The following is a 67,219-nucleotide window of genomic DNA, read 5'->3' on the forward strand; positions in this document are numbered from 1 at the left end:
TTGGTGCAGGGGTCTGTGCTCGTGGAGGGATCTCTGTTGGGGCAAGACTCCGTGCCAGTGCATGGCTCTGTGCGGGTGCAGGGATCTGTGCCAGTGCAGGTGTCTGTGCCGGTGGAGGGGTCTGTGCTGGTAGTGGGATCTGTGCCGGTGCAGCGGTCTGTAATAGTTTAGGGGTCTGTGCTTGTGCAGGGGTCTCAACTGGTGTAGGGGTCTGTGCTGGTGTCACGGTCTGTGCTGGTGTAGGGATCTGTACTTGTGCAGGGGTCTGTATTGGTGCAGGGGTCTGTGCTGGTGTAGGGGTCTGTGCTGGTGTCACGGTCTGTACTGGTGCAGGGGCCTGTGCTGGTGCAGGCGTCTTTATTGGTGTAGGGTCTGCACTGGTGCAGGGGTCTGTACTGGTGCAAGGGTCTGTGCCGGTGGTGGATTTGTGCCGGTGGAGGTTCTGTGCTGGTGCAGGCGTCTGTACTGGTGTAGGGGTCTCTGCTCGCGTAGGGATTTGTACTGGTGTAGGGGTCTGTACTGGTACAGGGCTCTGTACTGGTATTGGGGTCTGTGCTGGTGCAGGGATCCGTGCTGGTGCAGGCATCTGTACTGCTGTCACGGTCTGTACTGGTACAGGGCTCTGTGCTGGTGTTGGGGTCTGTGCCGGTGCAGGGGTCTGTACTGGTGGAGGGATCTGTGATGGTGCAGGGGTCTGTACTGGTGGAGGGATCTGTGATGGTGCAGGGGTCTGTGCTGGTGGAGGGTTCTCCACTGCTTCATGGGTCGTTGCCAGTGCGGGGATCTTTGCCGCTGGAGGGTTTGTGCCAGTGGAGGGGTCTGTACTGGTGCCAGGGGTCTGTGCTGGAGCAGGGGTGTGTACTGGTGCAGGGGTCTATGCTTCTGCAGGGGTCTGTGCTGGTTCAGTGGTCTGTACTGGTGCAGGGCGCTTTGCCTGTGGAGGTGTCAGTGCCAGTGCAGGTGTGTGTGCCAGTGGAGGGGTCTGTGCTGGTAGTGGGATCTGTGCCGGTGCAGCGGTCGGTGCCGGTGCAGGTGGCTGTGCCGGTGGAAGTGTCGGTGCCGCTGGAGGGGTCTGTGCTGGTGCAGGGGTCTGTACTGGTGTAGGGGTCTGTGCTGGTGGAGGGGTCTGTGCCGGTAGAGGGGACTGTGCCAGTGCAAGGATCTGTACCAGTGCAGGTGTCTGTGCTGGTGCAGGTGTCTCTGCTGCTGCAGGTGGCTGTACTGGTGCAGGGCTCTGTGCTGGTGTAGGGGACTGTACTGGTGTAGAGGTCTTCACTGGTGTAGGGGTCTGCACTGCTGCAAGGGTCTGTTCTGGTGCAGGGGTCTGTGCTGGAGCCACGATCTGTACTAGTGCAGAGGTCTGTGCCGGTGCAGGGGTCTGTTCTGGTGCAGGGGTCTGTGCTGGAGCCACGATCTGTACTAGTGCAGAGGTCTGTGCCGGTGCAGGGGTCTCTGCTCCTCTAACTTATGCTCTTATGGTGTAGGGTTCTGTGCTTGTGCAGGAGTCTGTGCTGGTGCAGGGGTCTGTACTGCTTCAAGGGTCTGTGCTGGTGGAGGGGTCTGTGCCGGTGCAGCGGTCTGTACTGGTGTAGGGGTCTCTGCTGGTGCAGGGGTCTGTGCTGGTGGAGCAGTTTGTGCCGGAGGAAGGGTCTGTGCTGGTGCAGGGGTCTGTGCTGGTGCAAGGGTCTGTATTGCTCTAGGGGTCTGTGATGATGCAGGGGTCTGTACTGCTGTAAGGGTCTGTGCTGGTGCAGGGGTCTGTGCTGGTGGAGCGGTTTGTTCCCGAGGAACGGTCTGTGCTGGTGCAGACGTCTGTACTGGCGCAGGGATGTATACTGATGTAGGGGTCTGTATTGGTGCAGGGGTCTGTGCTGGTGCAGGGGTCTGTACTGATGTAGGGGTCTGTACTGGTGCAGGGGTCTGTGCTGGTGCAGGGGTCTGTACTGGTATAGGGCTCGGTGCTGGTGTAGATGTTTTCACTCGTATAGGGGTCTGTGCCGGTGCAAGCGTCTGTACTAGTGCAGGTGTTGTGCTGGTGCAGATGTCTCTGCTGCTGTAGGTGTCTGTACAGGTGCAGGGCTCTGTGCTGGTTCAGGGCTCTGTGCTGGTGTAGGAGACCGTACTGGTGTAGAGGTCTTTACTGGTGTAGGGGTCTGCACTGCTGCAGGGGTCTCTACTGGTGCAGGGGTCTGTGCTGGAGCCACGATCTGTACTAGTGCAGAGGTCTGTACCGTTACAGGGGTCTCTGCCCCTATATCTTATGGTCTTATGGTGTAGGGGTCTTTGCTGATGCAGAGTTCTGTGCTGGTGGAGGGGTCTGTGCCGGTGCAGCGGTCTGTACTGGTGTAGGGGTCTCTGCTGGTGCAGGGGTCTGTGCTGGTGCAAGGGTCTGTGTTGCTGTCGGGGTCTGTGCTTGTGCAGGGGTCTGTGCTGGTGGAGCGGTTTGTGCTGGTGGAAGGGTCTGTGCTGGTGTAGGCGTCTGTACTGGTGCAGGGATGTGTACTGGTGCAGGGATGTGTACTGGTGCAGGGATGTGTACTGGTGTAGGGGTCTGCACTGGTGCAGGTGTCTGTGCTTGTGCAGGGGTGTGTACTGGTATAGGGCCCTGTGCTGGTGCTGAGGTCTGTGCCGGTGCAGGCATCTGTGCCAGTGCACGGCTCTGTGCGGGTGCAGGGGTCTGTGCCAGTGGAGGGGTCTGTGCCGGTGCAAGTCTCTGTGCGGGGGCAGGGATCTGTGCCGGTGTAGGTGGCTGTGCCAGTGGAGGGGTTTGTTCCGGTGGACGGGTCTGTACTGGTGCAGGCCCCTGTTCTGCTGCAGGGATCTGTACTTGAGCAGTGATCTGTACAGGTGGAGGGGTCTGTGCTGCTGGAGAGTTCTGTGCTGGTGTAGGTCTCTGTGCCGGTGCTGGGGTCAGTATTGTTGCAGGGGTCTCTGCTGGTGTAGGGGTCTGTACTGGTGAAGCGGTCTGTGCTGGTGCAGGGGTGTGTACTAGTGCAGGGGTCTTTACTGGTGCAAGGCTCTTTACCTGTGGAGATGTCAGTGCAAGTGGAGGGGTCTGTGCCGGTGCAAGTCTCTGTGCTGGTGCAGGGGTCTGTGCTCGTGGAGCGATCTCTGTTGGGGCAAGTCTCCTTGCCAGTGCACGGCTCTGTGCGGGTGCAGGGATCTGTGCCAGTGCAGGTGTCTGTGCCGGTGGAGGGGGCTGTGCTGGTAGTGGGATCTGTGCCGGTGCAGCGGTCTGTAATAGTTTAGGGGTCTGTGCTTGTGCAGGGATCTCAACTGGTGTAGGAGTCTCTGCTGGTGTCACAGTCTGTGCTGGTGTAGGGATCTGTACTTGTGCAGGGGACTGTACTGGTGCAGGGGTCTGTGCTGGTGTAGGGGTCTGTGCTGGTGTCACGGTCTGTACTGGTGCAGGGGCCTGTGCATCTGCAGGGGATTGTGCTGGTTCAGTGGTCTGTACTGGTGCAGGGGTCTGAACTGGTGCAGGGCTCTTTGCCTGTGGAGGTGTCAGTGCCAGTGCAGGTGTGTGTGCCGGTGGAGGGGTCTGTGCTGGTAGTGGGATCTGTGCCGGTGCAGCGGTCTGTAATAGTGTAGGGGTCTGTGCTTGTGCAGGGGTCTCAACTAGTGTAGGGGTCTGTGCTGGTGTCAAGGTCTGTGCTGGTGTAGGGGTCTGTACTGGTGCAGTGGTCTGTGCTGGTGCAGGGGTCTGTACTGGTGCAGGGGTCTGTGCTGGTGCAGGGGTCTGTGCTGGTGTCATGGTCTGTACTGGTGCAGGGGTCTGTACCCGTGCAGGGGGCTGTGTTGCAGTAACCGTCTGTACTGGTGCAGGGGTCTGTGCTGGTGCAGGGGTCTGTACTGGTGCAGGGCTCTGTGCCAGTGCAGGGGTCTGTGTTGGAGTAATGGTCTGTACTGGTGCAGGGGTCTGTTCTGGTGCAGGGGTCTGTGCTGGAGGCACTATCTGTACTAGTGCAGGGGTCTGTGCCAGTGCAGGGGTCTCTTCTCCTATATCTTATGGTCTTATGGTGTAGGGGTCTATGCTGGTGTCGGGGTCTGTGCTTCTGCAGGGGAATCTTCTGGGGCCTGGGTGTGTGCTGGTGTCGCACTCTGTACTGGTGCAGGGGACTGTGCTGGTGCAGCGGTCTGTACTGGTGTAGGGGTCTCTGCTGGTGCAGGGGTCTGTGCCGGTGCAGGGACCTGTGCCACTGTAGGGGTCTGTGCCGGTGCAGGGGTCTGTGCCGGTGTAGGGGTCTGTGCCGGTGCAGGGGTCTGTGCCAGTGTAGGGGTCTGTGCCGGTGCAGGGGTCTGTACTGGTATAGGGCTCTGTGCTGGTGTTGAGGTCTGTGCAGGTGCAGGGGTCTGTGATCGTGGAGGGATCTCTGCTGGGGCAAGTCTCCGTGCCAGTGCACGGCTCTGTGCGGGTGCAGGGATCTGTGCCAGTGTAGGTGGCTGTGTCGGTGGAGGGGTTGGTTCCAGTGGAGGGGGCGGTACTGGTGCAGGCCTCTGTTCTGCTGCAGGGATCTGTACTTGAGCAGTGGGCTGTACTAGTGGAGGGGTCTGTGCTGCTGGAGGGTTCTGTGCTGGTGTAGGTCTCTGTGCCGGTGCTGGGGTCAGTATTGGAGCAGGGATCTCTGCTGGTGTAGGGGTCTGTACTGGTGAAGCAGTCTGTACTGGTGCAGGGGTCTGTGCTGGAGCAGGGGTGTGTACAAGTGCAGGGGTCTGTGCTTCTGCAGGGGTTGTGCTGGTTCAGTGGTCTGTACTGGTGCAGGGATGTGTACTGGTGCAGGGGTCTGTGCTGGTGTCACGGTCTGTACTGGTGCAGGGGTCTGTGCCCGTGCAGGGGTCTGTGTTGGAGTAACGGTCTGTACTGGTGCAGGGGTCTGTGCTGGTGCAGGGGTCTGTGCTGGTGTAGGGGTCTGTGCTGGTGCAGGGGTCTTTGCTGGTGTAGGGGTCTGTGCTGGTGCAGGGGTCTGTGCTGGTGCAGGGGTCTGTGCTGGTATAGGGGTCTTAGCCGGTGGAGGATTTGTGCCGGTGGAGGGTATGTGCTGGTGCAGGCATCTTTATTGGTGCAGGGGTCTGTACAGGTACAGGGCTCTGTGCTGGTGTAGGGGTCTGTGCCGGTGAAAGGGTCTGAGCCGGGGAGCATTTGTGCCGGTGGAGGGTATGTGCTGGTGCAGGCATCTTTATTGGTGCAGGTGTCTCTCCTGCAGTACGTATCTGTACTGCTGCAGGGCTCTGTGCTGGTGCAGGGGTCTGTGCTGGTGCAGGGGTCTGTGTTGCTGTAGGGGTCTGTGCTGATGGTGGTTTCTGTGCTGGTGTAGGGGTCTGTGCCGGTAGAAGGGTCTGCGCCGGTGAAAGGGTCTGTACTAGTGCAGGGGTCTTTGCTGGTGCAGGTGTCTCTGCTGCTGTAGGTGTCTGTACTGGTGCAGGGCTCTGTGCTGGTTCAGGGCTCTGTGCTGGTGTAGGGGTCTTTACTGGTGTAGGGGTCTGCACTGCTGCAGGGGTCTGTACTGGTGCAGGGGTCTGTGCTGGTGCAGGGGTCTGTGCTGGTGTAGGGGTCTGTGCTGGTGCAGGGGTCTGTGCTGGTGCAGGGGTCTGTGTTGGAGTAACGGTCTGTACTGGTGAAGTGGTCTATTCTGGTGCAGGGGTCTGTACTGGTGCAGGGGTCTGTTCTGGTGCAGGGGTCTGTGCTGGTGCAGGGGTCTGTACTGGTGCAGGGGTCTGTACTGGTGCAGGGGTCTGTGCTGGTGCAAGGGTATGTATTGCTGTAGGGGTCTGTGCTGATGCAGGGGTCTGTACTGCTGTAAGGGTCTGTGCCGGGGCAGGGGTCTGTGCTGGTGTAGGGGTCTGTACTGGTGCAGGGATGTGTACTGGTGTAGGGGTCTGTACTGGAGCAGGGGTCTGTGATGGTGCAGGGATGTGTACTGGTGTAGGGGTCTGTACTGGTGTAGGGGTCTGTACTGGTGCAGGGATGTGTACTGGTGTAGGGGTCTGTACTGGTGCAGGGGTCTGTGCTGGTGTAGGGATCTCTGCTTGTGCAGGGGTCTGTGCAGGTGCAGGGGTCTGTGCCCGTGGAGGGAACTCTGCTGGGAAAAGTCTCCGTGCCAGTGCACGGCTCTGTGCTGCTGCAGGGGTCTGTGCTGGTGTAGGTGTCTGTGCCAGTGCTGGGGTCAGTATTGGTGCAGGGGTCTCTGCTGGTGTAGGGGTCTGTACTGGGGAAGTGGTTTGTACTGGTGCATGGGTCTGTACTGGTGCAGGGCTCTGTGCTGGTGCAGTGTTGTGTGCTTGTGCAGGGGTCTGTGCCGGTGCTGTGGTCTGTGCTGGTGGAGGGGTATGTGCTGGGGAAGTCTCTGTGCCAGTGGACGGCTCTGTGCTGGTGCAGGGGTCTGTGCCAATGTAGGGGTCCGTGCCGGTGGTGGGGTTTATTCCGGTGGAGGGGTCTGTGCTGATGCATGCCTCTGTTCTGCTGCAGGTATCTGTACCTGTGTAGGGGTCTTTACTTGAGCAGTGGTCTGTACCGGTGGAGGGGTCTTGCTGCTGGAGGGTTCTGTGCCGGTGCAGGTGTCTGTGATGGTGGAGGGGTCAGTGCCGGAGCAAAGGACTGTGCCGGTGCAGGGGTCTGTGCTGGTGTAGGGCTTTGGGCCGGTGGAGGGGTCAGTGCCGGCATAGGGGTCTGTGCCGGTGGAAGTGTCGGTGCCGCTGGAGGGGTCTTTGCCAGTGCAGGGGTGTGTACTGGTGTAGGGGTCTGTGCTGATGGTGGTTTCTGTGCTGGTGTAGGGGTCTGTGCCGGTAGAGGGTTCTGTGCCGGTGAAAGGGTCTGTACTAGTACAGGGGTCTTTGCTGGTGCAGGTGTCTCTGCTGCTGTAGGTGTCTGTACTGGTGCAGGGCTCTGTGCTGGTTCAGGTCTCTGTGCTGGTGTAGCGGAATGTACTGGTGTAGAGGTCTTCACTGGTGTAGGGGTCTGCACTGCTGCAGGGGTCTGCACTGCTGCAGGGGTCTGTGCTGCTGCAGGGGTCTGTGCTGGTGCAGGGGTCTGTGCTGGAGTCACAGTCTGTACTGGTGAAGGGGTCTGTGTTGGAGTAACGGTCTGTACTGTTGCAGGGGTTTTTGCTGGTGTAGGGATCTGTGCTGGTGTAGGGGTCTGTACTGGTGCAGGGGTCTGTTCTGGGCCATGGGTGTGTGCTGGTGTCGCACTCTGTACTGGTGCAAGGGTCAGTGCTGGTGCAGCGGTCTGTACTGGTGTAGGGGTCTCTGCTGATGCAGGGGTCTGTGCTGGTGCAAGTGTCTGTATTGCTGCAGGGGTCTGTGCTGATGCACGGGTCTGTACTGCTGTAAGGGTCTGTACTGGTGCAGGGGTCTTTGCTGGTGGAGCGGTTTGTGCCGGTGGAAGGGTCTGTGCTGGTGCAGGCGTCTGTGCTGGTGCAGGGTTGTGTACTGGTGCAGGGGTCTGTTCTGGTGCAGGGGTCTGTACTGGTGCAGGGATGTGTACTGGTGCAGGGGTCTATGCTGGTGCAGGCGTCTGTACTGGTGCAGCCGTCTGTGCTGGTGCAGGGGTCTGTACTGGTGCAGGGGTCTGTACTGGTGCAGGGCTCTTTGCCTGTGGAGGTGTCAGTGCCATTGCAGGTGCGTGTGCCGGTGGAGGGGTCTGTGCTGGTAGAGGGATCTGTACCAGTGCACCGGTCTGTAATAGTGTAGGGGTCTGTGCTTGTGCAGGGGTCTCAACTGGTGTAGGGGTCTGTACTGGTGCAGGGGTCTGTGCTGGTGCAGGGGTCTGTGCTGGTGTAGGAGTCTGGGCTTGTGCCATGGTCTGTACTGGTGTAGGGGTCTGTGCTGTGCAGGGGTCTGTGCTGGTGTCATGATCTGTACTGGTGCAGGGATCTGTGCTGGTGCAGTGGTCTGTACTGGTGCAGGCGTCTTTATTGGTGTAGGGGTCTACACTGGTGCAGGGGTCTGTACTGGTGCAGGGGTCTGTACTGGTGTCGCGAACTGTACTGGTACTGGGGTCAGTGCCAGTGGAGGATTTGTGCCGGTGGAGGATTTGTGCTGGTGCAGGCATCTGTACTGGTACAGGGCTCTGTGCTGGTGTAGGGATCTGTACTGGTGTCACGGTCTGTACTGGTGCAGGGGTCTGTACTGGTACAGGGCTCTGTGCTGGTGTTGGGTTCTGTGCCGGTGCAGGGGTCTGCGCCAGCGTAGGTGTCTGTGACGGTTCAATTCTCTGTGCCATTGGAGAGGTCTGTGTTGGTGGAAGAGTCTATGCTGGTGCAGGGATCTGTGCTGGTGCTGGGGTTAGTACTGGTGCAGGGGTCTGAGCTATTGCAGGGGTCTGTACTGATGCAGGGGTCTCTGCTGGTGTACGGGTCTATACTGGTGAAGGGGTCTGTACTGGTGCAGGGGTCTGTGCTGGTGCAGGGCTCTGAATTGGTGTTGGGGTCAGTGCCGGTGCAGGGTTCTGTGCTGGTGGAGGGGTCTGTGCTGGGGGACGTCTCTGTGCCAGTGGACGGATCTGTGCTGGTGCAGGGATCTGTACTTGTGTAGGGGTCTGTGCTGGTGGAGGTGTTGGTTCCGGTTGAGGGGTCTGTGCTGGTGCAGGTCTCTGTTCTGCTGCAGGGTTCTGTACTTGTGTATGGGTCTGTACTTGAGCAGTGGTCTGTACCTGTGGAGGGGTCTGCGCTGCTGGAGGGTTCTGTGCTGGTGCAGGTTCTGAGATGGTGCAGGGCTTTGGGCAGGTGGAGGGGTCAATACCGGTGTAGGGGTCTGTGCCGGTGGAAGTGTCGGTGCCGCTGGAGGGGTCTGGGCTGGTGCAGGGGTGTGTACTGGTGTAGGGGTCTGTGCTGGTGCAGGGTTTTGTGCCGGTGGAGGGGTCTGTGCCAGTGAAAGGGTCTGTACTAGTGCAGGGGTCTTTGCTGGTGCAGGTGTCTCTGCTGCTGTAGGTATCTGTACTGGTGCAGGACTCTGTGCTGGTTCAGGGCCCTGGGCTGGTGTAGGGGACTGTACTGGTGTAGAGGTCTTCACTGGTGTAGGGGTCTGCACTGCTGCAGGGGTCAGTACTGGTGCAGGGGTCTGTGCTGGTGCAGGGGTCTGTGTTGGAGTAACCGTCTGTACTGGTGCAGGGGTCTGTGCTGGAGCCACGATCTGTACTAGTGCAGGGGTCTGTGCCGGTGCAGGGGTCTCTTCTCCTATATCTTATGGTCTTATGGTGTAGGGGTCTGTGCTTCTGCAGGGGTCTCTTCTGGGGCATGGGTGTGTGCTGGTATTGCACTCTGTAATGGTGCAGGGGTCTGTGCTGGTGCAGCGGTCTGTACTGGTGTAGGGGTCTCGGCTGGTGCAGGGGTCTGTGCTGGTGCAAGGGTCTGCATTGCTGTAGGGGTCTATGCTGATGCAGGGGTCTGTACTGTTGTAAGGGTCTGTGCTGGTGCTGGGGTCTGTACTGGTGCAGGGATGTGTACTGGTGTAGGGGTCTGTACTGGTGCAGGGGTCTGTGCTGGTGTTGAGGTCTGTGCCGGTGCAGAGGCCTGTGCCAGTGTAGGGGTCTGTGCTGGTGCAGGGTTCTGTACTGGTATAGGGCCCTGTGCTGGTGTTGAGGTCTGTGCAGGTGCAGGGGTCTGTGCTTGTGGAGGGATCTCTGCTGGGGCAAGTCTCCGTGCCAGTGCACGGCTCTGTGCGGGTGCAGGGATCTGTGCCAGTGTAGGTGGCTGTGTCGGTGGAGGGGTTTGTTCCAGTGGAGGGTTTCGGTACTGGTGCAGGCCTCTGTTCTGCTGCAGGGATCTGTACTTGAGCAGTGGTCTGTACTAGTGGAGGGGTCTGTGCTGCTGGAGGGTTCTGTGCTGGTGTAGGTCTCTGTGCCGGTGCTGGGGTCAGTATTGGTGCAGGGGTCTCTGCTGGTGTAGGGGTCTGTACTGGTGAAGCAGTCTGTACTGGTGCAGGGGTCTGTGCTGGAGCAGGGGTGTGTACTGGTGCAGGGGTCTGTGCTTCTGCAGGGGTTGTGCTGGTTCAGTGGTCTGTACTGGTGCAGGGATGTGTACTGGTGTAGGGGTCTGTGCTGGTGTCAGGGTCTGTACTGGTGCAGGGGTCTGTGCTGGTGCAGGAGTCTGTGTTGGAGTTACGGTCTGTACTGGTGCAGGGGTCTGTTCTGGTGCAGGGGTCTGTGCTGGAGCCACAATCTGTACTAGTGCAGGGGTCTGCGCCGGTGCAGGGGTTTCTTCTCCTATATCTTATGGTCTTATGGTGTAGGGGTCTGTGCTGCTGCAGCGGTCTGTGCTGCTGCAGGGGTCTGTGCTGGGGCATGGGTCTGTGCTGGTGTCGCACTCTGTACTGGTGTAGGGGTCTCTGCTGGTGCAGGGGTCTGTGATGGTGCAAGGGTCTGTATTGCTGTAGGGGTCTGTGCTGATGCAGGGGTCTGTACTGCTGTAAGGGTGTGTGCTGGTGCAGGGGTCTGTGCTGGTGGAGGGGTTTGTGCCGGTGGAGGAGTCTGGGCTGGTGTAGGGGTCTGTGCCGGTAGAGGGGTCTGGGCCGGTGAAAGGGTCTGTACTAGTGCAGGTGTCTTTGCTGGTGCAGGTGTCTCTGCTGCTGTAGGTGTCTGTACTGGTGCAGGGCTCTGTGATGATTCAGGGCTCTGTGCTGGTGTAGGGGTCTTTACTAGTGTAGGGGTCTGTGCTGGTGCAGGGGTCTGTGCTGGTGTAGGAGTCTGTGCTTGTGCCACGGTCTGTACTGGTGTAGGGGTCTGTGCTGGTGCAGCGGTCTGTACTGTTGTAGGGGTCTCTGCTGGTGCAGGGGTCTGTGCTGGTGCAAGTGTCTGTATTGCTGCAGGGGTCTGTACTGATGCAGGGTTCTGTACTGCTGTAAGGGTCTGTGCTGGTGCAGGGGTCTTTGCTGGTGGAGCGGTTTGTGCCGGTGGAAGGGTCTGTGCTGGTGCAGGCGTATGTGCTGGTGCAGGGTTGTGTACTGGTGCAGGGGTCTGTACTGGTGCAGGGGTCTGTACTGGTGCAGGGCTCTTTGCCTGTGGAGGTGTCAGTGCCAGTGCAGGAGCGTGTGCCGGTGGAGGGGTCTGTGCTAGTTGAGGGATCTGTACCAGTGCACCGGTCTGTAATAGTGTAGGGGTCTGTGCTTGTGCAGGGGTCTCAACTGGTGTAGGGGTCTGTACTGGTGCAGGGGTCTGTGCTGGTGCAGGGGTCTGTGCTGGTGTAGGAGTCTGTGCTTGTGCCACGGTCTGTACTGGTGTAGGGGTCTGTGCTGTGCAGGGGTCTGTGCTGGTGTCACGATCTATACTGGTGCAGGGATCTGTGCTGGTGCAGTGGTCTGTACTGGTGCAGGCGTCTTTATTGGTGTAGGGGTCTGCACTGGTGCAGGGGTCTGTACTGGTGCAGGGGTCTGTACTGGTGTCGCGAACTGTACTGGTACAGGGGTCAGTGCCAGTGGAGGATTTGTGCCGGTGGAGGATTTGTGCTGGTGCAGGCATCTGTACTGGTACAGGGCTCTGTGCTGGTGTAGGGATCTGTACTGGTGTCACGGTCTGTACTGGTGCAGGGGTCTGTACTGGTACAGGGCTCTGTGCTGGTGTTGGGGTCTGTGCCGGTGCAGGGGTCTGCACCAGCATAGGTGTCTGTGACGGTGCAATTCTCTGTGCCAGTGGAGAGGTCTGTGTTGGTGGAAGAGTTTATGCTGGTGCAGGGATCTGTGCCGGTGCTGGGGTTAGTACTGGTGCAGGGGTCTGAGCTATTGCATGGGTCTGTACTGATGCAGGGGTCTCTGCTGGTGTAGGGGTCTATACTGGTGAAGTGGTCTGTACTGGTGCAGGGGTCTGTACTGGTGCAGGGGTCTCTACTGGTGTCGCGAACTGTACTGTTACAGGGGTCTGTGCCAGTGGAGGATTTGTGCCGGTGGAGGATTTGTGCTGGTGCAGGCATCTCTACTGGTACAGGGCTCTGTGCTGGTGTACGGATCTGTACTGGTGTCACGGTCTGTACTGGTGCAGGGGTCTGTACTGGTACAGGGCGCTGTGCTGGTGTTGGGGTCTGTGCCGGTGCAGGGGTCTGCGCCAGCGTAGGTGTCTGTGACGGTGCAATTCTCTGTGCCAGTGGAGAGGTCTGTGTTGGTGGAAGAGTCTATGCTGGTGCAGGGATCTGTGCTGGTGCTGGGGTTAGTACTGGTGCAGGGGTCTCAGCTATTGCAGGGGTCTGTACTGATGCAGGGGTCTCTGCTGGTGTACGGGTCTATACTGGTGAAGGGGTCTGTACTGGTGCACGGGTCTGTGCTGGTGCAGGGCTCTGTATTGGTGTTCAGGTCTGTGCAGGTGCAGGGGTCTGTGCTGGTGCAGTGATCTGTGCCGGTGTAGGGGTCTGCGCTGGTGCAGGCCCCTGTTCTTCTGCAGGGATCTGTACTTGTGTAACGGTCTGTACTAGAGCAGTGGTCTGTACCGGTGGAGGGGTCTGCGCTGCTGGAGGGTTCTGTGCTGGTGCAGGTGTCTGTGATGATGCAGACTTTGGGCCGGTGGAGGTGTCAATACCGGTGTAGGGGTCTGTGCCGGAGGAAGTGTCGGTGCCGCTGGAGGGGTCTGGGCTGGTGCAGGGGTGTGTACTGGTGTAGGGGTCTGTGCTGGTGGAGGGGTTTGTGCCGGTGGAGGGGTCTGTGCCGGTGAAAGGGTCTGTACTAGTGCAGGGGTGTTTGCTGGTGCAGTTGTCTCTGCTGCTGTAGGTGTCTGTACTTGTGCAGGACTCTGTGCTGGTTCAGGGCTCTGTGCTGGTGTAGGGGTCTGTACTGGTGTAGAGGTCTTCACTGGTGTAGGGGTCTGCACTGCTGCAGGGGTCTGTACTGGTGTAGGGGTCTGTGCTGGTGCAGGGGTCTATGCTGGTCTCATGGTCAGTACTGGTGCAGTGGTCTGTACCCGTGCAGGGGTCTGTGTTGGAGTAATCGTCTGTACTGGTGCAGGGGTCTGTACTGGTGCAGGGGTCTGTACTGGTGCAGGGGTCTGTGCCAGTGCAGGGGTCTGTGTTGGAGTAACGGTCTGTACTGGTGCAGGGGTCTGTGCTGGAGGCACTATCTGTACTAGTGCAGGGGTCTGTGCCAGTGCAGGGGTCTCTTCTCCTATATGTTATGGTCTTATGGTGTAGGGGTCAATGCTGGTGTAGGGGAGTGTGCTTCTGCAGGGGAATCTTCTGGGGCATGGGTGTGTGCTGGTGTCGCACTCTGTACTGGTGCAGGGGTCTGTGCTGGTGCAGCGGTCTGTACTGGTGTAGGGGTCTCTGCTGGTGCAGGGGTCTGTGCCGGTGCAGGGGCCTGTGCCACTGTAGGGGTCTGTGCCGGTGCCGGGGTCTGTGCCGGTGTAGGCGTCTGTGCCGGTGCAGGGGTCTGTGCCAGTGTAGGGATCTGTGCCGGTGCAGGGGTCTGTACTGGTATAGGGCCCTGTGCTGGTGTTGAGGTCTGTGCAGGTGCAGGGGTCTGTGCTCGTGGAGGGATCTCTGCTGGGGCAAGTCTCCGTGCCAGTGCACGGCTCTGTGCCAGTGTAGGTGGCTGTGTCGGTGGAGGGGTTTGTTCCAGTGGAGGAGTCGGTACTGGTGCAGGCCTCTGTTCTGCTGCAGGGATCTGTACTTGAGCAGTGGTCTGTACTAGTGGAGGGGTCTGTGCTGCTGTAGGGTTCTGTGCTGGTGTAGGTCTCTGTGCCGGTGCTGGGGTCAGTATTGGAGCAGGGGTCTCTGCTGGTGTAGGGGTCTGTACTGGTGAAGCAGTCTGTACTGGTGCAGGGGTCTGTGCTGGAGCAGGGGTGTGTACAGGTGCAGGGGTCTGTGCTTCTGCAGGGGTTGTGCTGGTTCAGTGGTCTGTACTGGTGCAGGTATGTGTACTGGTGCAGGGGTCTGTGCTGGTGTCACGGTCTGTACTGGTGCAGGGGTCTGTGCCCGTGCAGGGGTCTGTGTTGGAGTAACGGTCTGTACTGGTGCAGGGGTCTGTGCTGGTGCAGGGGTCTTTGCTGGTGTAGGGGTCTGTGCTGGTGCAGGGGTCTGTGCTGGTGCAGGGGTCTATGCTGGTATAGGGGTCTGAGCCGGTGGAGGATTTGTGCCGGTGGAGGGTCTGTGCTGGTGCAGTCATCTTTATTGGTGCAGGGGTCTGTACAGGTACAGGACTCTGTGCTGGTGTAGGGGTCTGTGCCGGTGAAAGGGTCTGTACTAGTGCAGGGGTCTCTGCTGGTGCAGGTGTCTCTCCTGCAGTAGGTGTCTGTACTGGTGCAGGGCTCTGTGCTGGTGCAGGGGTCTGTGCCGGTAGAGGGGTCTGTGTTGCTGTAGGGGTCTGTGCTGATGGTGGTTTCTGTGCTGGTGTAGGGGTCTGTGCAGGTAGAGGGGTCTGTGCCGGTGAGAGGGTCTGTACTAGTGCAGGGGTCTTTGCTGGTGCAGGTGTCTCTGCTGCTGTAGGTGTCTGTACTGGTGCAGGGCTCTGTGCTGGTTCAGGGCTCTGTGCTGGAGTAGGGGTCTTTACTGGTGTAGGGGTCTGCATTGCTGCAGGGGTCTGTACTGGTGCAGTGGTCTGTGCTGGTGCAGGGGTCTGTGCTGGTGTAGGGGTCTGTGCTGGTGCAGGGGTCTGTGCTGTTGCAGGGGTCTGTGTTGGAGTAACGGTCTGTACTGGTGCAGTGGTCTATTCTGGTGCAGGGGTCTGTGCTGGTGCAGGGGTCTGTTCTGGTGCAGGGGTCTGTGCTGGTGCAGGGGTCTGTACTGGTGCAGGGGTCTGTACTGGTGCAGGGGTCTGTGCTGGTGCAAGGGTATGTATTGCTGTAGGGGTCTGTGCTGATGCAGGGGTCTGTACTGCAGTAAGGGTCTGTGCAGGTGCAGGGGTCTGTACTGGTGCAGGGATGTGTACTGGTGTAGGGGTCTGTAAAGGTGCAGGGGTCTGTGCTGGTGCAGGGATGTGTACTGGTGTAGGGGTCTGTACTGGTGTCGGGGTCTGTACTGGTGCAGGGATGTGTACTGGTGTAGGGGTCTGGACTGGTGCAGGGGTCTGTACTGGTGCAGGGGTATGTGCCAGTGCAGGGGTCTGTGTTGGAGTAACGGTCTGTACTGGTGCAGGGGTCTGTGCTGGAGGCACTATCTGTACTAGTGCAGGGGTCTGTGCCAGTGCAGGGGTCTCTTCTCCTATATGTTATGGTCTTATGGTGTAGGGGTCAATGCTGGTGTAGGGGTCTGTGCTTCTGCAGGGGAATCTTCTGGGGCATGGGTGTGTGCTGGTGTCGCACTCTGTACTGGTGCAGGGGTCTGTGCTGGTGCAGCGGTCTGTACTGGTGTAGGGGTCTCTGCTGGTGCAGGGGTCTGTGCCGGTGCAGGGGCCTGTGCCACTGTAGGGGTCTGTGCCGGTGCCGGGGTCTGTGCCGGTGTAGGCGTCTGTGCCGGTGCAGGGGTCTGTGCCAGTGTAGGGATCTGTGCCGGTGCAGGGGTCTGTACTGGTATAGGGCCCTGTGCTGGTGTTGAGGTCTGTGCAGGTGCAGGGGTCTGTGCTCGTGGAGGGATCTCTGCTGGGGCAAGTCTCCGTGCCAGTGCACGGCTCTGTGCCAGTGTAGGTGGCTGTGTCGGTGGAGGGGTTTGTTCCAGTGGAGGAGTCGGTACTGGTGCAGGCCTCTGTTCTGCTGCAGGGATCTGTACTTGAGCAGTGGTCTGTACTAGTGGAGGGGTCTGTGCTGCTGTAGGGTTCTGTGCTGGTGTAGGTCTCTGTGCCGGTGCTGGGGTCAGTATTGGAGCAGGGGTCTCTGCTGGTGTAGGGGTCTGTACTGGTGAAGCAGTCTGTACTGGTGCAGGGGTCTGTGCTGGAGCAGGGGTGTGTACAGGTGCAGGGGTCTGTGCTTCTGCAGGGGTTGTGCTGGTTCAGTGGTCTGTACTGGTGCAGGTATGTGTACTGGTGCAGGGGTCTGTGCTGGTGTCACGGTCTGTACTGGTGCAGGGGTCTGTGCCCGTGCAGGGGTCTGTGTTGGAGTAACGGTCTGTACTGGTGCAGGGGTCTGTGCTGGTGCAGGGGTCTTTGCTGGTGTAGGGGTCTGTGCTGGTGCAGGGGTCTGTGCTGGGGAAGGGGTCTATGCTGGTATAGGGGTCTGAGCCGGTGGAGGATTTGTGCCGGTGGAGGGTCTCTGCTGGTGCAGTCATCTTTATTGGTGCAGGGGTCTGTACAGGTACAGGACTCTGTGCTGGTGTAGGGGTCTGTGCCGGTGAAAGGGTCTGTACTAGTGCAGGGGTCTCTGCTGGTGCAGGTGTCTCTCCTGCAGTAGGTGTCTGTACTGGTGCAGGGCTCTGTGCTGGTGCAGGGGTCTGTGCCGGTAGAGGGGTCTGTGTTGCTGTAGGGGTCTGTGCTGATGGTGGTTTCTGTGCTGGTGTAGGGGTCTGTGCAGGTAGAGGGGTCTGTGCCGGTGAGAGGGTCTGTACTAGTGCAGGGGTCTTTGCTGGTGCAGGTGTCTCTGCTGCTGTAGGTGTCTGTACTGGTGCAGGGCTCTGTGCTGGTTCAGGGCTCTGTGCTGGAGTAGGGGTCTTTACTGGTGTAGGGGTCTGCATTGCTGCAGGGGTCTGTACTGGTGCAGTGGTCTGTGCTGGTGCAGGGGTCTGTGCTGGTGTAGGGGTCTGTGCTGGTGCAGGGGTCTGTGCTGTTGCAGGGGTCTGTGTTGGAGTAACGGTCTGTACTGGTGCAGTGGTCTATTCTGGTGCAGGGGTCTGTACTGGTGCAGGGGTCTGTTCTGGTGCAGGGGTCTGTGCTGGTGCAGGGGTCTGTACTGGTGCAGGGGTCTGTACTGGTGCAGGGGTCTGTGCTGGTGCAAGGGTATGTATTGCTGTAGGGGTCTGTGCTGATGCAGGGGTCTGTACTGCTGTAAGGGTCTGTGCAGGTGCAGGGGTCTGTACTGGTGCAGGGATGTGTACTGGTGTAGGGGTCTGTAAAGGTGCAGGGGTCTGTGCTGGTGCAGGGATGTGTACTGGTGTAGGGGTCTGTACTGGTATCGGGGTCTGTACTGGTGCAGGGATGTGTACTGGTGTAGGGGTCTGGACTGGTGCAGGGGTCTGTGCTGGTGCAGGGATGTGTACTGGTGCAGGGGTCTTTGCTGTTGGAGCGGTTTGTGCCGGTGGAAGGGTCTATGCTGGTGCAGGCGTCTGTGCTGGTGCAGGGGTCTGTGCTGGTGCAGAGGTCTGTACTGGTGCAGGCGTCTGTGCTGGTGCAGGGGTCTGTACTGGTGCAGGTTTCTGTGCTGGTGCAGGCGTCTGTACTGGTGCAGGGGTCTGTACTGGTGCAGGGGTCAGTGCTGATGCAGGGATGTGTTCTGGTGCAGGGGTCTGTGTTGGTGCAGGCGTCTGTACTGGTGCAGGGGTCTGTGCTGGTGTAGGGATCTCTGCTTGTGCAGGGGTCTGTGCAGGTGCAGGGGTCTGTGCCCATGGAGGGAACTCTGCTGGGAAAAGTCTCCATGCCAGTGCACAGCTCTGTGCTGCTGCAGGGGTCTGTGCTGGTGTAGGTGTCTGTGCCGGTGCTGGGGTCAGTATTGGTGCAGGGGTCTCTGCTGGTGTAGGGGTCTGTACTGGGGAAGTGGTTTGTACTGGTGCATGGGTCTGTACTGGTGCAGGACTCTGTGCTGGTGCAGTGTTGTGTGCTTGTGCAGGGGTCTGTGCCGGTGCTGGGGTCTGTGCTGGTGGAGGGGTATGTGCTGGGGAAGTCTCTGTGCCAGTGGACGGCTCTGTGCTGGTGCAGGGGTCTGTGCCGGTGTAGGGGTCCGTGCCGGTGGAGGGGTTTGTTCCGGTGGAGGGGTCTGTGCTGGTGCAGGCCTCTGTTCTGCTGCAGGGATCTGTACTTGTGTAGGGGTCTTTACTTGAGCAGTGGTCTGTACCGGTGGAGGCGTCTTGCTGCTGGAGGGTTCTGTGCTGGTGCAGGTGTCTGTGATGGTGGAGGGGTCAGTGCCGGAGCAAAGGACTGTGCCGGTGCAGGCGTCTGTGCTTGTGCAGTGGTCTGTGCTGGTGTAGGGCTTTGGGCCGGTGGAGGGGTCAGTGCCGGCGTTGGGGTCTGTGCCGGTGGAAGTGTCGGTGCCGCTGGAGGGGTCTTTGCCAGTGCAGGGGTGTGTACTGGTGTAGGGGTCTGTGCTGATGGTGGTTTCTGTGCTGGTGTAGGGGTCTGTGCCGGTAGAGGGGTCTGTGCCGGTGAAAGGGTCTGTACTAGTGCAGGGGTCTTTGCTGGTGTAGGTGTCTCTGCTGCTGTGGGTGTCTGTACTGGTGCAGGGCTCTGTGCTGGTTCAGGTCTCTGTGCTGGTGTAGCGGACTGTACTGGTGTAGAGGTCTTCACTGGTGTAGGGGTCTGCACTGCTGCAGGGGTCTGCACTGCTGCAGGGGTCTGCGCTGCTGCAGGGGTCTGTGCTGCTGCAGGGGTCTGTGCTGGTGCAGGGGTCTGTGCTGGAGTCACAGTCTGTACTGGTGCAGGGGTCTGTGTTGGAGTAACGGTCTGTACTGGTGCAGGGGTCTGTGATGGTGTAGGGGTCTGTGCTGGTGTAGGGGTCTGTACTGGTGCAGGGGTCTGTTCTGGGCCATGGGTGTGTGCTGGTGTCGCGCTCTGTACTGGTGCAAGGGTCAGTGCTGGTGCAGCGGTCTGTACTGGTGTAGGGGTCTCTGCTGGTGCAGGGGTCTGTGCTGGTGCAAGTGTCTGTATTGCTGCAGGGGTCTGTGCTGATGCACGGGTCTGTACTGCTGTAAGGGTCTGTGCTGGTGCAGGGGTCTTTGCTGGTGGAGCGGTTTGTGCCGGTGGAAGGGTCTGTGCTGGTGCAGGCGTCTGTGCTGGTGCAGGGTTGTGTACTGGTGCAGGGGTCTGTACTGGTGCAGGGGTCTGTACTGGTGCAGGGATGCGTACTGGTGCAGGGGTCTATGCTGGTGCAGGCGTCTGTACTGGTGCAGCCGTCTGTGCTGGTGCAGGGGTCTGTACTGGTGCAGGGGTCTGTACTGGTGCAGGGCTCTTTGCCTGTGGAGGTGTCAGTGCCACTGCAGGTGCGTGTGCCGTTGGAGGGGTCTGTGCTGGTAGAGGGATCTGTACCAGTGCACCGGTCTGTAATAGTGTAGGGGTCTGTGCTTGTGCAGGGGTCTCAACTGGTGTAGGGGTCTGTACTGGTGCAGGGGTCTGTGCTGGTGCAGGGGTCTGTGCTGGTGTAGGAGTCTGTGCTTGTGCCACGGTCTGTACTGGTGTAGGGGTCTGTGCTGTGCAGGGGTCTTTGCTGGTGTCACGATCTGTACTGGTGCAGGGATCTGTGCTGGTGCAGTGGTCTGTACTGGTGCAGGCGTCTTTATTGGTGTAGGGATCTGCACTGGTGCAGGGGTCTGTACTGGTGCAGGGGTCTGTACTGGTGTCGCGAACTGTACTGGTACAGGGGTCTGTGCCAGTGGAGGATTTGTGCCGATGGAGGATTTGTGCTGGTGCAGGCATCTGTACTGGTACAGGGCTCTGTGCTGGTGTTGGGGTCTGTGCCGGTGCAGGGGTCTGCGCCAGCGTAGGTGTCTGTGACGGTGCAATTCTCTGTCCCAGTGGAGAGGTCTGTGTTGGTGGAAGAGTCTATGCTGGTGCAGGGATCTGTGCCGGTGCTGGGGTTAGTACTGGTGCAGGGGTCTGAGCTATTGCAGGGGTCTGTACTGATGCAGGGGTCTCTGCTGGTGTACTGGGGGGTCTGTACTGGTGCAGGGGTCTGTGCTGGTGCAGGGGTCTGTTTGGTGTGCAGGGGTCTCTGCTGGTGCAGGGGTCTGTGCTGGTGAAGCAGTCTGTACTGGTGCAGGGGTCTGTGCTGGAGCAGGGGTGTGTACAGGTGCAGGGGTCTGTGCTTCTGCAGGGTTTGTGCTGGTTCAGTGGTCTGTACTGGTGCAGGGATGTGTACTGGTGTAGGGGTCTGTGCTGGTGTCACGGTCTGTACTGGTGCAGGGGTCTGTGCCCGTGCAGGGGTCTGTGTTGGAGTTATGGTCTGTACTGGTGCAGGGGTCTGTTCTGGTGCAGGGGTCTGTGCTGGAGCCACAATTTGTACTAGTGCAGGGGTCTGCGCCGGTGCAGGGGTTTCTTCTCCTATATCTTATGGTCTTATGGTGTAGGGGTCTGTGCTGCTGCAGCGGTCTGTGCTGCTGCAGGGGTCTGTGCTGGGGCATGGGTCTGTGCTGTTGTCGCACTCTGTACTGGTGTAGGGTCTCTGCTGGTGCAGGGGTCTGTGATGGTGCAAGGGTCTGTATTGCTGTAGGGGTCTGTGCTGATGCAGGGGTCTGTACTGCTGTAAGGGTGTGTGCTTGTGCAGGGGTCTGTGCTGGTGGAGGGGTTTGTGCCGGTGGAGGAGTCTGGGCTGGTGTAGGGGTCTGTGCGGGTAGAGGGGTCTGGGCCGGTGAAATGGTCTGTACTAGTGCAGGGGTCTTTGCTGGTGCAGGTGTCTCTGCTGCTGTAGGTGTCTGTACTGGTGCAGGGCTCTGTGATGGTTCAGGGCTCTGTGCTAGTGTAGGGGTCTTTACTGGTGTAGGGGTCTGTGCTGGTGCAGGGGTCTGTGCTGGTGTAGGAGTCTGTGCTTGTGCCACGGTCTGTACTGGTGTAGGGGTCTGTGCTGGTGCAGCGGTCTGTACTGCTGTAGGGGTCTCTGCTGGTGCAGGGGTCTGTGCTGGTGCAAGTGTCTGTATTGCTGCAGGGGTCTGTACTGGTGCAGGGTTCTGTACTGCTGTAAGGGTCTGTGCTGGTTCAGGGGTCTTTGCTGGTGGAGCGGTTTGTGCCGGTGGAAGGGTCTGTGCTGGTGCAGGCGTCTGTGCTGGTGCAGGGTTGTGTACTGGTGCAGGGGTCTGTACTGGTGCAGGGGTCTGTACTGGTGCAGGGCTCTTTGCCTGTGGAGGTGTCAGTGCCAGTGCAGGAGCGTGTGCCGGTGGAGGGGTCTGTGCTAGTAGAGGGATCTGTACCAGTGCACCGGTCTGTAATAGTGTAGGGGTCTGTACTTGTGCAGGGGTCTCAACTGGTGTAGGGGTCTGTACTGGTGTAGGGGTCTGTGCTGGTGCAGGGGTCTGTGCTGGTGTAGGAGTCTGTGCTTGTGCCACGGTCTGTACTGGTGTAGGGGTCTGTGCTGTGCAGGGGTCTGTGCTGGTGTCACGATCTGTACTGGTGCAGGGATCTGTGCTGGTGCAGTGGTCTGTACTGGGGCAGGCGTCTTTATTGGTGTAGGGGTCTGCACTGGTGCAGGGGTCTGTACTGGTGCAGGGGTCTGTACTGGTGTCGCGAACTCTACTGGTACAGGGGTCTGTGCCAGTGGAGGATTTGTGCCGGTGGAGGATTTGTGCTGGTGCAGGCATCTGTACTGGTAAAGGGCTCTGTGCTGGTGTAGGGATCTGTACTGGTGTCACGGTCTGTACTGGTGCAGGGGTCTGTACTGGTACAGGGCTCTGTGCTGGTGTTGGGGTCTGTGCCGGTGCAGGGGTCTGCGCCAGCGTAGGTGTCTGTGACGGTGCAATTCTCTGTGCCAGTGGAGAGGTCTGTGTTGGTGGAAGAGTCTATGCTGGTGCAGGGATCTGTGCTGGTGCTGGGGTTAGTACTGGTGCAGGGGTCTGAGCTATTGCAGGGGTCTGTACTGATGCAGGGGTCTCTGCTGGTGTACAGGTCTATACTGGTGAAGGGGTCTGTACTGGTGCAGGGGTCTGTGTTGGTGCAGGGCTCTGTATTGGTGTTGAGGTCTGTGCAGGTGCAGGGGTCTGTGCTGGTGCAGGGATCTGTGCCGGTGTAGGGGTCTGTGCTGGTGCAGGCCTCTGTTCTGCTGCAGGGATCTGTACTTGTGTAAGGGTCTGTTCTTGAGCAGTGGTCTGTACCGGTGGAGGGGTCTGCGCTGCTGGAGGGTTCTGTGCTGGTGCAGGTGTCTGTGATGATGCAGACTTTGGGCCGGTGGAGGTGTCAATACCGGTGTAGGGATCTGTGCCGGTGGAAGTGTCGGTGCCGCTGGAGGGGTCTGGGCTGGTGCAGGGGTGTGTACTGGTGTAGGGGTCTGTGCTGGTGGAGGGGTTTGTGCCGGTGGAGGGGTCTGTGCCGGTGAAAGGGTCTGTACTAGTGCAGGGGTGCTTGCTGGGGCAGTTGTCTCTGCTGCTGTAGGTGTCTGTACTTGTGCAGGACTCTGTGCTGGTTCAGGGCTCTGTGCTGGTGTAGGGAACTGTACTGGTGTAGAGGTCTTCACTGGTGTAGGGGTCTGCACTGCTGCAGGGGTCTGTACTGGTGCAGGGGTCTGTGCTGGTGCAGGGGTCTGTGCTGGTGCAGGGGTCTGTACCTGTGCACGGGTCTGTGTTGGAGTAACCGTCTGTACTGGTGCAGGTGTCTGTACTGGTGCAGGGGTCTGTACTGGTGCAGGGGTATGTGCCAGTGCAGGGGTCTGTGTTGGAGTAACGGTCTGTACTGGTGCAGGGGTCTGTGCTGGAGGCACTATCTGTACTAGTGCAGCGGACTGTGCCAGTGCAGGGGTCTCTTCTCCTATATCTTATGGTCTTATGGTGTAGGGGTCAATGCTGGTGTAGGGGTCTGTGCTTCTGCAGGGGAATCTTCTGGGGCATGGGTGTGTGCTGGTGTCGCACTCTGTACTGGTGCAGGGGTCTGTGCTGGTGCAGCGGTCTGTACTGGTGTAGGGGTCTCTGCTGGTGCAGGGGTCTGTGCCGGTGCAGGGGGCTGTGCCAGTGTAGGGGTCTGTGCCGCTGCCGGGGTCTGTGCCGGTGTAGGGGTCTCTGCCGGTGCAGGGGTCTGTGCCAGTGTAGGGGTCTGTACTGGTATAGGGCCCTGTGCTGGTGTTGAGGTCTGTGCAGGTGCAGGGTTCTGTGCTCGTGGAGGGATCTCTGTTGGGGCAAGTCTCCGTGCCAATGCACGGCTCTGTGCGGGTGCAGGGATCTGTGCCAGTGTAGGTGGCTGTGTCGGTGGAGGGGTTTGTTCCAGTGGAGGGTTTCGGTACTGGTGCAGGCCTCTGTTCTGCTGCAGGGATCTGTACTTGAGCAGTGGTCTGTACTAGTGGAGGGGTCTGTGCTGCTGGAGGGTTCTGTGCTGGTGTAGGTCTCTGTGCCGGTGCTGGGGTCAGTATTGGAGCAGGGGTCTCTGCTGGTGTAGGGGTCTGTACTGGTGAAGCAGTCTGTACTGGTGCAGGGGTCTGTGCTGGAGCAGGGGTGTGTACAGGTGCAGGGGTCTGTGCTTCTGCAGGGTTTGTGCTGGTTCAGTGGTCTGTACTGGTGCAGGGATGTGTACTGGTGCAGGGGTCTGTGCTGGTGTCACGGTCTGTACTGGTGCAGGGGTCTGTGCCCGTGCAGGGGTCTGTGTTGGAGTAATGGTCTGTACTGGTGCAGGGGTCTGTGCTGGTGCAGGGGTCTGTGCTGGTGTAGGGGTCTGTGCTGGTGCAGGGGTCTTTGCTGGTGTAGGGGTCTGTGCTGGTGCAGGGGTCTGTGCTGGTGCAGGGGTCTGTGCCCGTGCAGGGGTCTGTGTTGGAGTAATAGTCTGTACTGGTGCAGGGGTCTGTGCTGGTGCAGGGGTCTGTGCTGGTGTAGGGGTTGTGCTGGTGCAGGGGTCTTTGCTGGTGTAGGGGTCTGTGCTGGTGCAGGGGTCTGTGCTGATGCAGGGGTCTGTACTGCTGTAAGGGTCTGTGCCGGTGCAGGAGTCTGTGCTGGTGTAGGGGTCTGTACTGGTGCAGGGATGTGTGCTGGTGTAGGGGTCTGTGCTGGTGCAGGGGTCTGTGCTGGTGCAGGGGTCTGTGCTGGTATAGGGGTCTGAGCCGGTGGAGGATTTGTGCCGGTGGAGGGTCTGTGCTGGTGCAGGCATCTTTATTGGTGCAGGGGTCTGTACAGGTACAGGGCTCTGTGCTGGTGTAGGGGTCTGTGCCGGTGAAAGGGTCTGTACTAGTGCAGGGGTCTCTGCTGGTGCAGGGGTCTGTGCTGGTGTAGGGGTCTGTGCTGGTGCAGGGGTCTGTGCTGGTGCAGGGGTCTGTGTTGGAGTAACGGTCTGTACTGGTGCAGTGGTCTATTCTGGTGCAGGGGTCTGTACTGGTGCAGGGGCCTGTTCTGGTGCAGGGGTCTCTGCTGGTGCAGGGGTCTGTACTGGTGCAGAGGTCTGTACTGGTGCAGGGGGCTGTGCTGGTGCAAGGGTATGTATTGCTGCAGGGGTCTGTGCTGATGCAGGGGTCTGTACTGCTGTAAGGGTCTGTGCCGGTGCAGGGGTCTGTACTGGTGTAGGGGTCTGTACTGGTGCAGGGATGTGTACTGGTCTAGGGGTCTGTACTGGTGCAGGGGTCTGTGCTGGTGCAGGGATGTGTACTGGTGTAGGGGTCTGTACTGGTGTCGGGGTCTGTACTGGTGCAGGGATGTGTACTGGTGTAGGGGTCTGTACTGGTGCAGGGGTCTGTGCTGGTGCAGGGATGTGTACTGGTGCAGGGGTCTTTGCTGTTGGAGCGGTTTGTGCCGGTGGAAGGGTCTATGCTGGTGCAGGCGTCTGTGCTGGTGCAGGGGTCTGTACTGGTGCAGGGGTCTGTACTGGTGCAGGCGTCTGTGCTGGTGCAGGGGTCTGTACTGGTGCAGGTTTCTGTGCTGGTGCAGGCGTCTGTACTGGTGCAGGGGTCTGTACTGGTGCAGGGGTCTGTGCTGATGCAGGGATGTGTTCTGGTGCAGGGGTCTGTGTTGGTGCAGACGTCTGTACTGGTGCAGGGGTCTGTGCTGGTGTAGGGATCTCTGCTTGTGCAGGGGTCTGTGCAGGTGCAGGGGTCTGTGCCCGTGGAGGGAACTCTGCTGGAAAAGTCTCCGTGCCAGTGCACGGCTCTGTGCTTGTGCAGGGGTCTGTGCTGGTGTAGGTGTCTGTGCCGGTGCTGGGGTCAGTATTGGTGCAGGGGTCTCTGCTGGTGTAGGGGTCTGTACTGGGGAAGCGGTTTGTACTGGTGCATGGGTCTGTACTGGTGCAGGACTCTGTGCTGGTGCAGTGTTGTGTGCTTGTGCAGGGGTCTGTGCCGGTGCTGGGGTCTGTGCTGGTGGAGGGGTATGTGCTGGGGCAATCTCTGTGCCAGTGGACGGCTCTGTGCTGGTGCAGGGGTCTGTGCCGGTGTAGGGGTCCGTGCCGGTGGAGGGGTTTGTTCCGGTGGAGGGGTCTGTGCTGGTGCAGGCCTCTGTTCTGCTGCAGGGATCTGTACTTGTGTAGGGGTCTTTACTTGAGCAGTGGTCTGTACCGGTGGAGGGGTCTTGCTGCTGGAGGGTTCCGTGCTGGTGCAGGTGTCTGTGCTGGTGGAGGGGTCAGTGCCGGAGCACTGGTCTGTGCCGGTGCAGGGGTCTGTGCTTGTGCAGTGGTCTGTGCTGGTGTAGGGCTTTGGGCCGGTGGAGGGGTCAGTGCCGGCGTTGGGGTCTGTGCCGGTGGAAGTGTCGGTGCCGCTGGAGGGGTCTTTGCCAGTGCAGGGGTGTGTACTGGTGTAGGGGTCTGTGCTGATGGTGGTTTCTGTGCTGGTGTAGGGGTCTGTGCCGGTAGAGGGGTCTGTGCCGGTGAAAGGGTCTGTACTAGTGCAGGGGACTTTGCTGGTGCAGGTGTCTCTGCTGCTGTGGGTGTCTGTACTGGTGCAGGGCTCTGTGCTGGTTCAGGTCTCTGTGCTGGTGTAGCGGACTGTACTGGTGTAGAGGTCTTCACTGGTGTAGGGGTCTTCACTGCTGCAGGGGTCTGCACTGCTGCAGGGGTCTGTGCTGCTGCAGGGGTCTGTGCTGGTGCAGGGGTCTGTGCTGCAGTCACAGTCTGTACTGGTGCAGGGGTCTGTGTTGGAGTAACGGTCTTTACTGGTGCAGGGGTCTGTGATGGTGTAGGGGTCTGTGCTGGTGTAGGGGTCTGTACTGGTGCAGGGGTCTGTTCTGGGCCATGGGTGTGTGCTGGTGTCGCACTCTGTACTGGTGCAAGGGTCAGTGCTGGTGCAGCGGTCTGTACTGGTGTAGGGGTCTCTGCTGGTGCAGGGGTCTGTGCTGGTGCAAGTGTCTGTATTGCTGCAGGGGTCTGTGCTGATGCACGGGTCTGTACTGCTGTAAGGGTCTGTGCTGGTGCAGGGGTCTTTGCTGGTGGAGCGGTTTGTGCCGGTGGAAGGGTCTGTGCTGGTGCGGGCGTCTGTGCTGGTGCAGGGTTGTGTACTGGTGCAGGGGTCTGTACTGGTGCAGGGGTCTGTACTGGTGCAGGGATGTGTACTGGTGCAGGGGTCTATGCTGGTGCAGGCGTCTGTACTGGTGCAGCCGTCTGTGCTGGTGCAGGGGTCTGTACTGGTGCAGGGGTCTGTACTGGTGCAGGGCTCTTTGCCTGTGGAGGTGTCAGTGCCACTGCAGGTGCGTGTGCCGTTGGAGGGGTCTGTGCTGGTAGAGGGATCTGTACCAGTGCACCGGTCTGTAATAGTGTAGGGGTCTGTGCTTGTGCAGGGGTCTCAACTGGTGTAGGGGTATGTACTGGTGCAGGGGTCTGTGCTGGTGCAGGGGTCTGTGCTGGTGTAGGAGTCTGTGCTTGTGCCACGGTCTGTACTGGTGTAGGGGTCTGTGCTGTGCAGGGGTCTGTGCTGGTGTCACGATCTGTACTGGTGCAGGGATCTGTGCTGGTGCAGTGGTCTGTACTGGTGCAGGCGTCTTTATTGGTGTAGGGGTCTGCACTGGTGCAGGGGTCTGTACTGGTGCGGGGGTCTGTACTGGTGTCGCGAACTGTACTGGTACAGGGGTCTGTGCCAGTGGAGAATTTGTGCCGTTGGAGGATTTATGCTGGTGCAGGCATCTGTACTGGTACAGGGCTCTGTGCTGGTGTAGGGATCTGTACTGGTGTCACGGTCTGTACTGGTGCAGGGGTCTGTACTGGTACAGGGCTCTGTGCTGGTGTTGGGGTCTGTGCCGGTGCAGAGGTCTGCGCCAGCGTAGGTGTCTGTGACGGTGCAATTCTCTGTGCCAGTGGAGAGGTCTGTGTTGGTGGAAGATTCTATGCTGGTGCAGGGATCTGTGCCGGTGCTGGGGTTAGTACTGGTGCAGGGGTCTGAGCTATTGCAGGGGTCTGTACTGATGCAGGGGTCTCTGCTGGTGTACGGGTCTATAGTGGTGAAGGGGTCTGTACTGGTGCAGGGGTCTGTGATGGTGCAGGGCTCTGAATTGGTGTTGGGGTCTGTGCTCGTACAGGCGTCTGTGCTGGTGCAGGGGTCTGTGCTGGAGTCACAGTCTGTACTGGTGCAGGGGTCTGTGTTGGAGTAACGGTCTGTACTGGTGCAGGGGTCTGTGCTGGTGTAGGGGTCTGTACTGGGGAAGCGGTTTGTACTGATGCATGGGTCTGTACTGGTGCAGGGCTCTGTGCTGGTGCAGTGTTGTGTGCTTGTGCAGGGGTCTGTGCCGGTGCTGGGGTCTGTGCTGGTGGAGGGGTATGTGCTGGGGCAATCTCTGTGCCAGTGGACGGCTCTGTGCTGGTGCAGGGGTCTGTGCCGGTGTAGGGGTCCGTGCCGGTGGAGGGGTTTGTTCCGGTGGAGGGGTCTGTGCTGGTGCAGGCCTCTGTTCTGCTGCAGGGATCTGTACTTGTGTAGGGGTCTTTACTTGAGCAGTGGTCTGTACCGGTGGAGGGGTCTTGCTGCTGGAGGGTTCCGTGCTGGTGCAGGTGTCTGTGATGGTGGAGGGGTCAGTGCCGGAGCAAAGGACTGTGCCGGTGCAGGGGTCTGTGCTTGTGCAGTGGTCTGTGCTGGTGTAGGGCTTTGGGCCGGTGGAGGGGTCAGTGCCGGCGTTGGGGTCTGTGCCGGTGGAAGTGTCGGTGCCGCTGGAGGGGTCTTTGCCAGTGCAGGGGTGTGTACTGGTGTAGGGGTCTGTGCTGATGGTGGTTTCTGTGCTGGTGTAGGGGTCTGTGCCGGTAGAGGGGTCTGTGCCGGTGAAAGGGTCTGTACTAGTGCAGGGGACTTTGCTGGTGCAGGTGTCTCTGCTGCTGTGGGTGTCTGTACTGGTGCAGGGCTCTGTGCTGGTTCAGGTCTCTGTGCTGGTGTAGCGGACTGTACTGGTGTAGAGGTCTTCACTGGTGTAGGGGTCTTCACTGCTGCAGGGGTCTGCACTGCTGCAGGGGTCTGTGCTGCTGCAGGGGTCTGTGCTGGTGCAGGGGTCTGTGCTGCAGTCACAGTCTGTACTGGTGCAGGGGTCTGTGTTGGAGTAACGGTCTGTACTGGTGCAGGGGTCTGTGATGGTGTAGGGGTCTGTGCTGGTGTAGGGGTCTGTACTGGTGCAGGGGTCTGTTCTGGGCCATGGGTGTGTGCTGGTGTCGCACTCTGTACTGGTGCAAGGGTCAGTGCTGGTGCAGCGGTCTGTACTGGTGTAGGGGTCTCTGCTGGTGCAGGGGTCTGTGCTGGTGCAAGTGTCTGTATTGCTGCAGGGGTCTGTGCTGATGCACGGGTCTGTACTGCTGTAAGGGTCTGTGCTGGTGCAGGGGTCTTTGCTGGTGGAGCGGTTTGTGCCGGTGGAAGGGTCTGTGCTGGTGCGGGCGTCTGTGCTGGTGCAGGGTTGTGTACTGGTGCAGGGGTCTGTACTGGTGCAGGGGTCTGTACTGGTGCAGGGATGTGTACTGGTGCAGGGGTCTATGCTGGTGCAGGCGTCTGTACTGGTGCAGCCGTCTGTGCTGGTGCAGGGGTCTGTACTGGTGCAGGGGTCTGTACTGGTGCAGGGCTCTTTGCCTGTGGAGGTGTCAGTGCCACTGCAGGTGCGTGTGCCGTTGGAGGGGTCTGTGCTGGTAGAGGGATCTGTACCAGTGCACCGGTCTGTAATAGTGTAGGGGTCTGTGCTTGTGCAGGGGTCTCAACTGGTGTAGGGGTATGTACTGGTGCAGGGGTCTGTGCTGGTGCAGGGGTCTGTGCTGGTGTAGGAGTCTGTGCTTGTGCCACGGTCTGTACTGGTGTAGGGGTCTGTGCTGTGCAGGGGTCTGTGCTGGTGTCACGATCTGTACTGGTGCAGGGATCTGTGCTGGTGCAGTGGTCTGTACTGGTGCAGGCGTCTTTATTGGTGTAGGGGTCTGCACTGGTGCAGGGGTCTGTACTGGTGCGGGGGTCTGTACTGGTGTCGCGAACTGTACTGGTACAGGGGTCTGTGCCAGTGGAGAATTTGTGCCGTTGGAGGATTTGTGCTGGTGCAGGCATCTGTACTGGTACAGGGCTCTGTGCTGGTGTAGGGATCTGTACTGGTGTCACGGTCTGTACTGGTGCAGGGGTCTGTACTGGTACAGGGCTCTGTGCTGGTGTTGGGGTCTGTGCCGGTGCAGAGGTCTGCGCCAGCGTAGGTGTCTGTGACGGTGCAATTCTCTGTGCCAGTGGAGAGGTCTGTGTTGGTGGAAGATTCTATGCTGGTGCAGGGATCTGTGCCGGTGCTGGGGTTAGTACTGGTGCAGGGGTCTGAGCTATTGCAGGGGTCTGTACTGATGCAGGGGTCTCTGCTGGTGTACGGGTCTATAGTGGTGAAGGGGTCTGTACTGGTGCAGGGGTCTGTGCTGGTGCAGGGCTCTGAATTGGTGTTGGGGTCTGTGCTCGTACAGGCGTCTGTGCTGGTGCAGGGGTCTGTGCTGGAGTCACAGTCTGTACTGGTGCAGGGGTCTGTGTTGGAGTAACGGTCTGTACTGGTGCAGGGGTCTGTGCTGGTGTAGGGGTCTGTACTGGGGAAGCGGTTTGTACTGATGCATGGGTCTGTACTGGTGCAGGGCTCTGTGCTGGTGCAGTGTTGTGTGCTTGTGCAGGGGTCTGTGCCGGTGCTGGGGTCTGTGCTGGTGGAGGGGTATGTGCTGGGGAAGTCTCTGTGCCAGTGGACGGCTCTGTGCTGGTGCAGGGGTCTGTGCCGGTGTAGGGGTCCGTGCCGGTGGAGGGGTTTGTTCCGGTGGAGGGGTCTGTGCTGGTGCAGGCCTCTGTTCTGCTACAGGGATCTGTACTTGTGTAGGGGTCTTTACTTGAGCAGTGGTCTGTACCGGTGGAGGGGTCTTGCTGCTGGAGGGTTCTGTGCTGGTGCAGGTGTCTGTGATGGTGGAGGGGTCAGTGCCAGAGAAAAGGACTGTGCCGGTGCAGGGGTCTGTGCTTGTGCAGTGGTCTGTGCTGGTGGAGGGGTTTGTGCCGGTGGAGGGGTCTGTGCCGGTGAAAGGGTCTGTACTAGTGCAGGGGTGCTTGCTGGGGCAGTTATCTCTGCTGCTGTAGGTGTCTGTACTTGTGCAGGACTCTGTGCTGGTTCAGGGCTCTGTGCTGGTGTAGGGAACTGTACTGGTGTAGAGGTCTTCACTGGTGTAGGGGTCTGCACTGCTGCAGGGGTCTGTACTGGTGCAGGGGTCTGTGCTGGTGCAGGGGTCTGTGCTGGTGCAGGGGTCTGTACCCGTGCACGGGTCTGTGTTGGAGTAACCGTCTGTACTGGTGCAGGGGTCTGTACTGGTGCAGGGGTCTGTACTGGTGCAGGGGTCTGTGCCAGTGCAGGGGTCTGTGTTGGAGTAACGGTCTGTACTGGTGCAGGGGTCTGTGCTGGAGGCACTATCTGTACTAGTGCAGGGGACTGTGCCAGTGCAGGGGTCTCTTCTCCTATATCTTATGGTCTTATGGTGTAGGGGTCAATGCTGGTGTAGGGGTCTGTGCTTCTGCAGGGGAATCTTCTGGGGCATGGGTGTGTGCTGGTGTCGCACTCTGTACTGGTGCAGGGGTCTGTGCTGGTGCAGCGGTCTGTACTGGTGTAGGGGTCTCTGCTGGTGCAGGGGTCTGTGCCGGTGCAGGGGCCTGTGCCAGTGTAGGGGTCTGTGCCGCTGCCGGGGTCTGTGCCGGTGTAGGGGTCTGTGCCGGTGCAGGGGTCTGTGCCAGTGTAGGGGTCTGTACTGGTATAGGGCCCTGTGCTGGTGTTGAGGTCTGTGCAGGTGCAGGGTTCTGTGCTCGTGGAGGGATCTCTGTTGGGGCAAGTCTCCGTGCCAATGCACGGCTCTGTGCGGGTGCAGGGATCTGTGCCAGTGTAGGTGGCTGTGTCGGTGGAGGGGTTTGTTCCAGTGGAGGGTTTCGGTACTGGTGCAGGCCTCTGTTCTGCTGCAGGGATCTGTACTTGAGCAGTGGTCTGTACTAGTGGAGGGGTCTGTGCTGCTGGAGGGTTCTGTGCTGGTGTAGGTCTCTGTGCCGGTGCTGGGGTCAGTATTGGAGCAGGGGTCTCTGCTGGTGTAGGGGTCTGTACTGGTGAAGCAGTCTGTACTGGTGCAGGGGTCTGTGCTGGAGCAGGGGTGTGTACAGGTGCAGGGGTCTGTGCTTCTGCAGGGGTTGTGCTGGTTCAGTGGTCTGTACTGGTGCAGGGATGTGTACTGGTGCAGGGGTCTGTGCTGGTGTCACGGTCTGTACTGGTGCAGGGGTCTGTGCCCGTGCAGGGGTCTGTGTTGGAGTAATGGTCTGTACTGGTGCAGGGGTCTGTGCTGGTGCAGGGGTCTGTGCTGGTGTAGGGGTCTGTGCTGGTGCAGGGGTCTTTGCTGGTGTAGGGGTCTGTGCTGGTGCAGGGGTCTGTGCTGGTGCAGGGGTCTGTGCTGATGCAGGGGTCTGTACTGCTGTAAGGGTCTGTGCCGGTGCAGGAGTCTGTGCTGGTGTAGGGGTCTGTACTGGTGCAGGGATGTGTACTGGTGTAGGGGTCTGTGCTGGTGCAGGGGTCTGTGCTGGTGCAGGGGTCTGTGCTGGTATAGGGGTCTGAGCCGGTGGAGGATTTGTGCCGGTGGAGGGTCTGTGCTGGTGCAGGCATCTTTATTGGTGCAGGGGTCTGTACAGGTACAGGGCTCTGTGCTGGTGTAGGGGTCTGTGCCGGTGAAAGGGTCTGTACTAGTGCAGGGGTCTCTGCTGGTGCAGGGGTCTGTGCTGGTGTAGGGGTCTGTGCTGGTGCAGGGGTCTGTGCTGGTGCAGGGGTCTGTGTTGGAGTAACGGTCTGTACTGGTGCAGTGGTCTATTCTGGTGCAGGGGTCTGTACTGGTGCAGGGGCCTGTTCTGGTGCAGGGGTCTCTGCTGGTGCAGGGGTCTGTACTGGTGCAGGGGTCTGTACTGGTGCAGGGGGCTGTGCTGGTGCAAGGGTATGTATTGCTGCAGGGGTCTGTGCTGATGCAGGGGTCTGTACTGCTGTAAGGGTCTGTGCCGGTGCAGGGGTCTGTGCTGGTGTAGGGGTCTGTACTGGTGCAGGGATGTGTACTGGTGTAGGGGTCTGTACTGGTGCAGGGGTCTGTGCTGGTGCAGGGATGTGTACTGGTGTAGGGGTCTGTACTGGTGTCGGGGTCTGTACTGGTGCAGGGATGTGTACTGGTGTAGGGGTCTGTACTGGTGCAGGGGTCTGTGCTGGTGCAGGGATGTGTACTGGTGCAGGGGTCTTTGCTGTTGGAGCGGTTTGTGCCGGTGGAAGGGTCTATGCTGGTGCAGGCGTCTGTGCTGGTGCAGGGGTCTGTGCTGGTGCAGGGGTCTGTACTGGTGCAGGCGTCTGTGCTGGTGCAGGGGTCTGTACTGGTGCAGGTTTCTGTGCTGGTGCAGGCGTCTGTACTGGTGCAGGGGTCTGTACTGGTGCAGGGGTCTGTGCTGATGCAGGGATGTGTTCTGGTGCAGGGGTCTGTGTTGGTGCAGGCGTCTGTACTGGTGCAGGGGTCTGTGCCGGTGTAGGGATCTCTGCTTGTGCAGGGGTCTGTGCAGGTGCAGGGGTCTGTGCCCGTGGAGGGAACTCTGCTGGGAAAAGTCTCCGTGCCAGTGCACGGCTCTGTGCTTGTGCAGGGGTCTGTGCTGGTGTAGGTGTCTGTGCCGGTGCTGGGGTCAGTATTGGTGCAGGGGTCTCTGCTGGTGTAGGGGTCTGTACTGGGGAAGCGGTTTGTACTGGTGCATGGGTCTGTACTGGTGCAGGACTCTGTGCTGGTGCAGTGTTGTGTGCTTGTGCAGGGGTCTGTGCCGGTGCTGGGGTCTGTGCTGGTGGAGGGGTATGTGCTGGGGCAGTCTCTGTGCCAGTGGACGGCTCTGTGCTGGTGCAGGGGTCTGTGCCGGTGTAGGGGTCCGTGCCGGTGGAGGGGTTTGTTCCGGTGGAGGGGTCTGTGCTGGTGCAGGCCTCTGTTCTGCTGCAGGGATCTGTACTTGTGTAGGGGTCTTTACTTGAGCAGTGGTCTGTACCGGTGGAGGGGTCTTGCTGCTGGAGGGTTCCGTGCTGGTGCAGGTGTCTGTGATGGTGGAGGGGTCAGTGCCGGAGCAAAGGACTGTGCCGGTGCAGGGGTCTGTGCTTGTGCAGTGGTCTGTGCTGGTGTAGGGCTTTGGGCCGGTGGAGGGGTCAGTGCCGGCGTTGGGGCCTGTGCCGGTGGAAGTGTTGGTGCCGCTGGAGGGGTCTTTGCCAGTGCAGGGGTGTGTACTGGTGTAGGGGTCTGTGCTGATGGTGGTTTCTGTGCTGGTGTAGGGGTCTGTGCCGGTAGAGGGGTCTGTGCCGGTGAAAGGGTCTGTACTAGTGCAGGGGTCTTTGCTGGTGCAGGTGTCTCTGCTGCTGTGGGTGTCTGTACTGGTGCAGGGCTCTGTGCTGGTTCAGGTCTCTGTGCTGGTGTAGCGGACTGTACTGGTGTAGAGGTCTTCACTGGTGTAGGGGTCTTCACTGCTGCAGGGGTCTGCACTGCTGCAGGGGTCTGTGCTGCTGCAGGGGTCTGTGCTGGTGCAGGGGTCTGTGCTGCAGTCACAGTCTGTACTGGTGCAGGGGTCTGTGTTGGAGTAACGGTCTGTACTGGTGCAGGGGTCTGTGATGGTGTAGGGGTCTGTGCTGGTGTAGGGGTCTGTACTGGTGAAGGGGTCTGTTCTGGGCCATGGGTGTGTGCTGGTGTCGCACTCTGTACTGGTGCAAGGGTCAGTGCTGGTGCAGCGGTCTGTACTGGTGTAGGGGTCTCTGCTGGTGCAGGGGTCTGTGCTGGTGCAAGTGTCTGTATTGCTGCAGGGGTCTGTGCTGATGCACGGGTCTGTACTGCTGTAAGGGTCTGTGCTGGTGCAGGGGTCTTTGCTGGTGGAGCGGTTTGTGCCGGTGGAAGGGTCTGTGCTGGTGCGGGCGTCTGTGCTGGTGCAGGGTTGTGTACTGGTGCAGGGGTCTGTACTGGTGCAGGGGTCTGTACTGGTGCAGGGATGTGTACTGGTGCAGGGGTCTATGCTGGTGCAGGCGTCTGTACTGGTGCAGCCGTCTGTGCTGGTGCAGGGGTCTGTACTGGTGCAGGGGTCTGTACTGGTGCAGGGCTCTTTGCCTGTGGAGGTGTCAGTGCCACTGCAGGTGCGTGTGCCGTTGGAGGGGTCTGTGCTGGTAGAGGGATCTGTACCAGTGCACCGGTCTGTAATAGTGTAGGGGTCTGTGCTTGTGCAGGGGTCTCAACTGGTGTAGGGGTCTGTACTGGTGCAGGGGTCTGTGCTGGTGCAGGGGTCTGTGCTGGTGTAGGAGTCTGTGCTTGTGCCACGGTCTGTACTGGTGTAGGGGTCTGTGCTGTGCAGGGGTCTGTGCTGGTGTCACGATCTGTACTGGTGCAGGGATCTGTGCTGGTGCAGTGGTCTGTACTGGTGCAGGCGTCTTTATTGGTGTAGGGGTCTGCACTGGTGCAGGGGTCTGTACTGGTGCAGGGGTCTGTACTGGTGTCGCGAACTGTACTGGTACAGGGGTCTGTGCCAGTGGAGAATTTGTGCCGTTGGAGGATTTGTGCTGGTGCAGGCATCTGTACTGGTACAGGGCTCTGTGCTGGTGTAGGGATCTGTACTGGTGTCACGGTCTGTACTGGTGCAGGGGTCTGTACTGGTACAGGGCTCTGTGCTGGTGTTGGGGTCTGTGCCGGTGCAGAGGTCTGCGCCAGCGTAGGTGTCTGTGACGGTGCAATTCTCTGTGCCAGTGGAGAGGTCTGTGTTGGTGGAAGATTCTATGCTGGTGCAGGGATCTGTGCCGGTGCTGGGGTTAGTACTGGTGCAGGGGTCTGAGCTATTGCAGGGGTCTGTACTGATGCAGTGGTCTCTGCTGGTGTACGGGTCTATAGTGGTGAAGGGGTCTGTACTGGTGCAGGGGTCTGTGCTGGCGCAGGGCTCTGAATTGGTGTTGGGGTCTGTGCCGGTGCAGGGGTCTGTGCTGGTGGAGGAGTCTGTGCTGGGGGAAGTCTCTGTGCCAGTGGACGGATCTGTGCTGGTGCAGGGATCTGTGCCGGTGTAGGGGTCTGTGCTGGTGGAGGTGTTGGTTCCGGTTGAAGGGTCTGTGCTGGTGCAGGTCTCTGTTCTGCTGCAGGGTTCTGTACTTGTGTAGGGGTCTGTACTTGAGCAGTGGTCTGTACCTGTGGAGGGGTCTGCGCTGCTGGAGGGTTCTGTGCTGGTTCAGGTGTCTGTGATGGTGCAGGGCTTTGGGCAGGTGGAGGGGTCAATACCGGTGTAGGGGTCTGTGCCGGTGGAAGTGTCGGTGCTGCTGGAGGGGTCTGGGCTGGTGCAGGGTTGTGTACTGGTGTAGGGGTCTGTGCTGGTGGAGGGTTTTGTGCCGGTGGAGGGTTCTGTGCCAGTGAAAGGGTCTGTACTAGTGCAGGGGTCTTTGCTGGTGCAGGTGTCTCTGCTGCTGTAGGTATCTGTACTGGTGCAGGACTCTGTGCTGGTTCAGGGCCCTGGGCTGGTGTAGGGGACTGTACTGGTGTAGAGGTCTTCACTGGTGTAGGGGTCTGCACTGCTCCAGGGGTCAGTACTGGTGCAGGGGTCTGTGCTGGTGCAGTGGTCTTTGCTGGTGTCATGGTCTGTACTGGTGCAGGGGTCTGTACCCGTGCAGGGGTCTGTGTTGGAGTAACCGTCTGTACTGCTGCAGGGGTCTGTACTGGTGCAGGGGTCTGTACTGGTGCAGGGGTCTGGGCCAGTGCAGGGGTCTGTGTTGGAGCAACGGTCTTTACTGGTGCAGGGGTCTGTTCTGGTGCAGGGGTCTGTGCTGGAGCCACGATCTGTACTAGTGCAGGGGTCTGTGCCGGTGCAGGGGTCTCTTCTCCTATATCTTATGCTCTTATGGTGTAGGGGTCTGTGCCGGTGCAGGGGTCTCTTCTCCTATATCTTATGGTCTTATGGTGTAGGGGTCTGTGCTTCTGCAGGGGTCTCTTCTGTGGCATGGGTATGTGCTGGTGTTGCACTCTGTACTGGTGCAGGGGTCTGTGCTGTTGCAGCAGTCTGCACTGGTGTAGGGGTCTCGGCTGGTGCAGGGGTCTGCATTGCTGTATGGGTCTATGCTGATGCAGGGGTCTGTACTGTTGTAAGGGTCTGTGCTGGTGCTGGGGTCTGTACTGGTGCAGGGATGTGTACTGGTGTAGGGGTCTGTACTGGTGCAGGGGTCTGTGCTGGTGCAGGGATCTGTGCCGGTGTAGGGGTCTGTGCTGGTGCAGGCCTCTGTTCTGCTGCAGGGATCTGTACTTGTGTAGGGGTCTGTACTTGAGCAGTGGTCTGTACCGGTGGAGGGGTCTGTGCCGGTGCAGGGGTCTCTTCTCCTATATCTTATGGTCTTATGGTGTAGGGGTCTGTGCTTCTGCAGGGGTCTCTTCTGTGGCATGGGTATGTGCTGGTGTTGCACTCTGTACTGGTGCAGGGGTCTGTGCTGTTGCAGCAGTCTGCACTGGTGTAGGGGTCTCGGCTGGTGCAGGGGTCTGCATTGCTGTATGGGTCTATGCTGATGCAGGGGTCTGTACTGTTGTAAGGGTCTGTGCTGGTGCTGGGGTCTGTACTGGTGCAGGGATGTGTACTGGTGTAGGGGTCTGTACTGGTGCAGGGGTCTGTGCTGGTGCAGGGATCTGTGCCGGTGTAGGGGTCTGTGCTGGTGCAGGCCTCTGTTCTGCTGCAGGGATCTGTACTTGTGTAGGGGTCTGTACTTGAGCAGTGGTCTGTACCGGTGGAGGGGTCTGTGCTGCTGGAGGGTTCTGTGCTGGTGCAGGTGTCTGTGATGGTGCAGGGATTTGGGCAGGTGGAGGGGTCAATACCGGTGTAGGGGTCTGTGCCGGTGGAAGTGTCGGTGCTGCTGGAGGGGTCTGGGCTGGTGCAGGGTTGTGTACTGGTGTAGGGGTCTGTGCTGGTGGAGGGTTTTGTGCCGGTGGAGGGTTCTGTGCCAGTGAAAGGGTCTGTACTAGTGCAGGGGTCTTTGCTGGTGCAGGTGTCTCTGCTGCTGTAGGTATCTGTACTGGTGCAGGACTCTGTGCTGGTTCAGGGCCCTGGGCTGGTGTAGGGGACTGTACTGGTGTAGAGGTCTTCACTGGTGTAGGGGTCTGCACTGCTCCAGGGGTCAGTACTGGTGCAGGGGTCTGTGCTGGTGCAGTGGTCTTTGCTGGTGTCATGGTCTGTACTGGTGCAGGGGTCTGTACCCGTGCAGGGGTCTGTGTTGGAGTAACCGTCTGTACTGCTGCAGGGGTCTGTACTGGTGCAGGGGTCTGTACTGGTGCAGGGGTCTGGGCCAGTGCAGGGGTCTGTGTTGGAGCAACGGTCTTTACTGGTGCAGGGGTCTGTTCTGGTGCAGGGGTCTGTGCTGGAGCCACGATCTGTACTAGTGCAGGGGTCTGTGCCGGTGCAGGGGTCTCTTCTCCTATATCTTATGCTCTTATGGTGTAGGGGTCTGTGCCGGTGCAGGGGTCTCTTCTCCTATATCTTATGGTCTTATGGTGTAGGGGTCTGTGCTTCTGCAGGGGTCTCTTCTGTGGCATGGGTATGTGCTGGTGTTGCACTCTGTACTGGTGCAGGGGTCTGTGCTGTTGCAGCAGTCTGCACTGGTGTAGGGGTCTCGGCTGGTGCAGGGGTCTGCATTGCTGTATGGGTCTATGCTGATGCAGGGGTCTGTACTGTTGTAAGGGTCTGTGCTGGTGCTGGGGTCTGTACTGGTGCAGGGATGTGTACTGGTGTAGGGGTCTGTACTGGTGCAGGGGTCTGTGCTGGTGCAGGGATCTGTGCCGGTGTAGGGGTCTGTGCTGGTGCAGGCCTCTGTTCTGCTGCAGGGATCTGTACTTGTGTAGGGGTCTGTACTTGAGCAGTGGTCTGTACCGGTGGAGGGGTCTGTGCTGCTGGAGGGTTCTGTGCTGGTGCAGGTGTCTGTGATGGTGCAGGGATTTGGGCCGGTGGAGGGGTCAGTACCGGTGTAGGGGTCGGTGCCGGTGGAAGTGTCGGTGCCGCTGGAGGGGTCTGGGCTGGTGCAGGGGTGTGTACTGGTCTAGGGGTCTGTGCTGGTGGAGGGGTTTGTGCCGGTGGAGGGGTCTGTGCCGGAGCAAGAGTCTGTACTAGTGCAGGGGCCTCTGCTGGTACAGATGTCTCTGCTGCTGTAGGTGTCTGTACTGAAGCAGGACTCTGTGCTGGTTCAGGGCTCTGTGCTGGTGGAGGGGACTGTACTGGTGTAGAGGTCTTTACTGGTGTAGGGGTCTGCACTGCTGCAGGGATCTGTACTTGTGTAGGGGTCTGTACTTGAGCAGTGGTCTGTACCGGTGGAGGGGTCTGTGCTGCTCGAGGGTTCTGTGCTGGTGCAGGTGTCTGTGATGGTGCAGGGATTTGGGCCGGTGGAGGGGTCAGTACCGGTGTAGGGGTCGGTGCCGGTGGAAGTGTCGGTGCCGCTGGAGGGGTCTGGGCTGGTGCAGGGGTGTGTACTGGTCTAGGGGTCTGTGCTGGTGGAGGGGTTTGTGCCGGTGGAGGGGTCTGTGCCGGAGCAAGGGTCTGTACTAGTGCAGGGGCCTCTGCTGGTACAGATGTCTCTGCTGCTGTAGGTGTCTGTACTGATGCAGGACTCTGTGCTGGTTCAGGGCTCTGTGCTGGTGGAGGGGACTGTACTGGTGTAGAGGTCTTTACTGGTGTAGGGGTCTGCACTGCTGCAGGGATCTGTACTTGAGCAGTGGTCTGTGCTAGTGGAGGGGTCTGTGCTGCTGGAGGGTTCTGTGCTGGTGTAGGTCTCTTTGCCGGTGCTGGGGTCAGTATTGGTGCAGGGGTCTCTGCTGGTGTAGGGGTCTGTACTGGTGAAGCAGTCTGTACTGGTGCAGGGGTCTGTGCTGGAGCAGGGGTGCGTACTGGTGCAGGGGTCTGTGCTTCTGCAGGGGTTGTGCTGGTTCAGTGGTCTGTACTGGTGCAGGGATGTGTACTGGTGTAGGGATCTGTGCTGGTGTCACGGTCTGTACTGGTGCAGGGGTCTGTGCCCGTGCAGGGGTCTGTGTTGGAGTTACGGTCTGTACTGGTGCAGGGGTCTGTTCTGGTGCAGGGGTCTGTGCTGGAGCCACAATCTGTACTAGTGCAGGGGTCTGCGCCGGTGCAGGGGTTTCTTCTCCTATATCTTATGGTCTTATGGTGTCGGGGTCTGTGCTGCTGCAGGGGTCTGTGCTGCTGCAGGGGTCTGTGCTGGGGCATGGTTCTGTGCTGGTGTCGCACTCTGTACTGGTGTAGGGGTCTCTGCTGGTGCAGGGGTCTGTGATGGTGCAAGGGTCTGTATTGCTGTAGGGGTCTGTGCTGATGCAGGGGTCTGTACTGCTGTAAGGGTGTGTGCTGGTGCAGGGGTCTCTGCTGGTGGAGGGGTTTGTGCCGGTAGAGGGGTCTGGGCCGGTGAAAGGGTCTGTACTAGTGCAGGGGTCTTCGCTGGTGCAGGTGTCTCTGCTGCTGTCGGTATCTGTACTGGTGCAGGGCTCTGTGATGGTTCAGGGCTCTGTGCTGGTGTAGCGGACTGTACTGGTGTAAAGGTCTTCATTGGTGTAGGGGTCTGCACTGCTGCAGGGGTCTGCACTGCTGCAGCGGTCTGTGTTGCTGCAGGGGTCTGTGCTGGTGCAGGGGTCTCTGCTGGTGTCACAGTCTGTACTGGTGCAGGGGTCTGTGCCAGTGCAGGGGTCTGTGTTGGAGTAACGGTCAGTGCTGGTGTAGGGGTCTGTGCTGGTGTAGGGGTCTGTACTGGTGCAGGGGTCTGTTCTGGGGCATGGGTGTGTGCTGGTGTCGCACTCTGTACTGGTTCAAGGGTCAGTGCTGGTGCAGCGGTCTGTACTGCTGTAGGGGTCTCTGCTGGTGCAGGGGTCTGTGCTGGTGCATGTGTCTGCATTGCTGCAGGGGTCTGTACTGATGCAGGGTTCTGTACTGCTGTAAGGTTCTGTGCTAGTGCAGGGGTCTTTGCTGGTGGAGCGGTTTGTGCCGGTGGAAGGGTCTGTGCTGGTGCAGGCGTCTGTGCTGGTGCAGGGTTGTGTACTGGTGCAGGGGTCTGTACTGGTGCAGGGGTCTGTGATGGTGCAGGGGTCTGTGCTGGTGTAGGAGTGTGTGCTTGTGCCACGGTCTGTACTGGTGTAGGGGTCTGTGCTGGTGCAGCGGACTGTACTGTTGTAGGGGTCTCTGCTGGTGCAGGGGTCTGTGCTGGTGCAAGTGTCTGTATTGCTGAAGGGGTCTGTACTGATGCAGGGTTCTGTACTGCTGTAAGGGTCTGTGCTGGTGCAGGGGCTTGTGCCGGTAGAGGGGTCTGGGACGGTGAAAGGGTCTGTACTAGTGCAGGGGTCTTTGCTGGTGCAGGTGTCTCTGCTGCTGTAGGTGCCTATACTGGTGCATGGCTCTGTGATGGTTCAGGGCTCTGTGCTGGTGTAGCGGACTGTACTGGTGTAAAGGTCTTCACTGGTGTAGGGGTCTGCACTGCTGCAGGGGTCTGCACTGCTGCAGGGGTCTGTGCTGCTGCAGGGGTCTGTGCTGGTGCAGGGGTCTGTGCTGGTGTCACAGTCTGTACTGGTGCAGGGGTCTGTGCCAGTGCAGGGGTCTGTGTTGGAGTAACGGTCTGTGCTGGTGTAGGGGTCTGTGCTGGTGTAGGGGTCTGTACTGGTGCAGGGGTCTGTTCTGGGGCATGGGTGTGTGCTGGTGTCGCACTCTGTACTGGTGCAAGGGTCAGTGCTGGTGCAGAGGTCTGTACTACTGTAGGGGTCTCTGCTGGTGCAGGGGTCTGTGCTGGTGCAAGTGTCTGCATTGCTGCAGGGGTCTGTACTGATGCAGGGTTCTGTACTGCTGTAAGAGTCTGTGCTGGTGCAGGGGTCTTTGCTGGTGGAGCGGTTTGTACCGGTGGAAGGGTCTGTGCTGGTGCAGGTGTCTGTGCTGGTGCAGGGTTGTGTACTGGTGCAGGGGTCTGTACTGGTGCAGGGGTCTGTACTGGTGCAGGGATGTGTACTTGTGCAGGGGTCTGTGCTGGTGCAGACGTCTGTACTGGTGCAGCCGTCTGTGCTGGTGCAGGGGTCTGTACTGGTGCAGGGGTCTGTACTGGTGCAGGGCTCTTTGCCTGTGGAGGTGTCAGTGCCAGTGCAGGTGCGTGTGCCGGTGGAGGGGTCTGTGCTGGTCGAGGGATCTGTACCAGTGCACCGGTCTGTAATAGTGTAGGGGTCTGTGATAGTGCAGGGGTCTCAACTGGTGTAGGGGTCTGTACTGGTGTAGGGGTCTGTGCTGGTGCAGGGGTCTGTGCTGGTGTAGGAGTCTGTGCTTGTGCCACGGTCTGTACTGGTGTAGGGGTCTGTGCTGGTGCAGCGGTCTGTACTGTTGTAGGGGTCTCTGCTGGTGCAGGGGTCTGTGCTGGTGCAAGTGTCTGTATTGCTGCAGGGGTCTGTACTGATGCAGGGTTCTGTACTGCTGTAAGGGTCTGTGCTGGTGTCACAGTCTGTACTGGTGCAGGGGTCTGTGCCAGTGCAGGGGTCTGTGTTGGAGTAACGGTCTGTGCTGGTGTAGAGGTCTGTGCTGGTGTAGGGGTCTGTACTGGTGCAGGGGTCTGTTCTGGGGCATGGGTGTGTGCTGGTGTCGCACTCTGTACTGGTTCAAGGGTCAGTGCTGGTGCAGCGGTCTGTACTGCTGTAGGGGTCTCTGCTGGTGCAGGGGTCTGTGCTGGTGCAAGTGTCTGCATTGCTGCAGGGGTCTGTACTGATGCAGGGTGCTGTACTGCTGTAAGGGTCTGTGCTGGTGCAGGGGTCTTTGCTGGTGGAGCGGTTTGTGCCGGTGGAAGGGTCTGTGCTGGTGCAGGCGTCTGTGCTGGTGCAGGGTTGTGTACTGGTGCAGGGGTCTGTACTGGTGCAGGGGTCTGTGCTGGTGCAGACGTCTGTACTGGTGCAGCCGTCTGTGCTGGTGCAGGGGTCTGTACTGGTGCAGGGGTCTGTACTGGTGCAGGGCTCTTTGCCTGTGGAGGTGTCAGTGCCAGTGCAGGTGCGTGTGCCGGTGGAGGGGTCTGTGCTGGTCGAGGGATCTGTACCAGTGCACCGGTCTGTAATAGTGTAGGGGTCTGTGATAGTGCAGGGGTCTCAACTGGTGTAGGGGTCTGTACTGGTGTAGGGGTCTCTGCTGGTGTAGGGGTCTGTGCTGGTGTAGGAGTCTGTGCTTGTGCCACGGTCTGTACTGGTGTAGGGGTCTGTGCTGGTGCAGCGGTCTGTACTGTTGTAGGGGTCTCTGCTGGTGCAGGGGTCTGTGCTGGTGCAAGTGTCTGTATTGCTGCAGGGGTCTGTACTGATGCAGGGTTCTGTACTGCTGTAAGGGTCTGTGCTGGTGCAGGGGTCTGTGCTGGTGTCACAGTCTGTACTGGTGCAGGGGTCTGTGCCAGTGCAGGGGTCTGTGTTGGAGTAACGGTCTGTGCTGGTGTAGGAGTCTGTGCTTGTGCCACGGTCTGTACTGGTGTAGCGGTCTGTGCTGGTGCAGCGGTCTGTACTGTTGTAGGGGTCTCTGCTGGTGCAGGGGTCTGTGCTGGTGCAAGTGTCTGTATTGCTGCAGGGGTCTGTACTGATGCAGGGTTCTGTACTGCTGTAAGGGTCTGTGCTGGTGCAGGTGTCTGTGCTGGTGTCACAGTCTGTACTGGTGCAGGGGTCTGTGCCAGTGCAGGGGTCTGTGTTGGAGTAACGGTCTGTGCTGGTGTAGGGGTCTGTGCTGGTGTTGGGGTCTGTACTGGTGCAGGGGTCTGTTCTGGGGCATGGGTGTGTGCTGGTGTCGCACTCTGTACTGGTTCAAGGGTCAGTGCTGGTGCAGCGGTCTGTACTGCTGTAGGGGTCTCTGCTGGTGCAGGGGTCTGTGCTGGTGCAAGTGTCTGCATTGCTGCAGGGGTCTGTACTGATGCAGGGTTCTGTACTGCTGTAAGGGTCTGTGCTGGTGCAGGGGTCTTTGCTGGTGGAGCGGTTTGTGCCGGTGGAAGGGACTGTGCTGGTGCAGGCGTCTGTGCTGGTGCAGGGTTGTGTACTGGTGCAGGGGTCTGTACTGGTGCAGGGGTCTGTACTGGTGCAGGGATGTGTACTGGTGCAGGGGTCTGTGCTGGTGCAGACGTCTGTACTGGTGCAGCCGTCGTGCTGGTGCAGGGGTCTGTACTGGTGCAGGGGTCTGTACTGGTGCATGGCTCTTTGCCTGTGGAGGTGTCAGTGCCAGTGCAGGTGCGTGTGCCGGTGGAGGGGTCTGTGCTGGTAGAGGGATCTGTACCAGTGCACCGGTCTGTAATAGTGTAGGGGTCTGTACTTGTGCAGGGGTCTCAACTGGTGTGGGAGTCTGTACTGGTGCAGGGGTCTGTGCTGGTGCAGGGGTCTGTGCTGGTGTAGGAGTCTGTGCTTGTGCCACGGTCTGTACTGGTGTAGGGGTCTGTGCTGTGCAGGGGTCTGTGCTGGTGTCACGATCTGTACTGGTGCAGGGATCTGTGCTGGTTCAGTGGTCTGTACTGGTGCAGGCGTCTTTATTGATGTAGGGGTCTGCACTGGTGCAGGGGTCTGTGCTGGTGCAGGGGTCTGTACTGGTGTCGCGAACTGTACTGTTACAGGGGTCTGTGCCAGTGGAGGATTTGTGCAGGTGGAGGATTTGTGCTGGTGCAGGCATCTGTACTGGTACAGGGCTCTGTGCTGGTGTTGGGGTCTGTGCCGGTGCAGGGGTCTGCGCCAGCGTAGGTGTCTGTGACGGTGCAATTCTCTGTGCCAGTGGAGAGGTCTGTGTTGGTGGAAGAGTCTATGCTGGTGCAGGGATCTGTGCTGGTGCTGGGGTTAGTACTGGTGCAGGGGTCTGTGCTATTGCAGGGGTCTGTACTGATGCAGGGTTCTCTGCTGGTGTACGGGTCTATACTGGTGAAGGGGTCTGTACTGGTGCAGGGGTCTGTGCTGGTGCAGGGCTCTGTATTGGTGTTGAGGTCTGTGCAGGTGCAGGGGTCTGTGCTGGTGCAGGGATCTGTGCCGGTGTAGGGGTCTGTGCTGGTGCAGGCCTCTGTTCTGCTGCAGGGATCTGTACTTGTGTAAGGGTCTGTACTTGAGCAGTGGTCTGTACCGGTGGAGGGGTCTGCGCTTCTGGAGGGTTCTGTGCTGGTGCAGGTGTCTGTGATGATGCAGGGCTTTGGGCCGGTGGAGGTGTCAATACCGGTGTAGGGGTCTGTGCCGGTGGAAGTGTCGGTGCCGCTGGAGGGGTCTGGGCTGGTGCAGGGGTGTGTACTGGTGTAGGGGTCTGTGCTGGTGGAGGGGTTTGTGCCGGTGGAGGGGTCTGTGCCGGTGAAATGGTCTGTACTAGTGCAGGGGTGTTTGCTGGTGCAGGTGTCTCTGCTGCTGTAGGTGTCTGTACTGATGCAGGACTCTGTGCTGGTTCAGGGCTCTGTGCTGGTGTAGGGGACTGTACTGGTGTAGAGGTCTTCACTGGTGTAGGGGTCTGTACTGGTGCAGGGGTCTGTACTGGTGCAGGGGTCTGTGCTGGTGCAGGGGTCTGTGCTGGTCTCATGGTCTGTACTGGTGCAGGGGTCTGTACCCGTGCAGGGGTCTGTGTTGGAGTAACCGTCTGTACTGGTGCAGGGGTCTGTACTGGTGCAGGGGTCTGTGCCAGTGCAGGGGTCTTTGTTGGAATAACAGTCTGTACTGGTGCAGGGGTCTGTTCTGGTGCAGGGGTCTGTGCTGGAGGCACTATCTGTACTAGTGCAGGGGTCTGTGCCAGTGCAGGAGTCTCTCCTCCTATATCTTATGGTCTAATGGTGTAGGGTTCTATGCTGGTGTAGGGGTCTGTGCTTCTGCAGGGGAATCTTCTGGGGCATGGGTGTGTGCTGGTGTCGCACTCTGTACTGGTGTAGGGGTCTGTGCTGGTGCAGCGGTCTGTACTGGTGTAGGGGTCTCTGCTGGTGCAGGGGTCTGTGCCAGTGCAGGGGCCTGTGCCAGTGTAGGGGTCTGTGCCGGTGCAGGGGTCTGTGCCGGTGTAGGGGTCTGTGCCGGTGCAGGGGTCTGTGCCAGTGTAGGGGTCCGTGCCGGTGCAGGGGTCTGAACTGGTATAGGGCCCTGTGCTGGTGTTGAGGTCTGTGCAGGTGCAGGGGTCTGTGCTCGTGGAGGGATCTCTGTTGGGGCAAGTCTCCGTGCCAGTGCACGGCTCTGTGCTGGTGCAGGGATCTGTGCCAGTGTAGGTGGCTGTGTCGGTGGAGGTGTTTGTTCCAGTGGAGGGGTCGGTACTGGTGCAGGCCTCCGTTCTGCTGCAGGGATCTGTACTTGAGCAGTGGTCTGTACTAGTGGAGGGGTCTGTGCTGCTGTAGGGTTCTGTGCTGGTGTAGGTCTCTGTGCCGGTGCTGGGGTCATTAATGGTGCAGGGGTCTCTGCTGGTGTAGGGGTCTGTACTGGTGAAGCAGTCTGTACTGGTGCAGGGGTCTGTGCTGGAGCAGGGGTGTGTACAGGTGCAGGGGTCTGTGCTTCTGCAGGGGTTGTGCTGGTTCAGTGGTCTGTACTGGTGCAGGGATGTGTACTGGTGTAGGGGTCTGTGCTGGTGTCAGGGTCTGTACTGGTGCAGGGGTCTGTGCCCGTGCAGGTGTCTGTGTTGGAGTAACGGTCTGTACTGGTGCAGGGGTCTGTTCTGGTGCAGGGGTCTGTGCTGGAGCCACGATCTGTACGATGCAGGGGTCTGCGCCGGTGCAGGGGTTTCTTCTCCTATATCTTATGGTCTTATGGTGTAGGGGTCTGTGCTGCTGCAGGGGGCTGTGCTGGGGCATGGGTCTGTGCTGGTGTCGCACTCTGTACTGGTGTAGGGGTCTCTGCTGGTGCAGGGGTCTTTGCTGGTGCAAGGGTCTGTATTGCTGTGGGGGTCTGTGCTGATGCAGGGGTCTGTACTGCTGTAAGGGTGTGTGCTGGTGCAGGGGTCTGTGCTGGTGGAGCGATTTGTGCCGGTGGATGGGTCTGTGATGGTGCTGGCGTCTGTGCTGGTGCAGAGTTGTGTACTCGTGCAGGGGTCTGTGCTGGTGCAGGCGTGTGTACTGGTGCAGGGGTCTGTACTTCTGCAGGGATTTGTGCTGGTTCAGGGGTCTGTACTGGTGCAGGGGTCTGTACTGGTGCAGGGCTCTTTGCCTGTGGAGGTGTCAGTGGCGTGCAGGTGTGTGTGCTGGTGGAGGGCTCTGTGCTGGTAGTGGGATCTGTACCGGTGAACCGGTCTGTAATAGTGTAGGGGTCTGTGCTTGTGCAGGGGTCTCAACTGGTGTAGGGGTCTGTACTGGTGCAGGGGTCTGTGCTGATGCAGGGGTCTGTGCTGGTGTAGGGGTCTGTGCTGGTGCACGGTCTGTACTGTTGTAGGGGTCTGTACTGGTGCAGGTGTCTGTGCTGGTGCAGTGGTCTGTACTGGTGCAGGCGTCTTTATTGGTGTAGGGGTCTGGACTTTTGCAAGGGTCTGTACTGGTGCAGTGGTCTGTACTGGGGTCGCGAACTGTACTGGTACAGGGGTCTGTGCCAGTGGAGGATTTGTGCCAGTGGAGGATCTGTGCTGGTGCAGGCCTCTGTCCTGGTGCAGGGGTCTCTGCTGGTGTAGGGATCTGTACTGGTGTCACGGTCTGTACTGGTGCAGGGGTCTGTACTGGTACAGGGCTCTGTGCTGGTGTTGGGGTCTGTGCCGGTGCAGGGGTCTGCGCCAGCGTAGGTGTCTGTGACGGTGCAATTCTCTGTGCCAGTGGAGAGGTCTGTGTTGGTGGAAGAGTCTATGCTGGTGCAGGGATCTGTGCAGGCACAGGGGTTAGTACTGGTGCAGGGGTTCTGTGCTATTGCAGGGGTCTGTACTGATGCAGGGGTCTCTGCTGGTGTAGGGGTCTGTACTGGTGAAGGGGTCTGTACTGGTGCAGGGGTCTGTGCTGGTGCACTGGTGTGTGCTTGTGCAGGGGTCTGTACCGGTGCAGGGGTCTGTGCTGGTGCAGGCGTCTGTACTGGTGTCACGGTCTGTACTGGTGCAGGGGACTGTACAGGTTCAGGGCTCTGTGCTGCTGTTGAGGTCTGTGCCGGTGCAGGGGTCTGTGCCAGTGTAGGGGTCTGTGCCGGTGCAGGGGTCTGTACTGGTATAGGGCCCTGTGCTGGTGTTGAGGTCTGTGCAGGTGCAGGAGTCTGTGCTCGTGGGGGGATCTCTGCTGGGGCAAGTCTCTGTGCCAGTGGACGGCTCTGTGCTGGTGCAGGGGTCTGTGCCGGTGTAGGGGGCTGTGCTGGTGGAGGGGTTTGTTCCGGTGGAGGGGTCTGTGATGGTGCAGGTCTCTGTTCTGCTGCAGGGATCTGTACTTGTGTAGGGGTCTGTACTTGAGCAGTGGTCTGTACCGGTGGAGGGGTCTGTGCTGCTGGAGGGTTCTCTGCTGGTGCAGGTGTCTGTGATGGTGCAGGGCTTTGGGCCGGTGGAGGGGTCAGTACCGGTGTAGGGGTCTGTGCCGGTGGAACTGTCGGTGCCGCTGGAGGGATCTGGGCTGGTGCAGGGGTGTGTACTGGTCTAGGGGTCTGTGCTGGTGGAGGGGTTTGTGCCGGTGGAGGGGTCTGTGCCGGAGCAAGGGTCTGTACTAGTGCAGGGGTCTGTGCTGGTACAGGTGTCTCTGCTGCTGTAGGTGTCTGTACTGGTGCAGGACTCTGTGCTGGTTCAGGGCTCTGTGCTGGTGTAGGGGACTGTACTGGTGTAGAGGTCTTTACTGGTGTAGGGTTCTGCACTGCTGCAGGGGTCTGTTCTGGTGCAGGGGTCTGTGCTGGTGCAGGGGTCTGTGCTGGTGTCACAGTCTGTACTGGTGCAGGGGTCTGTGTCAGTGCAGGGGTGTTTGTTGGAGTAACGGTCTGTACTGGTGCAGGGGTCTGTTCTTGTGCAGGGGTCTGTGCTGGAGCCACGATCTGTACTAGTGCAGGGGTCTGTGCAGGTGCAGGGGTCTCTGCTCCTATATCTTATGGTCTTATGGTGTAGGGGTCTGTGCTTCTGCAGGGGTCTGTTCTGGGCATGGGTGTGTGCTGGTGTCGCACTCTGTACTGGTGCAGGGGACTGTGCTGGTGCAGCGGTCTGTACTGGTGTAGGGGTCTCTGCTGGTGCAGGGGTCTGTACTGGTGCAAGGGTCTGTATTGCTGTAGGGGTCTGTGCTGATGCAGGCGTCTGTACTGCTTCAAGGGTCTGTGCTGGTGCTGGCGTCTGTACTGGTGCTGGGATGTGTACTGGTGCAGGGGTCTGTACTGGTGCAGGGATGTGTACTGATGCACGGATGTGTACTCGTGCAGGGGTCTTTGCTGGTGCAGGGGTCTGTCCTGGTGCAGGGGTCTCTGCTGGAGCAAGAATGTGTACTGGTGTAGATGTCTGTACTGGTGCAGGGATGTTTACTGGTGTAGGGGTCTGTGCTGGTGCAGGGGTCTGTGCTCGTGGAGGGATCTCTGTTGGGGCAAGTCTCCGTGCCAGTGCACGGCTCTGTGCAGGTGCAGGGGTCTGTGCCGGTGTAGGTGGCTGTGCCGGTGGAGGGGTTTGTTCCGGTGGAGGGGTCGGTACTGGTGCAGGCCTCTGTTCTGCTGCAGGGATCTGTACTTGAGCAGTGGTCTGTACTGGTGGAGGGGTCTGTGCTGCTGTAGGATTCTGTGCTGGTGTAGGTTTCTGTGCCGGTGCTGGGGTCATTATTGGTACAGGTGTCTCTGCTGGTGTAGGGGTCTGTACAGGTGCAGGCGTCTGTGCTGGAGCAGGAGTTTGTGCTGGTTCAGTGGTCTGTACTGGTGCAGGGATGTGTACTGGTGTAGGCGTCTGTACTGGTGCAGGGGTCTGTGCTGGTGCAGGCGTCTGTACTGGTTCAGGGATATGTACTGGTGCAGGGGTCTGTGCTGGCGCACGGGTGTGTACTGGTGCAGGGATGTGTACTGGTGCAGGCGTCTGTACTGGTGCAGGGGTTTGTGCTGGTGCAGGCGTCTTTACTGGTGCAGGGGTCTGTGCTGGTGCAGGTGTGTGTACTGGTGCAGGGGTCTGTGCTTCTGCAGGGGTTTGTGCTGGTTCAGTGGTCTGTACTGGTGCAGGGGTCTGTACTGGTGCAGGGCTCTTTGCCTGTGGAGGTGTCAGTGCCAGTGCAGGTGTGTGTGCCAGTGGAGGGGTCTGTGCTGGTAGTGGGATCTGTACCGGTGCACCGGTCTGTAATAGTGTAGGGGTCTGTGCTTGTGCAGGGGTCTCAACTAGTGTAGGGGTCTGTGCTGGTGTCACGGTCTGTGCTGGTGCAGGGGACTGTACTGTTGCAGGGGTCTGTACTGGTGCCACGGTCTGTGCTAGTGTAGGGGTCTGCACTGCTGCAGGGGTCTATGCTGGTGCAGGGGTCTGTGCTGGTGCCATTGTCTGTACTGGTGTAGGGGTCTGCACTGCTGCAGGGGTCTGTGCTGGTGCAGGGGTCTGTGCTGGTGTCACGGTCTGTACTGGTGCAGGGGTCTGTGACAGTGCAGGGTCTGTGTTGGAGTAACGGTCTGTACTGGTGCAGGGGTCTGTGCTGGAGCAGGGGTTTGTGCTGGTTCAGTGGTCTGTACTGATGCAGGGATGTGTACTGGTGTAGGCATCTGTACTGGTGCAGGGGTCTGCACTGCTGCAGGGGTCTGTGCTGGTGCAGGGGTCTCTGCTCCTATATCTTATGGTCTTATGGTGTAGGGGTCTGTGCATCTGCAGGGGTCTGTTCTGGGCATGGGTGTGTGCTGGTGTCGCACTCCGTACTGGTGCAGGGGTCTGTGCTGGTGCAGCGGTCTGTACTGGTGTAGGGGTCTCTGCTGGTGCAGGGGTCTGTATTGCTGCAAGGGTCTGTGCTGGTGCAGGCGTCTGTACTGGTGCTGGGATGTGTACTGGTGCAGGGGTCTGTACTGGTGCAGGGATGTGTACTGGTGCAGGGATGTGTACTCGTGCAGGGGTCTTTGCTGGTGCAGGGGTCTGTCCTGGTGCAGGGGTCTCTGCTGGAGCAGGGATGTGTACTGGTGTAGAGGTCTGTACTGGTCCAGGGATGTTTACTGGTGCAGGGGTCTGTGCTGGTGCAGGGATGTGTACTGGTGTAGTGGTCTGCACTGGTGCAGGGATGTTTACTGGCGTAGGGGTCTGTACTGGTGCAGGGGTCTGTACTGGTGCAGGGATGTTTACTGGTGTAGGGTTCTGTACTGGTGCAGGGGTCTGTACTTTTGCAGGGATGTGTACTGGTGTAGGGGTCTTTACTGCTGCAGGCGTCTGTACTGGTGCAGGGGTCTGTGCTGGTGCAGGGATGTGTACTGGTGTAGGGGTCTGTACTGGTGCAGGGATGTGTACTGGAGCAGGCGTCTCTACTGGTATAGGGCCCTGTGCTGGTGTTGAGCTCTGTGCCGGTGCAGGGGTCTGTGCCAGTTTAGGGGTCTGTGCCAGTGCAGGTGTCTGTGCCAGTGTAGGGGTCTGTGCTGGTGCCGGGGTCTGTACTGGTATAGGGCCCTGTGCTGGTGTTGAGATCTGTGCCGGTGCAGGGGTCTGTACTGGTAAAATGCCCTGTGCTGGTGTTGAGGTCTGTGCTGGTGCAGGGGTCTGTGCTCGTGGAGGGATCTCTGCTGGGGGACATCTCCGTGCCAGTGCAAGTCTCTGTGCGGGTGCAGGGGTCTGTGCTCATGGAGGGAACTCTGCTGGGGCAAGTCTCTGTGCCAGTGCACGGCTCTGCGCGGGTGCAGGGGTCTGTGCCGGTGTAGGTGGCTGTGCCGGTGGAGAGGTTTGTTCCGGTGGAGGGGTCGGTACTGGTGCAGGCCTCTGTTCTGCTGCAGGGATCTGTACTTGAGCAGTGGTCTGTACTGGTGTAGGGGTCTGTTCTGCTGGAGGGTTCTGTGCTGGTGTAGGTTTCTGTGCCGGTGCTGGGGTCATTATTGGTACAGGTGTCTCTGCTGGTGTAGGGGTCTGTACTGGTGCAGGGGTCTGTGCTGGAGCAGGGCTTTGTGCTGGTTCAATGGTCTGTACTGGTGCAGGGATGTGTACTGGTGTAGGCGTCTGTACTGGTGCAGGGGTCTGTGCTGGTGCAGGCGTCTGTACTGGTTCAGGGATATGTACTGGTGCAGGGGTCTGTGCTCGTGCAGGGGTGTGTACTAGTGCAGGGATGTGTACTGGTGCAGGCGTCTGTACTGGTGCAGGGGTTTGTGCTGGTGCAGGCGCCTTTACTGGTGCAGGGATCTGTGCTTCAGCAGGGGTTTGTGCTGGTTCAGTGGTCTGTACTGGTGCAGGGGTCTGTACTGGTGCAGGGGTCTGTACTGGTGCAGGGCTCTTTGCCTGTGGAGGTGTCAGTGCCAGTGCAGGTGTGTGTGCCAGTGGAGGGGTCTGTGCTGGTAGTGGGATCTGTACCGGTGCACCGGTCTGTGATAGTGTAGGGGTCTTTGCTTGTGCAGGGGTCTCAACTAGTGTAGGGGTCTGTGCTGGTGTCACGGTCTGTGCTGGTGCAGGGGTCTGTACTGTTGCAGGGGTCTGTACTGGTGCCACGGTCTGTGCTAGTGTAGGGGTCTGCACTGCTGCAGGGGTCTGTGCTGGTGCAGGGGTCTGTGCTGGTGCCATGGTCTGTACTGGTGTAGGGGTCTGCACTGCTGCAGGGGTCTGTGCTGGTGCAGGGGTCTGTGCTGGTGTCACGGTCTGTACTGGTGCAGGGGTCTGTGACAGTGCAGGGTCTGTGTTGGAGTAACGGTCTGTACTGGTGCAGGGGTCTGTGCTGGAGCAGGGGTTTGTGCTGGTTCAGTGGTCTGTACTGGTGCAGGGATGTGTACTGGTGTAGGCATCTGTACTGGTGCAGGGGTCTGTGCTGGTGCAGGTGTCTGTACTGGTTCAGGGATATGTACTGGTGCAGTGGTCTGTGCTGGTGCAGGGGTGTGTACTGGTGCAGGGATGTGTACTGGTGCAGGCGTCTGTACTGGTGCAGCGGTTTGTGCGGGTGCAGGCGTGTGTACTGGTGCAGGGGTCTGTGCTGGTGCAGGTGTGTGAACTGGTGCAGGGGTCTGTGCTTCTGCAGGGGTTTGTGCTGGTTCAGTGGTCTGTACTGGTGCAGGGGTCTGTACTGGTGCAGGGGTCTGTACTGGTGCAGGGCTCTTTGCCTGTGGAGGTGTCAATGCCAGTGCAGGTGTGTGTGCCAGTGGAGGGGTCTGTGCTGGTAGTGGGATCTGTACCGGTGCACCGGTCTGTAATAGTGTAGGGGTCTGTGCTTGTTCAGGAATCTCAACTAGTGTAGGGGTCCGTGCTGGTGTCACGGTCTGTGCTGGTGCAGGGGTCTGTACTGGTGCAGGGGTCTGTACTGGTGCCATGGTCTGTGCTAGTGTAGGGGTCTGCACTGCTGCAGGGGTCTGTGCTGGTGCAGGGGTCTGTGCTGGTGCCATGGTCTGTACTGGTGTAGGGGTCTGCACTGCTGCAGGGGTCTGTGCTGGTGCAGGGGTCTGTGACAGTGCAGGGTCTGTGTTGGAGTAATGGTCTGGACTGGTGCAGGGGTCTGTGCTGGAGCAGGGGTTTGTGCTGGTTCAGTGGTCTGTACTGGTGCAGGGATGTGTACTGGTGTAGGCATCTGTACTGGTGCAGGGGTCTGTACTGGTTCAGGGATATGTACTGGTGCAGGGATGTGTACTGGTGCAGGCGTCTGTACTGGTGAAGGGGTTTGTGCTGGTGCAGGGGTCTGTACTGGTGCAGGGGTCTGTGCTGGTGCAGGTGTGTGTACTGGTGCAGGGGTCTTTGCTTCTGCGGGGGTTTGTGCTGGTTCAGTGGTCTGTACTGGTGCAGGGGTCTGTACTGGTGCAGGGGTCTGTACTGGTGCAGGGCTCTTTGCCTGTGGAGGTGTCAGTGCCAGTGCAGGTGTGTGTGCCGGTGGTGTGGTCTGTGCTGGTAGTGGGATCTGTACCGGTGCACCGGTCTGTAATAGTGTAGGGGTCTGTGCTTGTTCAGGAATCTCAACTAGTGTAGGGGTCTGTGCTGGTGTCACGGTCTGTGCTGGTGCAGGGGTCTGTACTGGTGCAGGGGTCTGTACTGGTGCCATGGTCTGTGCTAGTGTAGGGGTCTGCACTGCTGCAGGGGTCTGTGCTGGTGCAGGGGTCTGTGCTGGTGCCATGGTCTGTACTGGTGTAGGGGTCTGCACTGCTGCAGGGGTCTGTGCTGGTGCAGGGGTCTGTGACAGTGCAGGGTCTGTGTTGGAGTAATGGTCTGGACTGGTGCAGGGGTCTGTGCTGGAGCAGGGGTTTGTGCTGGTTCAGTGGTCTGTACTGGTGCAGGGATGTGTACTGGTGTAGGCATCTGTACTGGTGCAGGGGTCTGTACTGGTTCAGGGATATGTACTGGTGCAGGGATGTGTACTGGTGCAGGCGTCTGTACTGGTGAAGGGGTTTGTGCTGGTGCAGGGGTCTGTACTGGTGCAGGGGTCTGTGCTGGTGCAGGTGTGTGTACTGGTGCAGGGGTCTTTGCTTCTGCGGGGGTTTGTGCTGGTTCAGTGGTCTGTACTGGTGCAGGGGTCTGTACTGGTGCAGGGCTCTTTGCCTGTGGAGGTGTCAGTGCCAGTGCAAGTGTGTGTGCCGGTAGAGGGGTCTGTGCTGGTAGTGGGATCTATACCGGTGCACCGGTCTGTAATAGTGTTGGGGTCTGTGCTTGTGCAGGGGTCTCAACTAGTGTAGGGGTCCGTGCTGGTGTCACGGTCTGTGCTGGTGCAGGGGTCTGTACTGGTGCCACGGTCTGTGCTAGTGTAGGGCTCTGCACTGCTGCAGGGGTCTGTGCTGGTGCAGGGGTCTGTGCTGGTGCCACGGTCTGTACTGGTGTAGGGGTCTGCACTGCTGCAGGGGTCTGTGCTGGTGCAGGGGTCTGTGCTGGTGTCACGGTCTGTGCTGGTGTAGGGGTCTGTAATGGTGTAGGGGTCTGTACTGGTGTAGGGGTCTGTACTGGTGCAGGGGTCTGTACTGGTGCAGGGGTCTGTGCTGGTGGAGGGGTCTGTACTGGTGCAGGGGTCTGTGCTGGTGGAGTGGTCTGTGCTGGTGCAGGGGTCTGTGCTGGTGCAAGCGTCTGTACTGGTGTAGGGGTCTGTGCTGCTGTAGGGGTCTGTACTGGTGCAGGGGTCTGTGCTGGTGTAGGGGTCTGTACTGGTGTTGGGGTCTGTACTGGTGGAGTGGTCTATGCTGGTGCTGGGGTCTGTGCTGCTGTAGGGGTCTGTGCTGGTGCAGGGGTCTGTGCTGCTGTAGGGGTCTGTACTGGTGCAGGGGTCTGTGCTGGTGGAGGGGTCTGTGCTGGTGCAGGGGTCTGTGCTGGTGGAGGGGTCTGTGCTGGTGTAGGTGTCTGTACTGGTGTAGGGGTCTGTGCTGGTGTAGGGGTCTGTACTGGTGCAGGGGTCTGTGCTGGTGGAGGGGTCTGTGCTGGTGCAGGGGTCTGTGCTGGTGGAGGGGTCTGTGCTGGTGGAGGGGTCTGTGCTGGTGCAGGGTTCTGTGCTGGTGGTGGGGTCTGTGCTGGTGTAGGTGTCTGTACTGGTGTAGGGGTCTGTGCTGGTGTAGGGGTCTGTACTGGTGCAGGGGTCTGTACTGGTGTAGGGGTCTGTGCTGCTGTAGGGGTCTGTACTGGTGCAGGGGTCTGTGCTGGTTCTGGGGTCTGTACTGGTGTGGGGGTCTGTACTGGTGGAGTGGTCTGTGCTGGTGCTGGGGTCTGTGCTGCTGTAGGGGTCTGTGCTGGTTCTGGGGTCTGTGCTGCTGTAGGGGTCTGTACTGGTGCAGAGGTCTGTGCTGGTGTAGGGGTCTGTGCTGGTGCAGGGGTCTGTGCTGGTGGAGGGGTCTGTGCTGGTGTAGGGGTCTGTACTGGTGTAGGGGTCTGTGCTGGTGGAGGGGTCAGTGCTGGTGGAGGGGTCTGTGCTGGTGCAGGGGTCTGTGCTGGTGGAGGCGTCTGTATTGATGCAAGGGTCTGTACTGGTGCCGGGGTCTGTGCTGGTTTAGAGGTCTGTACTGGTGTACGGGTCTGTGCTGGTGCAGGTGTCTGACCTGATGGGGGGGTCTGTGCTGGTGTAGGGGTCTGTACTGGTGTAGCAGTCTGTGCTGGTGGACGGGTCTGTGCTGATGCAGGGGTCTGTGCTGGTGTAGGGGTCTGTGCTGGTGTAGGTGTCTGTACTGGTGTAGGGGTCTGTGCTGGTGTAGTGGTTTGTTCCGGTGGAGGGGTCTGTGCTGGTGCAGGCCTGTGTTCTGCTGCAGTGATTTGTACTTGTGTTAGGGGTCTGTACTGGTAAAGGGTTCTATGCCGGTGCCGGGGTCTGTGCCGATGTAGTGGTCTGTTCTGGTGCAGGGCTCTTTGCTGGTGGAGGTGCCAGTACCAATGCAGGGGTCTGTGCCGGTGCAATGTCTGTACTGGTGCAGGGGGTCTGTGCTGGTGGAGTCATCTGTGAGTGCAAAGGGACTTGGGAGTCCTAGTCCAGGATTCTCTTAATGTTAACTTGCAGGTTGAGTTGGTAGTTAGGAAAGCAAATGCAATGTTGGCATTTATTTCAAGAGGACTAGAATATAAAAGCAGGGATGTGCTGCTAAAGCTTTATAAGGCTCTGGTCAGACCACATTTAGAATATTGTGAGCAATTTTAGGCCCTGTATCTCCGGAAGGATGTTCTGGCACTGGAGAATTTCCAGAGGAGGTTCACGAGAACGATCCCAGGAATGAAAGGCTTAACATATGAGGAACGTTTGAGGACTCTAGGTCTATACTCGATGGAGTTTAGAAGGATGAGGGGGATCTGATTGAAACTTACAGAATACTGAAAGGCCTGGATAGAGTGGATGTGGGGAAGATGTTTCCATTAGTAGGAGAGACTAGGACCCAAGGGCACAGCCTCAGAGTAAAGGGAAGACCTTTTAGAACAGAGATGAGGAGAAACTTCTTTAGCCAGAGTGGTGAATCTATGGAATTCATTGCCACAGAAGACTGTGGAAGCCAGGTCATTGAGTGTATTTAAGACCGAGATAGATAGGTTCTTGATTGGTAAGGGGATCAAAGGTTACGGGGAGAAGGCAGGAGAATGGGGTTGAGAAACTTATCAGCCATGATTGAATGGTGGAGCAGACTCGATGGACCGAATGGCCTAATTTCTGATCCTATATCTTATGGTCTTATGGTGTAAGGGTCTGTGCTGCTGTAGGGGTCTGTACTGGTGCAGGGGTCTGTGCTGCTGTAGGGGTCTGTTCTGGTGCAGGGGTCTGTACTGGTGCAGGGGGCTGTACTAGTGCAGGGGTCTGTGCTAGAACAGGGGTCTGTGCTGGTGGAGGTGTCTGTATTAGTGCAGGGTCTGTGCTGGTGTAGGTGTCTGTGCTGCTGTAGGGCTCTGTACTGGTACAGGGGTCTGTGCTGCTGTAGGGCTCTGTACTGGTGCAGGGGTCTGTGCTGCTGTAGGCCTCTGTACTGGTGGAGTGGTCTGTGGTGGTGGTGGGGTCTGTGCTGGTTGAGGAGTCTGTGCTGGTGTAGGGGTCCGTACTGCTGTAGGGGTCTGTATTGGTGCAGGGGGCTGTGCTGGTGGAGGGGTCCGTGCTAGTGCAGGGGTCTGTACTGCTGTAGGGGTCTGGACTGGTGCAGGGGTCTGTGCTGCTGTAGGGATCTGTACTGGGGGAGGGGTCTGTGCTGGTGCAGGGGTCTGTACTGGTGTATGCGTCTGTGCTGGTGTAGGGGTCTGTGCTGGTGGAGCGGTCTGTGCTGGTGCAGGGGTCTGTACTGGTGTAGGCGTCTGTACTGGTGGAGGGTTCTGTGCTGGTGCAGGGGTCTGTACTGGTGCAGGGGTCTGCGCTGGTGCAGGGCTCTGTACTGGTGGACGGGTCTGTGCTGGTGTAGGGGTCTGTGCTGGTGCAGGGGTCTGTGCTGGTGTAGGGCTCTCTACTGGTGTACGGGTCTGTACTGGTGCAGGGGTCTGTGCTGGTGGAGGAGTCAGTACCAATGCAGGGGTCTGTGCCGGTGCAATGTCTGTACTGGTGCAGGGGGTCTGTGCTGGTGGAGGCATCTGTGAGTGCAAAGGGACTTGGGAGTCCTAGTCCAGGATTCTCTTAATGTTAACTTGCAGGTTGAGTTGGTAGTTAGGAAAGCAAATGCAATGTTGGCATTTATTTCAAGAGGACTAGAATATAAAAGCAGGGATGTGCTGCTAAAGCTTTATAAGGCTCTGGTCAGACCACATTTAGAATATTGTGAGCAATTTTGGTCCCTGTATCTCCGGAAGGATGTTCTGGCACTGGAGAATTTCCAGAGGAGATTCACGAGAACGATCCCAGGAATAAAAGGCTTAACATATGAGGAACGTTTGAGGACTCTAGGTCTATACTCGTTGGAGTTTAGAAAGATGAGGGGGGATCTGATTGAAACTTACAGAATACTGAAAGGCCTGGATAGAGTGGATGTGGGGAAGATGTTTCCATTAGTAGGAGAGACTAGGACTCAAGGGCACAGCTTCAGAGTAAAGGGAAGACCTTTTAGAACAGAGATGAGGAGAAACTTCTTTAGCCAGAGAGTGGTGAATCTGTGGAATTCATTGCCACAGAAGACTGTGGAGGCCAGGTCATTGAGTGTATTTAAGACCGAGATAGATAGGTTCTTGATTGGTAAGGGGATCATAGGTTACAGCGAGAAGGCGGGAGAATGGGGTTGAGAAACTTATCAGCCATGATTGAATGCTGGAGCAGACTCGATGGACCGAATGGCCTAATTTCTGATCCTATATCTTATGGTCTTATGGTGTAAGGGTCTGTGCTGGTACAGTGGTCTGTGCTGCTGTAGGGGTCCGTTCTGGTGCAGGGGTCTGTGCTGGTGCAGGGGTCTGTACTGATGTAGGGGTCTGTGCTGGTGCAGGGGTCTGTGCTGATGGAGGGGTCTGTACTGGTGTAGGGGTCTGTGCTGCTGTAGGGGTCTGTGCTGGTGTAGGGGTCTGTACTGATGTAGGGGTCTGTGCTGGTGGAGGGGTCTGTACTGGTGCAGGGGTCTGTGCTGGTGGAGGGGTCTGTGCTGCTGTAGGGGTCTGTACTGGTGCAGCTGTCTGTGCTATTACAGGGGTCTGTGCTGGTGGAGGTGTCTGTACTAGTACAGGGTCTGTGTTGATGCGGGTGTCTGTGCTGGTGCAGGGGTCTGTGTTGCTGTAGGGGTCTGTGCTGGTGTAGGGCTCTGTACTGGTGTAGGGGTCCGTGCTGGTGCAGGGGTCGGTGCTGCTGTAGGGGTCTGTACTGGTGCAGAGGTCTGTGCTGGTGTAGGGGTCTGTGCTGGTGCAGGGGTCTGTGCTGCTGTAGGGGTCTGTGCTGGTGTAGGGGTCTGTACTGGTGTAGGGGTCTGTGCTGGTGGAGGGGTCTGTGCTGGTGCAGGGGTCTGTGCTGGTGGAGGGGTCTGTGCTGGTGCTGGGGTCTGTGCTGGTGTAGGGGTCTGTACTGGTGCAGGGGTCTGTACTGGTGGAGTGGTCTGTGCTGGTGCTGGGGTCTGTGCTGCTGTAGGGGTCTGTGCTGGTGCAGGGGTCGGTGCTGCTGTAGGGGTCTGTACTGGTGCAGAGGTCTGTGCTGGTGTAGGGGTCTGTGCTGGTGCAGGGGTCTGTGCTGCTGTAGGGGTCTGTGCTGGTGTAGGGGTCTGTACTGGTGTAGGGGTCTGTGCTGGTGCAGGGGTCGGTGCTGCTGTAGGGGTCTGTACTGGTGCAGAGGTCTGTGCTGGTGTAGGGGTCTGTGCTGGGGCAGGGGTCTGTGCTGCTGTAGGGGTCTGTGCTGGTGTAGGGGTCTGTACTGGTGTAGGGGTCTGTGCTGGTGGAGGGGTCTGTGCTGGTGCAGGGGTCTGTGCTGGTGGAGGGGTCTGTATTGGTGCAAGGGTCTGTACTGGTGCCGGGGTCTCTGCTGGTTTAGAGGTCTGTACTGGTGTACGGGTCTGTGCTGGTGCAGGTGTCTGTGCTGATGGAGGGGTCTGTGCTGGTGTAGGGGTCTGTGCTGGTGTAGGGGTCTGTGCTGGTGGACGGGTCTGTGCTGATGCAGGGGTCTGTGCTGGTGGAGGGGTCGGTGCTGATGCAGGGGTCTGTGCTGGTGGAGGGGTCGGTGCTGATGGAGGGGTCTGTGCTGTTGTAGGGGTCTGTGCTGGTGTAGCGGTCTATGCTGGTGGACGGGTCTGTGTCGGTGCAGTGGTTTGTTCCGGTGGAGGGGTCTGTGCTGGTACAGGCCTGTGTTCTGCTGCAGGGATTTGTACTTGTGTTAGGGGTCTGTACTGGTGCAGGGTTCTATGCCTGTGCCGGGGTCTGTGCCGATGTAGTGGTCTGTTCTGGTGCAGGGCTCTTTGCTGGTGGAGGTGTCAGTACCAATGCAGGGGTCTGTGCCGGTGCAATGTCTGTACTGGTGCAGGGGGTCTGTGCTGGTGGAGGCATCTGTGAGTGCAAAGGGACTTGGGAGTCCTAGTCCAGGATTCTCTTAATGTTAACTTGCAGGTTGAGTTGGTAGTTAGGAAAACAAATGCAATGTTGGCATTTATTTCAAGAGGACTAGAATATAAAAGCAGGGATGTGCTGCTAAAGCTTTATAAGGTTCTGGTCAGACCACATTTAGAATATTGTGAGCAATTTTGGGCCATGTATCTCCGGAAGGATGTTCTGGCACTGGAGAATTTCCAGAGGAGGTTCACGAGAACGATCCCAGGAATGAAAGGCTTAACATATGAGGAACGTTTGAGGACTCTAGGTCTATACTCGATGGAGTTTAGAAGGATGAGGGGAGATCTGATTGAAACTTACAGAATACTGAAAGGCCTGGATAGAGTGGATGTGGGGAAGATGTTTCCATTAGTAGGAGAGACTAGGACCCAAGGGCATAGCCTCAGAGTAAAGGGAAGACCTTTTAGAACAGAGATGAGGAGAAACTTCTTTAGCCATTGAGTGGTGAATCTGTGGAATTCATTGCCACAGAAGACTGTGGAGGCCAGGTCATTGAGTGTATTTAAGACCGAGATAGATAGGTTCTTGATTGGTAAGGGGATCAAAGGTTACGGGGAGAAGGCAGAGGAATGGGGTTGAGAAACTTATCAGCCATGATAGAATGGTGGAGCAGACTCGATGGACCAAATGGCCTAATTTCTGATCCTATATCTTATGGTCGTATGGTGTAGGGGTCTGTGCTGCTGTAGGGGTCTGTTCTGGTGCAGGTGTCTGTACTGGTGGAGGGGTCTGTGCTGCTGTAGGGCTCTGTACTGGTGGAGTGGTCTGTTCTGGTGGAGGGGTCCGTGCTAGTGCAGGGGTCTGTACTGCTGTAGGGGTCTGTATTGGTGCAGGGGGCTGTGCTGGTGTAGGGGTCTGTACTGGGGGAGGGGTCTGTGCTGGTGGAGGGGTCTGTGCTGGTGCAGGGCTCTGTACTGCTGTAGGGGTCTGTACTGGTGCAGGGGTCTGTGCTGGTGTAGGGGTCTATACTGGTGCAGAGGTCTGTGCTGGTGTAGCGGTCTGTACTGCTGTAGGGGTCTGTACTGGTGCAGAGGTCTGTGCTGGTGGAGGAGTCAGTACCAATGCAGGGGTCTGTGCCGGTGCAATGTCTGTGCTGGTGGAGGCATCTGCGAGTGCAAAGGGACTTGGGAGTCCTAGTCCAGGATTCTCTTAATGTTAACTTGCAGGTTGAGTTGGTAGTTAGGAAAGCAAATGCAATGTTGGCATTTATTTCGAGAGGACTAGAAAATAAAAGCAGGGATGTGCTGCTAAAGCTTTATAAGGTTCTGGTCAGACCACATTTAGAATATTGTGAGTAATTTTGGGCCCTGTATCTCCGGAAGGATGTTCTGGCACTGGAGAATTTCCAGAGGAGATTCACGAGAACGATCCCAGGAATAAAAGGCTTAACATATGAGGAACGTTTGAGGAATCTAGGTCTATACTCGATGGAGTTTAGAAGGATGAGGGGGATCTGATTGAAACTTACAGAATACTGAAAGGCCTGGATAGAGTGGACGTGGGGAAGATGTTTCCATTAGTAGGAGAGGTTAGGACCCAAGGGCACAGCCTCAGAGTAAAGGGAAGACCTTTTAGAACAGAGATGAGGAGAAACTTCTTTAGCCAGAGAGTGGTGAATCTATGGAATTCATTGCCACAGAAGGCTGTGGAGGCCAGGTCATTGAGTATATTTAAGACCGAGATAGACAGGTTGGTAAGGGGATCAAAGGTTACGGGGAGAAGGCGGGAGAATGGGGTTGAGAAACTTATCAGCCATGACTGAATGGTGGAGCAGACTCGATGGACCGAATGGCCTAATTTCTGATCCTATATCTTATGGTCTTATGGTGTAGGGGTCTGTGCTGGTACAGGGGTCTGTGCTGGTGCAGGGGTCTGTACTGGTGGAGGGGTCTGTGCTGGTGCACGTGTCTGTTCTGCTGTAGGGGTCTGTGCTGGTGCAGGGGTCTGTGCTGGTGTAGGGGCCTGTACTGGTGGAGGGGTCTGTGCTGGTGCAGGGGTATGTGCTGGTGTAGGGGTCTGTGGTGGTGTAGGGGTCTGTACTGGTGGAGAGGTCTGTGCTGGTGCAGGGGTCTGTGGTGGTGTAGGGGTCTGTACTGGTGGAGAGGTCTGTGCTGGTGCAGGTGTCTGTGCTGCTGTAGGGTTCTGTACTGGTGCAGTGGTCTGTGCTGGTGTAGTTGGCTGTACTGGTCCAGGGGCCTGTGCTGGTGTAAGGGTCTGTACTACTGTAGGGGTCTGTACTGGTGGAGTGGTCTGTGCTGGTGCTGGGGTCTGTGCTGCTGTAGGGCTCTGTGCTGGTGCAGGGGTCTGTGCTGCTGTAGGGGTCTGTACTAGTGCAGGGGTCTGTGATGGTGTAGGGGTCTGTACTGGTGCAGGAGTCTTTGCTGGTGTAGGGGTCTGTACTGGTGCAGGGGTCTGAGCTGGTGGAGGGGTCTGTGCTGGTGGAGGGCTCTGTGCTGGTTCAGGGCTCTGTACTGGTGTAGGGGTCTGTACTGGTGCAGGGGTCTGTGCTGGTGTAGGGGTCTGTACTGGTGCAGGGGTCTGAGCTGGTGGAGGGGTCTGTGCTGGTGGAGGGCTCTGTGCTGGTTCAGGGCTCTGTACTGGTGCAGGAGTCTGTGCCGGTGGAGGATTTTTGCTGGAGGAGGGCCTGTGCTGGTGCAGGCGTCTGTACGGGTGGATGAGTCTCTGCTGGTGCATGCGTCTGTACTGGTGTCACGGTCTGTACTGGTGTAGGGATCTGTGCTGGTGGAGGGGTCTGTACTGGTTTAGGGGTTTGTACTGGTGGAGGGGTCTGTGCTGGTGCTGGGGTCTGTGCTGGTGTAGGGATCTGTACTGATGCAAGGGTCTGTACTGGTGTAGGGGTCTGTGCTGCTGTAGGGGTCTGTACTGGTGCAGGGGTCTGTGCTGGTGTAGGGGTCTGTACTGGTGGAGGGGTCTGTGCTGGTGCAGGGGTCTGTGCTGGTGGAGGGGTCTGTGCTGGTGCAGGGGTCTGTGCTGATGCAAGGGTCTGTACTGGTGTAGGGGTCTGTGCTGCTGTAGGGGTCTGTACTGGTGCAGGGGTCTGTGCTGGTGTAGGGGTCTGTACTGGTGTAGGGGTCTGTACTGGTGGAGTGATCTGTGGTGGTGCTGGGGTCTATGCTGCTGTAGGGGTCTGTGCTGGTGCAGGGTCTGTGCTGCTGTAGGGTTCTGTACTGGTGTAGGGGTCTGTGCTGGTGTAGGGGTCTGTACTGGTGCAGGGGTCTGTGCTGGTGGAGGGGTCTGTGCTGGTGCAGGGGTCTGTGCTGGTGGAGTGGTCTGTGCTGTTGCCGGGGTCTGTGCTGGTGCAAGAGTCTGTACTGGTGTAGGGGTCTGTGCTGCTGTAGGGGTCTGTACTGGTGCAGGGGTCTGTGCTGGTGTAGGGGTCTGTACTGGTGTAGGGGTCTGTACTGGTGGAGTGGTCTGTGCTAGTGCTGGGGTCTGTGCTGCTGTAGGGGTCTGTGCTGGTGCAGGGGTCTGTGCTGCTGTAGGGGTCTGTTCTGGTGCAGAGGTCTGTGCTGGTGTAGGGGTCTGTGCTGGTGAAGGGGTCTGTGCTGGTGGAGGGGTCTGTGCTGGTGTAGGGGTCTGTACTGGTGTAGGGTTCTGTGCTGGTGGAGAGGTCTGTGCTGGTGCAGGGGTCTGTGCTGGTGGAGGGGTCTGTACTGGTGCAAGGGTCTGTACTGGTGCCGGGGTCTGTGCTGGTTTAGAGGTCTGTACCGGTGTACGGGTCTGTACTGGTGCAGGTGTCTGTGCTGATGGAGGGGTCTGTGCTGGTGTAGGGGTCTGTACTGGTGTAGCGGTCTGTGCTGGTGCACGGGTCTGTGCTGATGCAGGGGTCGGTGCTGGTGGAGGTGTCGGTGCTGATGGAGGGGTCTGTGCTGGTGTAGGGGTCTGTGCTGGTGCAGGGGTCTGTGCTGTTGGAGGGGTCTATATTGGTGGAGGGGTCTGTATTGCTGCAGGGGTCTGTACTGGTGCAGGGGTCTGTGCTGGTGTAGGGGTCTGTGCTGGTGCAGTGGTCTGTGCTGTTGGAGGGGTCTGTGCTGGTGTAGGGGTCTGTACTGGTGTAGGGGTCTGTGCTGGTGTAGGGGTCTGTACTGGTGCAGAGGTCTGTGCTGGTGTAGGGGTCTGTACTGGTGCAGGGGTCTGTGCTGGTGGATGGGTCTGTGCTGGTGTTGGGGTCTGGGCTGGTGGAGGGGTCTGTGCTGGTGCAGGGGTCTGTGCTGGTGCAGGGGTCTGGGCTGGTGGAGGGGTCTGTGCTGGTGCAGGGGTCTGTGCTGGTGCAAGGGTCTGTACTGGTGCTGGGGTCTATGCTGCTGTAGGGGTCTGTGCTGGTGCAGGGTCTGTGCTGCTGTAGGGTTCTGTACTGGTGTAGGGGTCTGTGCTGGTGTAGGGGTCTGTACTGGTGCAGGGGTCTGTGCTGGTGGAGGGGTCTGTGCTGGTGCAGGGGTCTGTGCTGGTGGAGTGGTCTGTGCTGTTGCCGGGGTCTGTGCTGGTGCAAGCGTCTGTACTGGTGTAGGGGTCTGTGCTGCTGTAGGGGTCTGTACTGGTGCAGGGGTCTGTGCTGGTGTAGGGGTCTGTACTGGTGTAGGGGTCTGTACTGGTGGAGTGGTCTGTGCTAGTGCTGGGGTCTGTGCTGCTGTAGGGGTCTGTGCTGGTGCAGGGGTCTGTGCTGCTGTAGGGGTCTGTTCTGGTGCAGAGGTCTGTGCTGGTGTAGGGGTCTGTGCTGGTGAAGGGGTCTGTGCTGGTGGAGGGGTCTGTGCTGGTGTAGGGGTCTGTACTGGTGTAGGGTTCTGTGCTGGTGGAGAGGTCTGTGCTGGTGCAGGGGTCTGTGCTGGTGGAGTGGTCTGTACTGGTGCAAGGGTCTGTACTGGTGCCGGGGTCTGTGCTGGTTTAGAGGTCTGTACCGGTGTACGGGTCTGTACTGGTGCAGGTGTCTGTGCTGATGGAGGGGTCTGTGCTGGTGTAGGGGTCTGTACTGGTGTAGCGGTCTGTGCTGGTGCACGGGTCTGTGCTGATGCAGGGGGTCGGTGCTGGTGGAGGTGTCGGTGCTGATGGAGGGGTCTGTGCTGGTGTAGGGGTCTGTGCTGGTGCAGGGGTCTGTGCTGTTGGAGGGGTCTATATTGGTGGAGGGGTCTGTATTGCTGCAGGGGTCTGTACTGGTGCAGGGGTCTGTGCTGGTATAGGGGTCTGTGCTGGTGCAGGGGTCTGTGCTGTTGGAGGGGTCTGTGCTGGTGTAGGGGTCTGTACTGGTGTAGGGGTCTGTGCTGGTGTAGGGGTCTGTACTGGTGCAGAGGTCTGTGCTGGTGTAGGGGTCTGTACTGGTGCAGGGGTCTGTGCTGGTGGATGGGTCTGTGCTGGTGTTGGGGTCTGGGCTGGTGGAGGGGTCTGTGCTGGTGCAGGGGTCTGTGCTGGTGCAGGGGTCTGGGCTGGTGGAGGGGTCTGTGCTGGTGCAGGGGTCTGTGCTGGTGCAAGGGTCTGTACTGGTGTAGGGGTCTGTGCTGCTGTAGGGGTCTGTACTGGTGCAAGTGTCTGTGCTGGTGTAGGCGTCTGTACTGGTGCAGGGGTCTGTACTGGTGGAGTCGTCTGTGCTGGTGCTGGGGTCTGTGCTGCTGTAGGGGTCTGTGCTGGTGCAGGGGTCTGTGCTGCTGTTGGGGTCTGTACTGGTGCAGAGTTCTGTGCTGGTGTAGGGGTCAGTGCTGGTGCAGGGGTCTGTGCTGGTGGAGGGGTCTGTGCTGGTGTAGGGGTCTGTACTGGTGTAGGGGTCTGTGCTGGTGGAGGGGTCTGTGCTGGTGCAGGGGTCTGTGCTGGTGGAGGGGCCTGTATTGGTGCAAGGGTCTGTACTGGTGCCGGGGTCTGTGCTGGTTTAGAGGTCTGTAATGGTGTACGGGTCTGTGCTGGTGCAGGTGTCTGTGCTGATGGAGGGGTCTGTGCTGGTGTAGGGGTCTGTACTGGTGTAGCAGTCTGTGCTGGTGGACGGGTCTGTGCTGATGCAGGGGTCTCTGCTGGTGGAGGGGTCGGTGCAGATGGAGGGGTCGGTGCTGATGCAGGGGTCTGTGCTGGTGGAGGGGTCGGTGCTGATGGAGGGGTCTGTGCTGGTGCAGGTGTCTGTGCTGATGGAGGGGTCTTTGCTGGTGTAGGGGTCTGTACTGGTGTAGCAGTCTGTGCTGGTGCACGGGTCTGTGCCGGTGCAGTGGTTTGTTCCGGTGGAGGGGTCTGTGCTGGCGCAGGTGTCTGTGCTGATGTAGGGGTCTGTGCTGCTGTAGGGGTCTGTACTGGTGCAGAGGTCTGTGCTGGTGAATGGGGTCTGTGCTGGTGCAGGGGTCTGCGCTGGTGTAGGGGTCTGTGCTGGTGTAGGGGTCTGTGCTGGTGGAGGGGTCTGTGCTGGTGCAGGGGTCTGTGCTGGTGGAGTTGTCTGTATTGGTGCAAGGGTCTGTACTGGTGCCAGGGTCTGTGCTGGTTTAGAGGTCTGTACTGGTGTACGGGTCTGTGCTGGTGCAGGTGTCTGTGCTGATGGAGGGGTCTGTGCTGGTGTAGGGGTCTGTACTGGTGTAGCAGTCTGGGCTGGTGGACGGGTCTGTGCTGATCCAGGGGTCTGTGCTGGTGCAAGGGTCTGTACTGGTGTAGGGGTCTGTGCTGCTGTAGGGGTCTGTACTGGTGCAGGGGTCTGTGCTGCTGTAGGGGTCTGTACTGGTGCAGGGGTCTGTGCTGCTGTAGGGGTCTATACTGGTGTAGGGGTCTGTGCTGCTGTAGGGGTCTGTACTGGTGCAGGGGTCTGTGCTGGTGGAGTGGTCTGTGCTGGTGCTGGGGTCTGTGCTGCTGTAGGGGTCTGTGCTGGTGCAGGGGTCTGTGCTGCTGTAGGGGTCTGTACTGGTGCAGAGGTCTGTGCTGGTGTAGTGGTCTGTGCTGGTGCAGGGGTCTGTGCTGCTGTAGGGGTCTGTGCTGGTGTAGGTGTCTGTACTGGTGTAGGGGTCTGTGCTGGTGGAGGGGTCTGTGCTGGTGCAGGGGTCTGTGCTGGTGGAGGGGTCTGTATTGGTGCAAGGGTCTGTACTGGTGCCGGGGTCTCTGCTGGTTTAGAGGTCTGTACTGGTGTACGGGTCTGTGCTGGTGCAGGTGTCTGTGCTGATGGAGGGGTCTGTGCTGGTGTAGGGGTCTGTGCTGGTGTAGGGGTCTGTGCTGGTGGACGGGTCTGTGCTGATGCAGGGGTCTGTGCTGGTGGAGGGGTCGGTGCTGATGCAGGGGTCTGTGCTGGTGGAGGGGTCGGTGCTGATGGAGGGGTCTGTGCTGGTGTAGGGGTCTGTGCTGGTGTAGCGGTCTATGCTGGTGGACGGGTCTGTGCCGGTGCAGTGGTTTGTTCCGGTGGAGGGGTCTGTGCTGGTGCAGGCCTGTGTTCTGCTGCAGGGATTTGTACTTGTGTTAGGGGTCTGTACTGGTGCAGGGATCTATGCCTGTGCCGGGGTCTGTGCCGAAGTAGTGGTCTGTTCTGGTGCAGGGCTCTTTGCTGGTGGAGGTGTCAGTACCAATGCAGGGGTCTGTGCCGGTGCAATGTCTGTACTGGTGCAGGGGGTCTGTGCTGGTGGAGGCATCTGTGAGTGCAAAGGGACTTGGGAGTCCTAATCCAGGATTCTCTTAATGTTAACTTGCAGGTTGAGTTGGTTAGGAAAACAAATGCAATGTTGGCATTTATTTCAAGAGGACTAGAATATAAAAGCAGGGATGTGCTGCTAAAGCTTTATAAGGTTCTGGTCAGACCACATTTAGAATATTGTG

The sequence above is a fragment of the Carcharodon carcharias genome, chromosome 18 (genome assembly GCF_017639515.1).
Source record: "Carcharodon carcharias isolate sCarCar2 chromosome 18, sCarCar2.pri, whole genome shotgun sequence".
Lineage (NCBI taxonomy): Eukaryota > Metazoa > Chordata > Chondrichthyes > Lamniformes > Lamnidae > Carcharodon > Carcharodon carcharias.